Source organism: Cryptomeria japonica, chromosome 11, assembly GCF_030272615.1.
Source record: "Cryptomeria japonica chromosome 11, Sugi_1.0, whole genome shotgun sequence".
Lineage (NCBI taxonomy): Eukaryota > Viridiplantae > Streptophyta > Pinopsida > Cupressales > Cupressaceae > Cryptomeria > Cryptomeria japonica.
In genome coordinates this window covers 584,219,934-584,292,022 of record NC_081415.1, presented here as the reverse complement: position 1 = coordinate 584,292,022, position 72,089 = coordinate 584,219,934, and positions in this window count along the sequence as shown.

The window sequence follows — 72,089 nt, the reverse complement described above, 5'->3', positions numbered from 1 at the left end:
AAAGAACCAGAAGATTATGATGAATTTGTCTATGTTCAACTGATAAGTTTTACCGAGAAAACTGTTGAAGAAAATGAAGAGAATATCCAGTTACCGAGTGATGAAGAAGATCATATAGAGCCTACCAAGCCTGTATTAGCTAAGAATGTCAGAAGACATCATGCACCAAGTCAGATTATAGGAGATAAGGATGATCCAGTGATGACAAGGAACAAACTGAGACAGAACACATGTCTGATATCTGAATTTTAACCAAGAATAGTGAAAGAGGCATTTAACAGTGAAGATTGGATAAATGCTATGAGAAAAGAGATTGATCAAATCAAGAAGAATGACACATGGACACTAGTCCCAAGATTGAAGGACAAAAATGTAATCGGTACAAAGTGGATTTTTAGAAACAAGGTAAATGAAAAAGGTGAGGTCATTCAAAATAAAGCAAGACTAGTTTGCAAAGCTTATGCCCAAGAAGAAGGAATTGATTATGGTGAGACTTTTGCACCTGTAGCAAGACTTGAAGGAGTAAGAACATTGTTGGCATATTCTACTTACAAAAATTTCAAGGTATATCAAATGGATGTCAAATCTGCATTTCTGAATGGAGTATTAGAAGAAGAAGTCTTTATTGAACAACCTGAAGGATTTGTTGAAGACAATAATAAAGATCAGGTATGTAAATTGAATAAAGCATTATATGGTCTGAAACAAGCACCTAGAGCATGGTATGAAATATTACACTCTTATTTGATTAAGATTGGTTTTATAAGGACAAGTGAGAATAGCAATATGTACATGAAGAATAATGAAAATGGAATATTGATCTCAACCATATTTGTTGATGATATTATATTTTGTGGAAATGACTCTCTATGTAAGAACTTTGGAAATGAAATGAGCAAAGAATTTGAGATGTCATTAATCAGTGAGATAAAGTATTTTATAGGTTTATAGATACTGTAAATGAAAAATGAGATTTTCATTACTCAATCCAAGTACATAAAGGAAATCTTGAAGAAATTTGGAATGGAGGATTCAAAACTAGTACGTACTCCTATGACTACCAACTATAAACTATCAAAGAATGATGAATCTACATCTATTGATGAGACACTTTACCGATCCATGATTGGAAAGCTATAATATGTTGTTCATAGTAGACCAGACATAGCACATGCAGTAGGTATAGTTGCAAGATTCTCTGCAGATCCTAAGGAAACACACATGACAGCAATCAAAAGAATTTTTAGATACTTGAAAGGCATAGAGGATTATGGCTTAGTATATCAGAAAGGAAATGATTTTGATTTAAAAGTTTATACTGATGCCAATTGGGCAGGCAACATTGATGATAGAAAAAGAACAAGTGGAGGAGCTTTCTTCTTAGGAGAAAGACTAGTGAGTTGGCTTAGCAAGAAACAAGGATGTGTTTCACAGTCAACAACAGAAGCTTAATACATTGCTGCAGCATTGAATTGTACCAACATAGCATGGATCAAACAACTGTTTGAAGGTATAAATGAAAAAGTTACTGAGCCAGTAACTATATTCTGTGACAATACTAGTGCCATTAACATTTCAAAGAATCCTATTATGCACTCTAAGACAAAGCACATCTCTATCAAATATAATTATCTTAGAGAAGAAACTCAAGAGAAGAAAGTGGTGTTGGAGTATGTTAGCACAAAGGAACAAATAGCATATATCTTCACCAAGCCACTACCAAGGGACACTTTTGAATATCTCAGAAGTAAGTTAGGGGTCCTACCCTTATCTTCTACTCACTGACCAAGTTCGGTGAAAGCATCAATTCAATGACTCTACAGAATATCTTTTTAGGAGTTGATGCTGATTTACACACTTTAGGATGTTTTCTAAAGGTGTGCAGGAAACAATACAAGAAATCATACAAGGAACAAGAATTGAAGACATAAATGCTCTGACCGAGACTAAGTTGACACATAACAGCAGGAAATCACTTCATAGAGGAAGAAATTATGTTTTAGTTCTTTACTTTTTGGCATTTTCTGTCAAAGGGGGAGAAGACTAATATAAGAGGGAGAAGATTGATTGAAAACACTGAAACTGATGATTAAAAAAAAGGAGGGAGAAGATTGAAGAAAATAGGAGAAGTCTGTTGACAGCAAGAGAGCATTTCGGCATTTCAAAATCACAGCAATCCAAATCTTTTTAAGGTCAAATCAATTGGTTTTGCCATCAATGCCAAAGGGGGAGATTGTTAGCATTTGGAATTATAATAGACAATGGGAGATTGTTGGCATTTCAATAAGGATATTGAGAAGGTTGTTGATGATTATGGATATAACTGATTAAGGATGTTTACTGTCTTGATATTATTATTTTGTCATTGATGTCAAGAAATTGATTTTCTAATTCAGTATGATGTTGCCATATCTTGAGAAGTATTATTTAAAGAGTATAACGATGTCGGTAAAAGATACAGAAAGAATATGATGAATAAGGGGATGAATAAGGTATTCAATGGGCAATTATTACTGAGTCAAACAATGATGAGATCATGATGTTTAGATTGTTTTAACATCATACATATGTTGTAAATTGTAAGGTTAATACTATACTATGTTACCGAGAAAAGAACCTAGTCGGTAAACCCTAAGGTTATCGCTATTGGTTAATGATGGCAGAATGTGTACCGAGTGAAGTTTAGTATTCACCGAGTTATTACCGAGTTGTAACTGAGCTGTAACAGAATACATTAAATGGTTACATGCATTATTTAATGAAAGAAGCTGATGAGCTGGAATTGATTAGATGATTGGTATGTTGTGCATGAAGTTTGTAATGAATCTATGGCAAAGGAAAATTGACATGAAGATCTATAGCTCAGATTGAACTGCAATACCCTAGCACAAGTTCCAAGAAATGTATGCAAGTTCCAAGGTGGGGTAAAACATTTTCAGATCTAAGGATACATTGAACCTGGTCAAAGTTTGAAGATCTAATGGCTATGACTGATCATGGGAAATGTGATCAAGGAGATTAAGCAGTTAGCTAATAGTTTATAAATAGGGAACTATTGATAAACAATGCATGTGGGCAAATGTATGCACAGGGATGCTACATAGTGATTACCAAGCACAGAAGCTTGAAGACCTATTTGAATAACAGAGTATAGAAGTCCAGCAGATGGACAAGATTAGGTCTATGTCTAGATTGTATTGAGCAAATAAGAATCTACTTTAGCATTTTAGATGTGAAGTTGTAGATAGATTTTTATTATTGTTATTTTGTGAAGTGACAGAAAATCTCTTAATAGAGTGGACTTAACAGTCTTATTTGTAAAACCCTCTAGCAAGGTGACATTCTAATTGAGTGTTTGAAATCCTTTAACAAGGTCACTTCTAACAAGGTGAAGATCCTAATAGATCTGAGGGAAATCCCTTAACCGGGTCACATCTAGCAATGTGGTTTGTAATCTTTAACAGGATTTGCTTTTAACCGAGCATACTCTAGAAGAGTATATTTCTTAGTGGGTCCAAAATCCCACAGTGGTTTTTCCCTATTTTGGTTTCCATGTTAAATCTAGTGTTATGAGGTTTATGATGTTTATATGCTTTTGAGTTTGCATGTTTAGCAGTTTTGGTTATATTACTGAAGTATATGTTACTGAGATTGAATTTGATATTTTTATGGAAGATTAAGTTTGTATGATTCACCCCCCCCTCTCATCTTGTTGGATATTGGATCTGTACTTACATTAAGTATCAGAACTATCAGTCCCATGCTGGATGATGGCACCAGTCAATGTTGTGACCACCTAAAGAGTTTGTAGCTCTGTTGACTCTTTTAGCTCTACTAGGATAGCCTGATGCACCTTGGGTTTGGGTGCTAGGGGGTGATGACTCTTTGGGGCTAATTGCCTATGGGCTCCAAGTCTATCTTGAGCAGAGTCGTCACCTCTACAATGGAACTCTCTCATGTCAAAATAGTTTGGCTGCACATTGAGGGACAACTAACATTATACTTTTCTCAAAAAATACAATGGCACCTCATAATTATTACAAGGTGGATCATCAAAGACCATCCACCACGTCTACGAAAAAAGATTCTTCATCTGCACATTGGTACACCAATGTATGAGAAACCTCTTTGCATTAAGAGGTAACAACTGACCAGTTTTAGGATCAACAAAAAAGGCACATATTTGTTGTTAACTAATTTTTTTTTTTCACTCCCTCGTGTGATAACCCACCAGCATAGTATTGATAACACATGTCCCTAAAGTTTCCTCATTTAATAATTTGTGTTGAAATGGTTGTGGCACCACTAGCTAATGTTTCTAGGATAGTGGAAAGGGATTTATGATGCTCAAGCTCAGTTATTTTCAATTTATTAATTAGTCTATTTATTTTAGACATGTTTTTCCCTAACTGATTAATCAATTTCTCCCGTGTTTCAGGTGTACGGTCAAAAGGAGGAACTAGAGGTGTATCTTGTGGATTTTGTTCGGGGTTTTTAGGAGGTGCATTTTGTTGTTGTTGTTGTGGATTATCAGAATCTAGTTTTTGAAACAAAAAATTTAAAAACCTAATCAAAATAAATGAAATTAAATTCAAAACGTAAAACAAATTGAATAAATGAGAAAGAAAGATAAAAATTAAGAAGAACTAACCTTGATCCATAGCGTTTGGTGGAGAAATGAGGCAGCCTACTCACGATTTCATGGAGGAAATGGAGGAAAAAATGTTGTGGTCATGGGAAAATAATACCCAGATCTTTTTTAAAAAACTTTTTTTGACAAGTACCGCGTATGTAGTTCTTTAGGGCTTATGAGTGCGTACACGCTCACTTTCCTAAAATCAGCACATATGCGCTCACTTTCCTAAAGACAGTGCATATGCAATATCTATTTAGGCTCGAGAATAATGAAACTAAGTGCGTACGGGGTGATTTCAAATTTTAGAACCACGTACATGCTTCTTGTTTTTTCATGTTTTTTTTGGGTGGTGTCCACTTTTCTAACCACCATCTATGTGTACATACCCTTGTCTTTATCTGTAGTCTTATTGTAGTTGGTTGAAATCTGAGATTATGCTTAATTGGTTTGATCCGATGAAAACTAATTCAACCGCCCTCTCAGTTTTCCTTCATTGGTGCTACCAACATCCTCTTCTTGTACCCTAGGTTTTAGGAGCATATTAGGGGGAGTGGCTACAAGGGAATCTCATTGAGAGTTGGTTTAATTAAGTGATAACATTAAATTAAATTAATTAAGGGTTAGGTAAAATACTAAAATATACATTAATGTAGTGTCATGAAATTGCGACCCTTGCAATTATCGACCACATTAGGGTCCTCACACATGTAATTCAAATCTCTAAGCCTGATCGGAGACTGGAGACTTGCCCAACACATATAAACTGCATCTTGCTTGCCCTTTGCATTGCCTGAACTACATCTTGTCCTACAAAAAAGGGCAGGATAGGGGCATGACACTCCTATCCCTTGCCCTATTTTGGTGCAGGACCCTTTAAATTATGCATTGGAGGTTGCACATTGAGGGGGAAAACTTTCCCAATGTTGGCCTGTGATGGAAAATAAGTCAATTATCCCTAATTGATGACTATATATGTCACATTTTTCCTCTCATTTGCATAAGTTGGATGAGTGGGAAGTTTACATGAGATCAAGTGTTCAAGAGAATTCAAGATTTCAAGCATTCCTTTCTAGCATTGAGCATTCTCAAGTCTCTTTTCAAGGCTAGGTGTTGCATTCAAGTCAAGAACTCAATCGTTGAAGAGGAGATTCATTTCAACATTCAGTTCCACACAAGAAAATCTACCTACATTCTATCTACAACCTTCCTTGAGGTGATTTACATTTCAGTCTTTCATTTATACTAACTTGCAAGTACTTTCTAATATCATTTGGTTAATTCCAAAATTGGGGTTTGACTTGAAGGCAAACCCCCAATCCCAACCCCTTTTGCTATCTTTTTTGTGTGTAGGTTGTAGGTGTGCAGTTGTACTTTCAGATTTGGACTCCATTTGCAGAGGTAAAAAAACCCTTTTCATTTTGTGAATTTGTTTGGAGGACCGTGTACACTCTTGCCACAGTCCAGGAAACTTTTCCTCAAATTCGTAGGGTGGCTTCATCTTGACATATTATTGCTAGATTCAGGTGCACAACTTCATCCTATGCTTTTATCTCAAGTTATAATCAAATCTTTGTCTATTTTTCACTTGGTTATAATTACACAATTCAATCAATTCAAATCTCAATCTCTAAAGAGGGGATTAACTTACCATCACTTAGAATACAATCTCTTTTTCTAGAGGTTGAAACTAGTGCATTTCCCCCCTCTTCTAATGTAATGCGTGAAAAGTATTTGAAGGGGAATCTAAAGTGAAACTTTCATCTCTCCTTGGAGGGAAGGAAATCTTTCCTCTACATTTCATCCATTCACCTTTTTCCAGCATTAGATTTTGGTGAACCCGATGTCTTACATGCTTTATTCTGAAAATCATTGCATATTTTACATTTACTAGTTTAATCTTTCTACAAACTTAGTGGTTAATTCATTCAAAACCCTTGTTTTAAAAATGAAATTGAACTTGTGTTTTGTGAAAATTGCTTGTTATTGTCCTAGATCTAAAAATTGCTTTCTTTGTAAAATTCAATTTCTTCATTGCCTTGTTCAATTTGCAAATCAAATTCACAAAATTAAGAGATTAATTGTCAAAACACTAATTTTTAATTGGCAAAACTTGAATTTCCATTTAATTTTCAGATTTGTAACTGTTTTTAGACTTATCTTCTATTCTAGAATTCAAATTTTCAATTTTCCTCCTTTTTCAAAATTTAAAATTTCAAAAATTAAGGTGGTTAGGTCCTCCAACCCTTATTTTCAAATTTAATTGGATTTTGTACAAATTTCAATCAATTTCATTCAAATTCATATTTCTAATACATTCTCCAAGGTGTCCCTATCCATTACGTGTGACCCTTTTCAAATTTGCAATTTAATTCCTCTTTTTCTTCAAAACCCTAATAGGATCATATCTTCACATTTAAACCTTATTTTCACCTATCTAGAAATTGTAAAATTTGCCAATTTTTTGGGATTAGCTTTAAAATCATCATAATATTCATCCCTGCAAATTTTGGAAAAAGTTGGTCGGACCATGTGCATTCTCGCCCCGGTCCTTTGGACTTTTTTGCCAAAATTTCGGGAGAATGTTATGATTGTATTTAATAGCCTAAATCTAGAAGATTGGTTTCTTTTGTTAGTCTTTGATCCCTATAACATCAAAGATACCTTCAAATTTCAGCATTTCAAATTTCAAGAAATATTTTAAAATTAAGAGGTTAATTCTAATATGCCCTGATTTTAAAATTCCAATTTCCTTTGATTTATTATTTTGGAAATTGTGTCATTATCTTCCTCCAACAAAGTTCAAATTGTTTAATCATTATTTTCTTAAATTTTGCATTACTCAATTTTATAAGCTTTGTTCAAAATTCAATTTTCCATCTAGTGCATGAGTTTCACCACTATTAGTCCTACCTATAATAGCCCTATTAGATGAAGCATTATAATTAAGGCTTCCCAAGGTTTAATTACTGAAGAGATTGAGCATAATTTGGGTGACTTCTTCAATGAGGATAATGCTAATTCTTCCCATCCTAATCATATCCCTATCTATCCAATTGATGAAACCCATGATGAACAGGAAGAAGTTGTCACTAGAGTTTCTATAGATAAACTTTCCAAATTTGACAATCAATTTTATAACTTTCAACAATGGGTGTCCCAAAAATACACTAATAGTGAAGCTCTTCCATTAATTGAAGGCCTTAAACACATGATTCAAAGTGATAGGAATGGAATTGATATATTGTGTGGCATTGCTCAATATATTGATTCTAATGTCATGCCTATCACGATTTGTGCTAAGAACTTAGGTTATTCACAACCTTCAAATGAAATCAATTATTCTATTCCTTTGACCACTTCAATGGCTAGTATTCCTACTTTCACTTCAAACATCATGTTTACATCAACTCAAAATGTCATTCCTACAACCATTGGTCATGGGCGAAATCCCTCTTCTTCATACAATCCTCCATATTTATCTATGTCTTTCATAAGTATTCCTATTATTCCTCAACCAATAAATGTGACACAAGGGGGTAATTCATTCAACAATTTTGTTCCTCTTTTGAGTGTCCCATTTCCTCAATCATGACCTATGCCTACTTATTATAATGTCCCACCACCTTATTCTTAATCCATGCCTTTCTTCAATAACATCACACCACCTTCTCAAACAACCTTGTCTAACATCAATTCTTCTACTAAAGCAACAATCAACAATCTTGCTAAAACAGTGTCTTCCTTACAACAACAAATTACTTCTATGAACCAATCCAAGTTTAGTGTTTCTACCGTTGATGTTGCGGGCCCACTTTCTCTTGATATTTTTAAAGTCGTGCCACTTAAGCATGTGGAGGTCCTACAATTGGAACTCTATATAGGAAAAGGTGATCCTCTTACGCATGTCAAAACATTTCAAACCTTGTGTACTGATTTTTCTTATGATCAAAGATTGCTTGCAAAACTATTTACAAGAACACTAAGAGATAAGGCTTTACAATGGTATTTCTCTTTGCCTTCTTATTCCATCACTTATTTTCAACAATTAGCAAATGCTTTCATTCAACAATTTCAAAATAACATTGGTCCTAAAATCACTTTGACTGATTTAATGCATTGTAAACAAGGTGTTAAAGAAAAAATGACTGATTTCATTGGTACATATAAGTGTTTATATGCTCAGATTTATTTTGATGTACCTGATAATGATATTCAACTAATTTTCATTTATAGTTTGCAAAAAGATATTAGGGAAAAGCTTCTTTTGTTTGATTTTACTTCCTTTCCCCAGTTGTGCACAAAACCCCACAATTATCAACTGGTTGTGAGTCAAATGGAGCAATATACTCCTATGGCTCTGAGTGATAAGGGGGAGAGTGTTCAACAACTATTTACTAAGTTCAAACCAACAAAAGGCTTCATCAAATTCAATGTTACAATCAACAACAACAATGTGAATTATAAAATAGGTGTGCCTTCTATTTCTAAATTTTTCAAAAGAGAAAGACAATTTACTCCTTTGAATGAATCTTTACATAGTATTATCTCTCAATTGTTGCAAATAAATGTTATCAAACTTCCTCCTATAAAACAATTTTATCCTTATAAACTTGCATCCCCTTAGTTTGATAACAATTCCTTTTACCGATTTCATCATCAGCTTGGTCATGATACTGAGAAATATTTCGCATTGAAAAATAAGATTCAAGATTTGATTGATAACAATACTATATCGGTGGTAGGTGTGAATGATAAGGGAAATAAATCAGTAGCTCCTCCTAATCAAAATCTGATTTTTTTTATTGATCCTTTTCCTTCTCATACCTCTAACGTGATTGAGACTGAGTATACTTCTTTTTCCTCTTAGGAATTCACTTCTATGGCTCCGAACTTGGTAAATATGGTAGAAAACAAGATACTCCTAAGGATTCTTGTATTACATTTGACCCTAGTGAGACCATTAGAGTACCTGATGGTCATTTATACATATTTGCAAAGGTTAAGGATATCCCTTTCCGTGGTTCTCTTGTTGATCCCTCTTGCATGGTTAACATCATCACTGAGGAATATCTTTCCACTTTACAATTGTATTAACCAATATATGATGCCTCTAATGTAGTTGTAAAGTTATTTGATGGCTTCTCTTATCCTACCATTATCTCTATCACCCTTCCTATTTAGGTTCATACTAAATCTATGCATGTTGACTTTGTTATCATACCCTCTTCCGAGTAATTCCATGTGAAGTTGGGCTATTCTTGGCTATCTTCCATGAAGGCTATTTCTTCTCCAATCCATAAGTGTTTAAAATTTCCTCACAATGGAAAAATCATAACCGCGAACCAAATCATATTTTGTCCATCTAAAAGAAGCCCTAACATTCCAATTGATCTCTTTTGGCCTAGGCAATTTCAATCTCTCCCATCAAGGAGCGATGCTCTTTTTCAATATTATCAAAAATGGAAGAAAGATATGATCTTATCCTTAAGTTCACCTAAATCCCCAACACTTGACATTCATATCATACTTGAAGATGAAGTTCTTCCCCTCAAGGATAGAACTGATCTCCCTCCTAAGGAAGATCTTCAATCTATTCCTATGGATGTGACTATGCCTTTTCCTAAGAATAATACCAATATTCCTGTAGACATCTAAAAATGGTCAACGCTTGCGGAGTCATACTTTAACATTTGCACATTGCCTTATTTTAGGGTTCTTGTGTCGCATTGACATTTCTTCTATGTTGCGCACTTGGTCTTTATCATTTGCGAGCATCGAGTCCTTCTTCTGCATTCCTCATTTTTCTAGCTTTTGAATTAGGTCTTGTCGATAGCAATTTTCAGTCATGATTCGTCATCGATCCTTCTCCTCCTGTCAATCTTGTAATTTTGTGATCAATTTGTCATTGATCCTTGTCCTCTTGTCAATCTTGTCATTTTGTGATCGATTTGTCATCGATCCTTGTCCTCTCCTCAATCTTGTCATTTTGTGATCGATTTGTCATTGATTCGTCATCGATCTTTTTCCTTTTCAATCATGTCAATTTGGATCAATTAGTCACTGTTCCTTGGCGCTTATCAATTTGGTCTCTTTATCAATCTTGGTCAATTCGTCAACCAATCTCAATCGTTGGTCTCTTTATCAATCTTGGTCAATTCGTCAACCAATCTCAATGATTTATCAACATTGGTCCTTTGTCAATCAAAATCATGATCAAATCGTCCCTACATCAATTATCTTTTGTCAAGACCTAATTGTCATCCTTGCATTTCTAATTCATCTTCTAGGGTTTTATAATTTGTTCATTTAATCTTGTTTATCATTTTCCCTCTAGGTTAAATAATTTATTTATTTATCCTAAGTCTTCTTGTCACAATTAAATATTTATTTAATTGGCTAATTAATTCCCCCTCTTTTTGTGAATTAATTAATGAATGAAAAAATTATTAATTAATTTAGCTAATTTTCAACAATTTCTAATTTCCTAATTTCCAATTCACCTAATTTTCTATTTCTCCTATTTTCTTCAATTTCTCTAATATTTCCCCTAATTTCATGGGAATGACATTTCAATCTTGTCATAATTTGTCATAATTTGTCAATCAATCAATTTTGCATAGCAATCTTGTCAATTTTGTCATAATTTGTCAATCAATCAGTTTTGCATGTCAATCTTGTCATAGTTTGTCATATTTGTCATTCTTGATTTGAAATTTCCTTTCAAATCTCTTCATGCTAATCTTGTCATCTCTCCAATTTGTGTATAAATTCAATGAATTTATTCAATCAAAGACCCTAATTAATTACATTTTCAAATCGATCTAATCACATTTTCAGATAATCAATCACGCTTCTAGTATCCTTATGCTGCCATTTCATCTTGCTTTTATACTCTGCCTTTTCATTTGTAGGTGAGATCCACAAACAAAGAAATTTGAAGGAGAAAGAAGGAAAATGGAGAACCATAAAGGAGATATTCACATTTGTCATGGTTTGCATTTGATTTGAATGTCTTGTTTTCATATCTCTGTTGAATGTTTTTAGGATTCTTATCATTGTAATCTGGTTTTTGTGATTGAGCTAGTTTAATATTTGTTTGCTTTGATGATTTCCAAACTCTTATCTACTTTAATTGGTGAACCCGAGATGAACTAACCCCCTTAACCATGTTTTGAGTGCTCTTGAGCTGATTTGTAGGTGAAAAATCAAGAAACAGGGCAACCCAGAGCTTTCTGGACACTCATGCGCCTGTGTTGATGAGATTTGCGCCTGTGTAAAAAATAAAAATAAAAAAATTCATTTTGTTTCTTGCATTCTGGTTTTTCTTTGGTGCTAATTCTCTATGTAGCATTTTGGCATTATGTGTGACGAAGACTAAGAATGAAACTACTAACAAATCTTATGCAGGATGTGGTCAAAGACTTTTATTAAAACATCTTGCATGTGATTTTTAAAGTAGTTGCACATTTAGATTCCTAAAGGTTAATGAACACCATGCATGCTTTGATTGCTTTTAGTTTGATTGCATGTTTTAACCCTTAGATACTGGGCCTGCCTCTCGATTTGCCTAGCACTTCGCATAGGCATTGGTGAGAGGGAACAACCCAAAGTGGTGACGGGCTAAAGCCAAGCTCTTTCGAACCACTCTAAATAACTATGGATGCAACGAAAGTTGTAGACAACGGGTGTTGGAATGGTATTGCGATGATTTATTCGCTAGATCAATACCCACCCGAACGAATGCCCTTACTAGAATCTCTTGTTTTTAGATACCAAAATCCTTCTATCTGTTGGTTCAAGCATTGTGATACGCGCATGCCGAAGACACCTCTCATGTACTCCTCAGTTAGAGATAGCAAGTTCTTGGGAAGTGATGCCCCTTAAACTCGAAGCTTGGTATGCCTAAGAAGTGAGTGCATTGTAAGGGGGAGCCAGTGCTACCAAGCATCTAGCTATCTGGCTGAGTGTTGTATTTTATGGTTAGAGGATTCAATAGATATTGCCCTTGCTAGCCATAGGATTTGTTGTGAATGTGCTTGATTGTCTTGAGTCAAAGTCAAACAGACATTTTGTGTTCCATGATTGTCAAAAGTTAAATCAAATACAAACTTTCAAAAGTGCTCATAATAAACATGGGTTTTCAAAATCAACAACCTTCAATTCAAAACAAAATCCAAACAAAAGTCCAAATTTGTCCAAGTATTCATCCAACATTTGAACATGGCTTGTCAAAACATTGAATATCCTTGTTTCAAAATTCATGTCACTTTAGGCTAGGTTTTGCATAGTCCAACTTAGGTGCTAGGTCATATTGTCATTTCCCTTCATTTTAGTCCTTTTCATTGCAAGCATCCTCATTTTGCACTTAGGTCCAAGATCATTTTCCCTAAGTTTGCATTTCATTGTCATATCCAAGATAGATTTCCATTTAGGTTGCATAGGTTGCATTTTGCATATTCCAAGTCGTTGGTCTTTGCATATCCTTGTCATTGTATTGTCATCTTGTCTTGGCTTCATCTTGTCATATCATATCCTTAGATCATTTTCATGTCATATCCCAAGTCATTGTCATAATCATTTCCTTCTTGCATTTAGTCTCAAAAATTTGGTTTGTCAAACTTGAAAAATCAAAACTTTGGATGATACCCTAAGTTGTTGTTAGGGAGTCTTGACCTTGTCTAAAATTTGTCCTTTCATTAATATCACTTTTGTCAAACCTAGCTTAGTATCCAAGCATATAGGTGAGACATTGTCAATTTGTCCTATTGTGATTTGGTCCTTTGTCCTTTAAGGTCTTGGCTTCATTTCAACTTCCCAAGGTTGATTCTTTAGATTTGCATTCCAAAAAGTTTGTCCAAATCTTCAAAAACAACAAAAACATAGGTTGCATTCTTGCCATAGATTGCATTTTCATCTATTTAGGTTGCATTTAGTTGCATATCATACATCATCCTTTTAAAATAAAAAATCCCAAAAACATTGCATAGTGACATGTCTATTGAAACAAGGTTCCAAGCACCAATGATGCAACAAAGTTTGACATATCAACCGAAAATGCAATCACAATTCTATCCAACACAACAACAAAGCAACATTGATCAAACTTTTTATGATGAAACAAGTCTCCAAATACAAAAACTAGAGGAGAAACTAGCTCAAGAAAAGGAGATTTTGGAACAAAGAGTGAAAAACATTGAGAAGAATAGATCACAACTGTCCAAAATGATTCAAAAATTTCCAGGCCGAAATCCAAAGATTGAGCCAATTGATGTAAGATCTCTTATTGAATGATCAGACATACTAGCTCTCCTCTCACAAATAGAGATGATGAAACAATTTTAAGAAAAGAGACAACAACATTATGTGCCTCCACAACAAGAACAAGGTGTTTACTATCAATCACATTTTCAACCATCACAACCAATTGTTCCACAATTCGAACATTTCCAACAGACACAACCAATTGTCCAACATATACAACCAACACAACCAATGGTCCAATTTCAACAATATGTCCAACCAACTATACAATGTCCACAAATAGTTCAACCAATGGTGGAATATCAACAAGTTCAATTAACATATCAATATCAACAACCACAACCAAACATTCAAAAACAAAACTTGCAACATGCACCAAGCCAAATTTTGAACATGTCAAACCAATTTGAGCAACATCTAGTTTGAAATCAGAACATGACATCAAACCAAAACCAACTCCTTTCGAAACAAGTTTAAATTCCAGATACAACTATGTCAAAACCTCGAAAGAAAGGTGGCTTTATTGCAAGGATCTTAAGGAAATTACCAAGTGAGTTCTTTGAGGAAGATCAAGATAATACACTTATGTCTAGCAATGCCTCACCCCCCCACAAACAAATTGACTCTCTAGTGGCATCTATCCCTACACCTTTAGAAGTTTCACAAGAACCTTCCATATTGCCCTCATCAAACAATACACCCAAGGATGAAATTATCCAAGGGCTATCCATAATTGATTGCCAAGATAATCCAATTCATGATGCACATCCTTGTCATGTTTTAGAAATACAAGACCCAATGCCACCATGCACTTTATTGCCATTACCTATTTTAGAGGATCCCATTCAAAGTCCTTCTTCCTCATGTTCAAGCATTGATTCCTTGCCAGAATCCATCACAAATGTTCAAAGTGCATTTCCTTCATGCCAAAACATTGATTCCTTGTCAGAATCCCCCATGCATATCCAAAGTCCAACCCCATGTCAAGAGGATAATTTAGAGCATGAAGAAATGTGTCTTAAAAAAGATCAAGATCAAGATCCCGAAACCTTATCATCCCATCCAATTGTTGACGAGGATCTCATCTTCCTAGAAACTCATGATGATTCCCCTATTCTTGTCCATCCTATCCAAAGTCCTATTGACACTCCATTCCCCAAGCAAGATCAAGATATCCCAGTCCATCCAATCCCAAACGATTGCATTCCATTTCATGAAAAAAATGTCCTTTCAAATCCCATTGACATTCCACTTCCTAAGAAAGATCAAGATATCCCTTCCATCCTTTCCGATGATCAAATTAAAAGTCAAGAGCAAAGCACCTTTAAAGAGGATTCCAATGATCTTCCTCCTTGTCAAGATCAAATTATTCCCTTAAATCCTCCACAAGATCCTTTTGTTCCTCCATCTCCTTGTCTTAATACTCCGTATACACCCCAAGATCGCATTTCTTTTGATGATCCTATTATTTCTCCCATTCCATCTCTTCAAGAGCCTACTATTGAACCATGTCCACTACATGATCCTAGTTCCCCTCATGATCCTGATCCCCTTCATGATTCTAACATGTCAATGCAAGATTTTCATGAACCCTCGACATGCATAATGGGTTCTTCCACTTTGGTCCAATCTGATCCACTTCAAGATCTCATTATTTCTCTCATATCATATCCACCTCATAATGGACTCGTGTCTTCTTCCCAAAGAATAGAGTATCCTACAAGTCAAGATATTCATAAAGGTAAAGGAGAAGACCTTCATGAGAAAGAACCCCTCCATATCAAAGAAGATCTTAAGGGTCATTTCTACACAACTCACTCTCAAGACGTTGGTATCCCTCCATCAAAATCAAAACATACACCTTCCCCATCATACTTTCCATCCATCTTAGGTCCTTATATCCCTTTGTCCTCTATGCAAGGTCAGCAAAGGAACACATCCTTGAGTAAATTTCATCAATCAAAAAGAAGTCCATTTCATTCATATCCATCCATGCATTCCTTTCCCCCTCCAAGCAATTTGGATGCCAGGTATAAATGTCATAAGTCTAGCAATCCACATGTATTCAAGGATCAACTGTCTAATATAATCGGCATGTCAAAACAAAGAACAATATGATCTATAAAGAAAAAGAAATATCCAAAAGGCCACAAAGGCCCACAGAGCAAAAAAAAGCAAAGTCAAAATATATATGGGTTCCTAAATCCCTTATGCAAGCCATGCACACCAAAGAACAACAAAAGCATGAAAAATCCAAAACAATGTGGGTTCCTAAGCAGCTTCTTGAAGCACAAAAAGAAAAACCCAACTTGGCATCCAAAGTTGCTATTCCGCCATCCAACCCTCTCAAATTTGTTCCTCCATCACCTTCTTCATCCATTTTGGGCCCTTATGTCCCAAAATCCCAAGCTATTCCTCCATCCAAATCTCACAATCTGAGATCCATTTTTCCTCCATCAATCCACCACCCGTCAAGGTGTGTTCCAATGTTGATCTTGCCTTCATTTCCATCCAGTGAAGCCCAATTCTTCCAATACCCTATCCATTATCCAATGCATATTTTCCATCCTTCAATCCCTTTGGTCCAATCCTTTGCATAAATCCTTGCCTTAGTTTCATCTCATTTTCCATGTCCTTATCCTACCAACGTCTTTGAGCATACTTTTAAAGGTCATGGTCCATTTTTTTTTTAAGGCTACTATCTGAAAAAAAAAGAAAAGAGACACTTGAGTCCTTCTTCCATCCCCTATCATGTGTCCATCTTCTATTGAAAAAGTCAAAAAAAAAAAAAAGTGAAAAAAAAAAAGAAAAAAGAAAAAAGTAAAGCAAAAACAATTCATCCACTGGTGAAAACCTGGCAAACAGGCGTCATGCGTAATCTATGAACTTCTTGCATACCATACTTGGGGGTAGGTTTTATCCTATCATATCCTTTTGTCCTTCATTGTTCCATTATCCTATCATACCATGTCATTACCCTTCATATCCTATTGTCCCTCATGTCCAATTTCCTTTTCCACCTTTGATCTTGAAGAGGCTGAGGATCGTCATGAGCATCATGCATCTTGTTTGCAGCTTTTAGTCTATCATATCTTTTGGTCTTTATCCATTTTCTTATTATAACCTCTCATTCATATTCCCTAGCTTATCGCAACTTTCTACTACTATCCCTTAGCCTACCCCGACCTTCAGTCCATGTCCCTTATCCATTCTTGGTCTTGCTTATCCTATCCATATCTTATCACTATCCATACACTCTTTTTCATTCCTTGATCTTGATCTGACATAAGGACACAAAATTTAAACATAGTTTCAAAAACCTCTTGACATATCCCTCATGCCATGTTCCTGCTTTACATTGTCATATCCAGTCTATTGTCCCATCACGCAATAGCCCTTGAAAATTGCATCTGCGTTGTCTCCATAATAAAAGACCTTTATCTTCCTTCTATCCACCAACATTTCAGCAAGATTGTTTATCCATTTGTCATATTCCTTGCCTTGCTCGACACTAGGGGGCAAAATCATAAAAATTGAAAAATGTCTTGAAATAATCAAAAAAATTGAAAAAAATCCTGAAAACATTCAAAAACATCAAAAAAATCATGTGTTCATTTTTAGCTAAACTGTCAAAAATCCAAAAAAATCAAATAATGTCCTGAACAAATCCAAAAAAATCAAATAATGTCCTGAAAAAAAAATCCCTAAAAATCATATAATGTCCTGAAAAAATCCCTAAAAAGTCAAATAAAGTCCAGAAAAACAAACAAAAAAAAATTATAAAAAACTCAAAATTCCTACAAAGCGAAAACATCAAAATCCAAAAACAATTTCTTTGGCATTTTGCATTCTGTCAATAAATGGTCCTAGACAGATCGCTGAGCATACATCCAACGACAATCAATCAAACCTTGTGCTTTAATGAAATAACGCATTAACAGATAAACTGTTCGACCAAGAAAGCATTCAACCTGATCACAGTTGTCACATCAATCAAAATAGCATCAACATTACCATTGGTCCTTGTCAATATTATCATGGGTCTTATATAGGGTGTCGTATACTCGAAACCAGACTGTGTCCTATCTTGGATGGGGTACCGCATTCCCTGGAACCAAACAGCCTGATCATTCTTGTTTTCCACTTTTGACAATGACGATCAAACTATTTGTTTGACTTGGTTGAATTTGTGCATCTTATCTTTTTACTGATTTATCTTTGGCTTTGATCATGTTCCTATGTTGCTTGATGATGTCATTGAGTGATTTAGAGTGACCAGGATGGTTCATGGTCCCTTTCCTTTTTTTTGTTGTGTTTGCTATTTGTGGAATGTTTTTCACAAACTAGGGCAACTATATCATTGGGTGTCTGTGATAAGTACATTTGATTTGTGAACACTGCACATACCTCGACCCTTGATGTATGCACCCTAGGATGCTTCACTCATTCCTTGTGTGCGATGTGTCTGTCTTTTGCTAATGGGGTCGCGTTTGAGCTCTAGCCTTCAATGCCATGATGCTCTGCATCCGCTTTGCTACATTAAATAAAGGTTCTCACCTACTTATGTGCATTTGTGAAAGCAAGTTTTCCTTTATCTCTAACTATCCTCTGTCTAATTTCTTCTTACTAACATTTCTTCTATTAGTCTTAGCGATCCATTCGAACCTATAGTCTTCTGTCATTCTTATTGATCACTTGGCCTCTTTTCTGGATTTTTTCCGGCCAATTCCTCAAGGGGGCATGCATATGTCATTGTTATTGTCTGGGGCATTTTCATTATTATTCTTTGAAACAACACTTAGAATCACATTGTCTCAAAGAGGGGCAAAATGTAGACGTCTAAAAATGGTCAATGCTTGCGGAGTCATACTTTAACATTTGCGCATTGCCTTATTTTAGGGTTCTTGTGGTGCATTAACATTTCTTCTATGTTGTGCACTTGGTCTTTATCATTTGCGAGCATCGAGTGCTTCTTCTGCATTCCTCATTTTTCTCACTTTCGAATTAGGTCTTGTCGATAGCAATTTTTAGTCATAATTCGTCATCGATCCTTGTCCTCTTGTCAATCTTGTGATTTTGTGATCGATTTGTCATTGATCCTTGTCCTCTTGTCAATCTTGTCATTTTGTGATCGATTTGTCATTGATCCTTGTCCTCTCCTCAATCTCATCATTTTGTGATCAATTTGTCATTGATTCATCATTGATCTTTGTCCTTTTCAATCATGTCAATTTGGATCAATTAGTCATTGTTCCTTGGTGCTTATCAATTTGGTCTCTTTATCAATCTTGGTCAATTTGTCAACCAATCTCAATCGTTGGTCTCTTTATCAATCTTGGTCAATTAATTAACCAATCTCAATCATTTATCAACATTGGTCCTTTGTCAATCAAAATCATGATCAATTCGACCCTACATCAATTATCTTTTGTCAAGACCTAATTGTCGTCCTTGCATTTCTAATTCTTCTTCTAGGGTTTTATGATTTGTTCATTTAATCTTGTTTATCATTTTCCCTCTAGGTTAAATAATTTATTTATTTATCCTAAGTCTTCTTGTCACAAATAAATATTTATTTAATTGGCTAATTAATTCCCCATCTTTTTGTGAATTAATTAATGAATGAAAAAATTATTAATTAATTTACCTAATTTTCAACAATTTCTAATTTCCTAATTTCCAATTCACCTAATTTTCTAATTCTCCTATTTTCTTCAATTTTTCTAATATTTCCCCTAATTTCATGGGAATGACATTTCAATCTTGTCATAATTTGTCAATCAATCAATTTTGCATAGCAATCTTGTCAATTTTGTCATAATTTGTCAATCAATCAATTTTGCATGTCAATCTTGTCATAGTTTGTCATATTTGTCATTCTTGATTTGAGATTTCCTTTCAAATCTCTTCATGCTAATCTTGTCATCTCTCCAATTTGTCTATAAATTGGATGAATTTCTTCAATCAAAGACCCCAATTAATTACATTTTTGAATTGATTTAATCACATTTTCAGAGAATCAATCATGCTTCTAGTATCCTTACACTGCCATTTCATCTTGCTTTCATGCTATGCCTTTGCATTTGCAAGTGAGATCCACAAGCAAAGTAATTTGAAGGATAAATAAGGAAAATGGAGAATCACGAAGGAGATATTCATTTTTTTCATGGTTTGCATTTGATTTGAATGTCTTGTTTTCATATCTCTGTTGAATGTTTTTAGGATTCTTATCATTGCAATCTGGTTTTTGTGATTGAGCTAGTTTAATATATGTTTGCTTTGATGATTTCCAAATTCCTATATACAATTCCTACTAAGGTTAGACATATACCTTCTCCTCATGATGGACCTGGTCTTCTTCCCACACCTAACATTCCTCCTTTATATGGCGCAATTCCACCTCCTTCCTCTTATCGAGAGAGGAGGCTTGCTTCTCCTCATGTCCAATCTAAAAGACCTCAATCTCAACCTTCAGCTATCAAAGAGGAAAATATTTCTACTTTTTCAAATGTTCCTCCTCCTTCTCAACCTTCCTCTAAGTCTCGATGGAATCATTGTACAAGAGAATGTTGATGAAGATGCCATGTTTGAGCTCGTGAAGTTATACCTCAAACTATTCCATCTCCTAGAACTCCAACAATTGATGTGATTCCCTTTTCTCCTAAGCAAGATGTTCAACCTACATCTCCAAATCATAAGTTTCACAAAACATGTGATGGTTTTACTCCTATTTGTATTCTTTGTCCTCTTTCTCTAAATTTTGATGAGGAAATTAGTGAAAATGTTATTCATGATTTCCATACAACTCCTAAAACTTCTGATAGTGATTATGAGTATGTTGATGTGGACAAGCTTTGATCAACTGAATTTTTACAAACCCCAATCCTAGCTCCTAGAATCTAACAAAGTGACTTACCACACGAGAATAGTTCTTGTTTGGATCTTGTGATAGCTCCATCAAGTGTGCTCGATATTTCTCCTCTGACATGTTTCTCACCTTCCCAAAATAGTGATTGGGAGGTGGATTCTGTGCTATATTAGCAATATTAGCATTGTGGATCTTCTCTCTCTCTCCTTTATTTCTCTTTTGTGACCACTCTTCTATGTGTATCCCTATTCTTCTATTGTTCCCTCAATGTCTACTTGAGGATGATGCAAAGCATTAAGATATCTTTTGGTCTCTTTCATGTTGACTCAAAAGACATCCTCTCTTTCCTTTCTTCTAAGGTAGTGTCATTTCTTTGGGGAATGATGATCATTACATGCATACATACATATATGATATACATGAGTTATCATACAACATACTGACCGCAAGGAAAGTGAAACTACCTCATGCTTAGTGTTTTGTGCTCATTATCCTTGGGTTTATTGCTCACTTGGGGGATAAATCCTTGTGATAATGTTCTCCCTCTCTTCTCTCTCTCTTGGGTGTATCCTACCTTAAATAAATCACCCTCGATAAGGCACGAATGATCACTTTAATGTGGGGGCATACACTTCGCTCATATTTTCCTTTTCGATACTTAGAATTATTTAGTGAACTTGGTTTTGCTTTATAATCTTGGTATCTTTCTTATGACTCATAGTGAGGAGAACCTTGCTACTTGCAGTCATGGTTTTCTACTTCTCGATCTTCCCTTTTAGTTTATCAATCAAAGTGATAAAATCCTAAGTCCACTGGGGGCTTGGTGCATCTTGCCTCCTTAACATGGTAGAAGTCTTTCAATCATGTTTCCTTGTACTTTACCAACTGTATTGGTGTACACTTATATTGCTGCTAAAGTGGGGGCTAAATGTAGTGTCATCAAATTGTGACCCTTGAAATTGTCAACCACATTAGGGTCCTCGCGCACATGATTTGAATCCCTAACCTTGATTGGAGACTAGAGAATTGCTCGACACTTAGAAACTGCATATTTATTTCCCTCTACATTTCTTGAACTACATCATGTCCTAGAAAAAAGGGCAAGATAGGGGCATGGCACCCCTTTCCCCTGCCCTATTTTAGGGTAGGACCCTTTAAATTATGCATTGGAGGTTTCACATAGAGCAGGAAAATTCCCCTAGTGTCAGCCTGCAACAAAAAATTAGTCAATCAACCTTAATTGATGAGTATATATGTTGCATTTATCCTCTCATTTGCATAGGTTGGATGAGTGGGAAGTTTACATGAGATCAAGCATTCAAGAGAATTCAAGAATTCCATTCCAGCATTGAGAATTCTCAAGTCTCCTTTCAAGGCTAGGTGTTGCATTTAAGTCAAGGATTCAACCATTGAAGAGGAGATTTATTCCAACATTCAATTCCACACAAGAAAATCTACCTACATTCTATCTACAACCTCCCTTGAGGAGATTTATATTTCAGTCTTTCATTTACACTTACTTGCAAGTACTTTCTTTCATCATTTGATTAATTCCAAAACTGGGGTTTGACCTGAAGGCAAAGCCCTAATACCAACCCCTTTTCCTCTCTTTTTTGTGTGTAGGTTGCAGGTGCATAGTTGTACTTTCGGATTTGGACTCCATTTACATAGGTGGAAAAACCCTTTTTGTTTCATATATTTTTTAGAGAACCCTGTACACTCCTGCCATGGTCTGGGCAACTTTTCTTCAAATTCGCAGGGCGGCTTCATCTTGACATATTATTGCCAGGTCCAAGTGTACAACTTCATCCTATGATTCTATCTCAAGTTATAATCAGATCTTTGTCACTTTTTCACTTGGTCATAAGTACACAATTCAATCAATTCAAATCTCAATCTCAAAAGAGGGGATTAACTTACCATCACTCAGAATTCAATCTCTTTTTCTGGAGGTTGAATCTAGTGTATTTCTCCCCTCTTCTAATGTAATGCATGAAAAGTGTTTGAAGGGGAATCTGAAGTAAAACTTTCATCTCTCCTTGGAGGGAAGAAAATATTTCCTCTATATTTCATTCATTCACCATTTTCCAACATTACAATTAATAAGATAATTGTTGATGCCTAGTTATACGTTGTGTCCTCATATAGAAAAAAATATGAGAGCTCATGACCTAAAGTACTTGTTTAGGCTTAGGATGACATTGGGAAGACATGTATGGTAGATCAAAATTCCTTGCCTCCATGGAAGGATTGTTTGGTTCCACATGTATAGTCAAATGGGCATTAAGGTCTAGAGTTTGGAGAGGTTTAGAATACAAGGGAAACCCTTGTTGATGGCATGTGATGACACACTTCCCTAAATGTATCATAAGACCTTAATCTTTGTGTTGTGTAAAAGCCTCTAGCGAGTTTGTGTTTTGTGGTTAAGCCTATGTCTTGTGGTGTCTTAGTTCTTGTGTATATCTATTCTCTGTGAATGTTTATATTTACCTGGATGAATAGGTGTCAGACTAGGTAAAGTTTATGTGTGTTTGGGGCCCTATGTCATTCTCTGGAGAAGTAGGGGTGGACCTTTTTGGTTCCACATGGTTGAGTGGTTGATGCCTTCTTCCATTGGGATATCTAGTGATTTGTTTGTGAGCTTGATGGATGTATATTCTTCTCTCCAGTTCTAGTGCTATGGATTAATGATGTGAATGTAATCATTTTTATGTATAAGATTAATTTATGCAATTATATTTGTATATCATTCATGTGATCATTGTATCATGACATTCTTATTGTAAATATTGGTGTAAACTTTAATGTAAGTTATGTATGATGTAAGATGTAATGTAAGGATATTATCATATGTTTAATATATGCGATGTTGGTACCAACTATATTATATAAATGGTTAGATTCACTATGTTTGCAAGTTTAGTTAGGATAGTAACATTTGGTATTAGTGTTAAAATGAATGTAATCTCTAGAAGGATTCAATATGCTATATCTCATGGTTATATTTCTATGGTTTAAATGAGTATTTTCTTATGTTTTCGATAAATATAAGTCCTTATTTTAAGTAGGGAATGATTCATGTATCTTTTATTTGATGCTTTATTGGTAACAACATTAAGAACCTTAGAGGATATAAGTTAGATGTTAGAATTTATTTGCACTTGTGCATTAGTGTTATGTAATCATGTTAATTTAAATGCATGAATTTACTTTAAGAATAATGTGGTGTTGTATCTCTTTTTAAAAAAAAAATTATCCTAAGGTTTAAGGAAGTTAAGGAGTAGAACAACTTCCTATGCTAACCTTGAGAGGAGGGTAATACCAAATTTTTATAGATCGTTACAATAGTTACATAAAATTAATGGAAATAAACATAATATCATGCATACCATAACATAGAAACAAAGTGATTTACGTGGGGAAAAACCTTTCAGAAGAAAATTCCCACACTCCAAAAGCAACTCAATATAGTATTTAGTGATCAATAACAAATTAAAATATAATTATAGAACAAGCTCTTCATAGGAGTACCACTATTCAAAGACTCAAAGGTAACTCAATAGCAATAAGACTCTTACAGACAACCTCTATCTCACATAAATCATATATAGAAGATACAATACAATAAACTGTCAAATTGTATTACAAAACCATGGGTTAAAACCACCCAATAAAGTAGAGCCAACCTTATCTCCATTCTAGATGCCCCATGATGTGTCAAAACACACATCACCACATGTTCCTCCCTTTTACAACTCATTTATGTGATCAATGCAATTTTATATTTCCTATTACAGGAGTCAAAACTTCTAGAGGCCATAACTTGTGAACCGAGTGTCTAATTGACAAACCGTTCGATGCATCAAAAATATTCCAAAGTGCTCTATCACCTCGTAATCCACTACTCCAGTTACACTCAATTTTCAAGGAATTTAGAAGGCTCTAAATTCTATAAAATTAAATTTAAACCTTTCATCACACCCTTCAAAAATAGAAACTTTAATATCTTCAAAACTAGTTGTGATCTTGCGATGAAAATGTATTGGCATGCTTATCTAGCCAATCCAAAGCTTTGAGTAGAATTTTGCACCATTTTGTACTCAAACAAAAAGTTAGCATAAATAGTAACCTCATGTAAATGTTGTTAGATAGTTCAAATAACCAGAAGACAACTGAGAGGGGGGACAGGGTGAATCATTTGTCACAGATTACCGGAACCATTAGGAATTGAAACTACAATACCGGAACCCGAAACATTAATACCAAAATGCTTAAAACAAATACTAGAATAACAACTAAACCAATTAAGCATAAACAATAATCATAGAATAAATACCATCCACATGACACCAAGATTTGTATGTGGAAAACTCGGTAAAGGGAAAAACCATGGTGGGAAGCCTACCCACAGTCAGATAATACTTCTACTGTAAATATGTGAATTGCAATTGAGGGGCCTACACTTTTCAGAAGGCCAACAACCTAGATCACACTACTCATCACAAAAGGAGTCTCATTGACTACATAGAAATCTAGACTACAATCTGGAGAAGTGTTGAACTGCAAAAGATAGCATCTCCTATGCTTGAATACAGTTTTGGTTAAACTCAATACCAGAGGACTAAATCCTCTTACATAAACCCAATTTGATCTCCAATGATTGACCAAATCCTCTTCCTGAATGATATTACATTATTCACACAATACATCCCTTCCCATATATTATATCATGATGATCTACAATGAGATCTTACATCTATATATATAAACCCTTGACCATAAACAATCAAGTCAGCCACCAGACAATAAACCAATTACATAATTATAAAACATGTCGGCCTACGATTAAACAAATAATATCCAACACATAGGACATCTTGGAAACGTATCGAGAGGTCCAATCCACACGCTTCATTAAATTGGTCCATAACCTAGACTAATCAGGACCCAGTATAGGTCCACACTCTACAACAATGATCTCCATTCCCCAAGTCTCAAACATGATCAACAACAACATCTAGAAACCATATCGGAAGCTGCACCAACACCACTTATGCAATAAATCAAAGATCTTCATCAAAATCTCTGCTGGTGAAACACTCGTAGAAACTTGAAACCAAGCTTCTGTTGGCATTTTTGTTGTTTATGCTATGATTGTCATTGATGGACACACACTTGTATTGAGATCCCCTTTATATGTATGAGCTTATGCTCAACCAGTATTTGTTCCAACCAGTATGTTGTATACTAGTCTCTAGACTAGTGGCGATTTTGCAAAATGTGTTTCCCGATCTGAAGCGGCATGTCGACCCCAAGCGGTTCACAGATCACAAGCGATACGAGGGAGAAAATTGGCACAACACATTCTTACCAGTCTTCATTTGTGACAAACTGGCAACCAATATTTTGTATGAATCGGTAATACTTTATGATGAGTCACCAATTGGCATTTTGTGATGAGTTACCAATCCACCTATTGTTTGATGGTACCGACACATTGACAGTGATTCTTGTGTCATGTTACTAAGTATGTCTAGATTCATTGAACCTAGGAAATTGTAATGTAATCCTATTGGACTGACATGAAATCAAATTCCTTTAAAAGGACATCATGTTTAGGGTTTTAAGTTGTTGCTGAAAGGGTTAATGTTGAGCTAGGGTTTGAGGTGGAAGTTGAGTTGTTGTGAGAATGATCTTATTTGAGAAGATCGAGTTGTAACTGTGAGAGAGAGAAGACTAAAGTAATGCTAGAATGCATTAGCTGTGAGCAATACTGGATCTAACCAAGTAGTTTGTGCTATTAGATAGATCAAACACTTGTTGATTACTCACATCTTTGACAAGTTTGTAGCCCTTAACTGGGTAGGCCTCAAAGCCTTTGTAAAATCCTCTAACAAGGTGGTTCACACATGTGAATCTAAATTTCTCTAAAAAGGTAGTCTTTAATTGGACTTATCTCCTAACAGAGATTGAGATTCCTAACAGGATCTATTCTGGTGAAGAACATTGTAAGACCTTAATTGGTTTGGTTTCTATTCTGCAGATAGTGACTTGTGAGTTCCATCTCACTGTGGTTTTTTCCAGTTGGGTTTCCACATCAAATATCATGTGTTATGGTTGTATTGCTTTTGTGGGTGAATGCTTTATTCACATTTTAGTTTGCATGTGTGGTAACCAGTTTGACTATCAGACTGCTTTACCGGTTTATCTTTAGACTATGTAAGTGTTTTTGTGTAGTAGTTTTTGGCATACTAATTCACCCCCCCCTCTTAGTATTCATCAATTTGTATCAGAGCCAGCCTTTCTATAAGTTTAACCACTTGGAAAGAGATATGGGGGAATACACCTTGAGGGAACTTACTCAATGGCTTACTAAGTCTGAGGAAGCCTATGATGATCTTATGGTCAAATACAAGGCATCTCAAGAAAAAAGAAGAGAACATGCAGAGAGGCTGATGGAACTATCTGAAAGTAGTTCTGAAGATGAAGCTAACATGGAAGCCATGATTGCTGAAGTGAATAAGCTGAATGATTCAAACTCCAATCTAAGAAAGGAGTTGGAAGGTTTGACTATTCGGTTTAGTCAAGAGCGTGAGAACCGGAGAAAAGTGGAAGATCTAGTAAAAGATAGAGATCATGAGACATTTAAAGTTGAAAAATGAGATTAGTGCACTAACTACTCACCTTCATGAGAGAAGAATGGAAAAAGACATGCAAGGAGAACTAAACATTGCCATCTCTGAAAATGCAAGTCTTATGGAGACAAACACTGCTATTTCCAAAGAACTCTTTGAGTCAAAGGAAATACTTGCTAAGTTTGGCAAAAGTACAGTCAAGCTAGAGCAAAAGCTTGAGTCATCTAGACTGGCAAAGAATACCAATGGTCTTGGTTTTTCTGGACATGAGGAAGGAGAATCCTCAGGAACAAATGTTGAAGCATCAAAGAAGCAACCGACACTCAAAGGAAAAGGTAAGCAAAAATTCAAACCTGTTTGCTTTAACTGTCTTAAAGAAGGACACATTGCCAATGTATGTAGGAGCAAAGCCTACAATAATTTTCCTTATTTTATCAACAATGTACCTAGATCCAATAAGTTCAATGGTCATTGTTATGCATGTAACAAGTTTGGGCATAGAGCATTTGAATGCAGGCCTGTAATGGATAACACTGGAAGATATCCTCAGAGGACCCAAGGAACTGGTCCTGAACCTTTTATGAACCGGATCCATAACTGGTTTAATGTCTTCAATCATTAGTTAAGAAGTGGTGGTCATCAAGCGGCAACCGGATGGAGAGAAAGTTGTATGATCTATCATGGTCATGGTCACATTGCTGCAACATGCAGAAGGAAGAATGGAGACATGTACAATGGACCTTAGAGAGCACCTAGACTTGTTTGCTATCACTGCAACAAACTGGGTCACATTGCAAGATTCTGAGAGCACCTAGACTTGTTTGCTATCACTGCAACAAACTGGGTCACATTGCAAGATTCTGCAGAAGCAGAAAAAGTATATCTGATGATATACTGGTCACTCAGGAAGGAGAAATAGATGTTGAAAAATTTCAAGGAGACATGAAGAAAACATGGAAGAAGAACCCAATATTGTCGGAAGAGGAACCGGTTTCTACACCTAGTGTGGAAATATCGGAACTGGCAAACTAAGCCTCAAAGGCTTAGGGGGAGCAAATGGCGAAATGCTTTCGAACCCCCAGTTGACACTGGTAAAAGACCTTAACCGATATGTTATACCTGTCACTTGGCAGAAGACCAGAAATGGTAAAAAGGCAAATTAGGGTTTACGCCCTAATAGAGGAGCATTAATGATGGTAGGTGAGACACATGTATAAATGCAATTTTCAAATCATTTCTCACCATCTATTTTCGAGCGAAGAAAAGTTTTCAAGTGCAGAGCGAAGAAAAGGCAATTTGAGATTAGATTTCAAGAAATTGGATAACCTTGAAAGAGATTCAAATCTAGTTTGCAAGCGGTAGTGGAGAACTCAAAGCGGTGACTTGGCATCCGATAGAGAGCGAAGTGAAGCGAATTAGGAAGCCCTAAATTCACGTTTGAAAGGTATTTTTCATGTTCTTGAAATACTCTTCAATGGCTTCTACATCTCATACCAGTTCAAGTACATCCATTGAGTCAGAAAGTTTCATTCAGAGGAAGTCCAAGTATAATGCTTTATCACAAGTTCCAGCTAGAGTCATAGTCAAAGAAGGAATTTCAGATTATATTGATTGCAAAATAGAAGGCCTAGGGTCTTTAGCCATTCATACTTAGTTAGGTCTATTTTGTGGAAAGGACAAAAGGATCAAATTGGAATTTAGTGTCATAGAGAAGAAGAAATTCCACAATGCTATATATTTCCTGGAAGACTTCACAGAGGATCACATTAGGATCATCTTGAGCAAAGTCCATGGTGACAAGATGTACCTAGAGAGGATGCATGATATCATGCCTTAGGAAATTCATGAGGTCACCAGTTTCTGCAACACAGGGGAAGTGCCAGCCTTGAGAAAAGTGAGCAAAATGGAAATGACCAAGCTCACCAGTTCAACAAGTGATTCACGGGGCATGACAATCAATCCTATCAAGGATGATCTGGTGAAATATGCATGCATGGTGATTGGATATAGAACATTCTCAGCCAGTAAGATTAATTTTGTATCTGTTGCAGTGGTAAATGCCACTTACCAAATGATAAAAGAGGATGCATCTTTTGACTTATGTGCCGGCATGCAAAGGCAACTCCTGCTAAATCTCAAGGAAATCAAGCAAGACAACTCACTGAGGTTTAAGTTTGGACAACTACTGGTAGGGTTGTTCTTTTATTTCCAAGGCTACTTTTTGGGTGTAGGAGATGTCCAGTGGTCACCTAACCAACCAGTAACCAAGAAGATAAAGGAAAGCATGCAAGCCATTGGAACCGGCTACCCTGAGGTACTAAACAAATACTTTGATGAGTTCAGAAGAAAGATGAGTTAGAGGGTAAGAATCTCAGGTGACATAGTGAAGAAATATGAAGATGACATCTATTTCACTATTCAGGTGGACAAATGTCTAATGGAGGTTGTTGAGCCTAGAATGGAGGAAGTGGAGCCTATGGGCTATGAGGTCATGTTTGACATGCTAGAAGGGTATGATTCAACCCTTATTGCCTCACCTCTTGATCCAAAGGCTAAGAGGACCGGAACCTACTTGGAGAGGATTGCACTGGTTGAAGAACCATCAGTGAAGAAGGGAAAAGAACCGGTAGCTAAGAAAGCTAAGGCAGTGCCTACAGCATTGGCACCAGCTACCACTGCGACTCCAAGAGTGACCAAGCGGTCACTGGCAAAGAAGAAACCAAAGGTAACACTAGCAAAAGTCTTCGAAAGAAAGAGGAAGACTAAGGCAAATGAACTGGACTCCGAAGAAACCGAGTCTGATGAACAGCCAAAGAAGGCTAGACAGACCAAGAAGTTGAAGAAGAATGAACCGGCAGCATCCGCACCGGTAAATATAGATATCTCCTCTTACAAACCTTTGCCACATTGTCAAAGAATAGTAAAGAATATTATTTCATGATTTAATATATTATTATGATGAATTCAATAGTGAGGAAAAAGATGAAGTACTTCCCCAAACTCTCAAATTTAGAATTGTTTGATGCCCTGGATCAAAATAAAGGTCTCTTCTTCACAAGGAGAAGAAGACTCTGGTTGTTGGAGGGGAGAGTTGATGATGTAGAAAAAGATACACATCAGCATATGGCCCATGCTATCAGCTCTCACAAAGCACGAATGGCCAATCTCCAAGCAGAAAAGGAACCGGTTATTTCCAAACCGGATGAGGTTTTTGATGAGGAAGGAAACCTGGTGGAAGAACCAATCAACTCCATAGATGTCGATGCCCTAGATGTAGAAGACGTCACTTAGGACATACCTTCTGAGGGAACTGAACAGGGGCAATAGGCTGATCAGGGTGGTGAACAAGCTGTGGACACACAACAAGTGGCAAAAGAATAGGAAAAGAAAAGAAAGAAGGATGAAGATGAGAAACAGAGAAAAGAGGAAGAGGAGAAACAAAAAGATGAAGAAAAGAAGAAGCAAGAAGATGACATGAAAAAGAAAGAAGAAGAAGATAAGGAAGTGGAAGAGAAGAAGAAGAAGGAAGCAGAGGAGAAGAAGAAGAAGGAAGAGGAAGAACAGAAGAAGAAGGAAGCAGAGGAGAAGAAGAAGAAGGAAGAGGAAGAATAGAAGAAGAAGGAAGAGGAAGAGAAGAAGAAGAAGGAAGAGGAGGAACAAAAGAAGAAGGTAGAAGCAAAGCAGAAGCAGAAAGAAGAAGAAGACAAGAAGAAAATGGAAGAGGAAGAGAAGAAATAGAGAGAAGAGAAAGAAAAGGAAGAGAAGGAGAAGAAAAAGAAGGAAGAAGTAGACAAGACCATTGAAGCAATGAAGACCACGTAGATGGAAACTCCTAAGGCAACCGATAGCCAAGCCAAACCATCTGCTATCTCGAGCCCCATTGATCTCCAATCTGTAAGTGAGTCTAAGCTTATGCAGAGCATCAAGGTTTCCCAAGAGCACCTTGAAGGCATTCAAAGGAAAAGAGAACAAGATATTATTCAGGCGGTTGTAGACACACTTACCAGTTTAATCCCTAGTACTAATCTTCCTAACACTGATTCATCACTAGCACAACTCAAACTTCTATGTACTGTAGTGGATGATTAGGTGCAGAGTCTAGAAGAAGTAGCAGAGGCCAATGTAAATAAAGAGCACCAAAAGGCTCTTAATGTTTCTCTAGTGAAGAAATTGAATGAGCTTAGGACTGAACTGCTAAAGGATCAAAAGGACATAAGGAGTGCCTTGGATGAGGGAAACTTGCTACTCAGCAAAATCTGTCAACCTCATCTATTCTGTGATGATGTGCTAGCCAAGAAGCAACAAATTCAAATAGACTTATAGTCCTACTTGAGAACATTCAAGACTCCTTACGACTCCTTTGCAGCATATGGGCAAACCATTCACCGGTTCTAGATCCAGTCAACCAAGATGGAGCAAGAGATTAGCACAAGGTCTAGGGATTTACAGGAGCTTCAACTGGTATTACTTCCATGACTACAAATTCTCCAAAAGTGTTATCTGAACCTGGACGCCCAGACAGTCACACAAGAACTAAGCACAATAGATGCCATGGAGGAACAAGTATCACAGATGCAGACAGAGAAGGAAGTGGTAACCTCCCTACTTGAGTCTTGGTCCCTTTCCATGAAACAATTTTTGTAGGACTATAAAGTGGTTTTTGACAAGTATTATTCATTATTGTCATAAACTCTTTTATATATATATGGAAACAAGTTTTTCAGTGGTACTTTGTCATTGTTGGCAAAGGGGGAGAAGTATATCTAATTTTTGGTTTTAAAATTTTGAAATTTTGATATATCTGGGGAGAAGTATATCAGAGGGAGAAGTATCTATTTTGAAATCTTGATATATGTTGTGCTATATGTTATATGCTCTGATGATTATGCTCTGAATGCAAAATTGCTATACACTCTGTCGATTAAGGTATAGTGTATATGCTTAGGGGGAGCAATTTTGTTAATGACAAGTTTTTTTTTGTTGTAAAACACTTAGATGTCAAAATTTTTCCTAAGTGTTGCCATCAATGCCAAAGGGGGAGATTGTTGGCATTTTTGTTGTTTATGCTATGATTGTCATTGATGGACACACACTTGTATTGAGATCCCCTTTATATGTATGAGCTTATGCTCAACCAGTATTTGTTCCAACCGATATGTTGTATACTAGTCTCTAGAGTAGTGGCGATTTTGCAGAATGTGTTTCCCAGTCTGAAGTGGCATGTCGACCCCAAGCAGTTCACAGATCACAAGTGATATGAGGGAGAAAAGCAGCACAACACATTCTTACCAGTCTTCATTTGTGACAAACCGGCAACTAGTATTTTGTATGAACCGGTAATACTCTGTGATGAGCTACCAACTGGCATTTTGTGATGAGTTACCAATCCACCGATTGTTTGATGGTGTCGACACATTGACGGTGATTCTTGTGTCATGTTACTAAGTATGTCTAGATTCATTGAACCTAGGAAATTGTAATGTAATCCTATTGAACCGACATGAAATCAGATTCCTTTAAAAGGGCATCATGTCTAGGGTTGTAAGTTGTTGCTGAAAGGGTTAATGTTGAGCTAGGGTTTGAGGTGGAAGTTGAGTTGTTGTGAGAATGATCTTATTTGAGAGGATCAAGTTGTAACTATGAGAGAGAGAAGACTAAAGTAATGCTGGAATGCATTAGCTATGAGCAATACTGGATCTAAGCAAGCAATTTGTGCTATTAGATAGATCAAACACTTGTTGATTACTCACATCTTTGACAAGTCTGTAGCCCTTGACCGGGTAGGCCTCAAAGCCTTTGTAAAATCCTCTAACAAGGTGGTTCACACATGTGAATCTAAAATCCTCTAACAAGGTAGTCTTTAATTGGACTTATCTCCTAATAGAGATTGAGATTCCTAATAGGATCTGTTCTGGTGAAGAACATTGTAAGACCTTAACTGGTTTGGTTTCTATTATGCAAATAGTGACTTGTGAGTTCCATCGCACCGTGGTTTTTCCCAGTTGGGTTTCCACGTCAAATATCCTGTGTTATGGTTGTATTGCTTTTGTGGGTGAATTCTTTATTCGCATTTTGGTTTGCATGTGTGGTAACCGATTTGACTATCAGACTGCTTTACCGGTTTATCTTTAGACTATGTAAGTGTTTTTGTGCAGCAGTTTTTGGCATACTAATTCACCCCGCCCTCTTAGTATTCATTAGCTTCTAAGCAAGCGGGATAGCATCTGATCACCAGACCAAAACAAAATTAGTGGATATGAATTGAGTATCATGAATAAGCCAATTCCTTAACTAAACTATACAAAAGCCTACCAGATCAAAATTAACCACAAACCACTCAACCTACCGGGACCAGAAGGGTGTTGTTAAAGCATCCAAATAGCTAGTGTTGGTATCAATGACAAAATGTCAATGCAACACATAATCAATTCCTCCAAATGACCAACAATATTCCCCTTTGGCATTGATGGTAACACTAGATATGAAAAACTTCAAAGTACCAAGAAATGCCAGACAAGTCTCCCCCAATGAAAGATAGCCAACAATCTCCCATATACAAATGTAGCAATGAGGTTCTGAAAACAAAGGCCAAAGACCTTATGTTAATGATATCTTTGTAAAGCTCTAAATTATACATATATCTCTCCATCATCAATATCACTCCCTTTTACTTTTTCTTATTAGTATCTCTCCCCCTTTTGATTTTTCTTTTTCACTTCAATATCTCTCCCCCTTTGACATCAATGCCAGAAATTTGACAAAAATATCAAAGCAAAAACATAAACCACTGAATCACAGAAATGACTACTCCCCCTAAGAAGTAGCATCCCCACATCAGTTCCGGAATGAATGGTATCTCTGATAATGCATATAGGACTAATGCCAAACCACATCAATCAATTCCTACTGGAGGGGCAAAAACTCCCAATCTATCTCTCAGGTACTCAAATGATTCCTTGGGCAAATGTTTAGTGAAAATATTTGCAATCAGGTCTTTAGTGTTTACATAAACTAGTTTAGCTTCATTTGCTTCCACCTTTTCCCTCAAAAAGTTGTACTTGATAGATATGTGCTTTGTCTTAGAATGAAATACTAGATTCTTTCATATATCAATAGTAGCAAAGTTATCACAGTGAATAACTATCAGAGCATTACAATCAACCTTTATGCCCTTCAACATCTACTTCATCCATAAAACTTGTGTATGGTTGGTAGTAGCAACAACATACTCAACTTCAACAGTAGATAGACAAGTACATGATTTTTCTTGCTGATCAATGAAACCAACTTATTTCCAAGAAACATAGCTCCACTAGAAGTACTTTTCCAGTCATCAACATCTCCAACCCAATCAATATTTGTATATGCACATAAAGTAAAGTATCATCCTTAGTGTACCACAAACCATATTTTGATGTACCTTGTAAGTATCTAAAAATACTTTTCACCACACTCTCATGATTTTCTCTAGGATCACTCTGAAATCTTGAAATAATACAAACAAGATTCATTATGTCAGGCCTTGTCTGAGTCAAATAAAGCACACCTCCAATCATAGATTTGTATCTTGTAGGATTTACAGATGCAGAAACATCTTTTCTTGTCAATTTCTCACTTGTAACCATAGGATTACTTACCAGTTTAGAATCTCCCATACCAAATTTATTCAGCAATTTCATCTCACCAATTTCTCACTTGTAACCATAGGAGTAATTACCTTTTTTAGTCTAAGTAATCTGCAAACCTAAGAAAAATTTCATCTCACCAATCATAGACATCTTATATTCTTTTTCCATATTATTAGAAAATTCTATGCATAACTTATCTTCACCTCCAAAAATAAATTCATCATTAGTGATCTTATTATATAAATTACTGCTAGCACTACCCTTAGTAAAACCAAGCTTCAAAAGATATTTATCCAACCTTGCATACCAAGCTCTAGGTGCTTGTTTCAATCCATATAAAGCTTTCCTTAACTTGCAAATCATGTTTGTATTATATGATAGTGAAAAACCATCAGATTGCTCAATATAAAATTCCTCATCAAGATCCCCATTTAAAAATGCACACTTAACATCCATCTGATAAACCTTGTAGTTCTTATAAGCAACATAGTTGAGAAATAATCTTACAGCTTCAATCCTAGATACCGATGTAAAAGTCTCTCCATAATCAATTCCTTCCTTCTGAGAATATCCTTTACAACCCAATCTAGCATTATTCCTTATAACTTGTCCATCCTCATTCAATTTACTCCTAAAAACCCATTTAGTTCCAATAACATTCTTATTTTAAGGTCGGAGAACCAAAGTCCATGTGTTATTTTTCTCAATCTATTCCTTATTCTTCTTCCATAGCTTTAAACCAATATTCATCTCTACATGCCTCAATTACTAATACTGATTCAACTTGTGAAATTAAACATACCTCATTAGTTGCTAGTCTTCTTCTTGTCATTACTCCATTGTTCTTATCCCCAATGATCCGATCTTCTGAATTATTTAATCTTACATACCTAGGAGTTCTCTGAGTCTCAGTTCCTCTTCCCGGTTCTTCAGTTACTGTTGAATTTTCTAATACTACTGGAGTAATTGGTTCATCTCTCTATCCCAATAAAGGTGCTACCAGTTTAGATATAATCATTTTCACTGCTGGTTCCTTCTCATAAACTCTTATTTAACTTTTGTTCAGCTCATCTAATTTGACATTAGCACTTTCCACAATTCTCTGCAATCTCTTGTTATAACATCTATATACTTTGCTTTCATTAGAATAACCAATAAATATGCCTTCATCACATCTAGGATCAGATTTTCCAATGATATCATCTCTCATGATATAACATTTACTACCAAAAATTCTAAAATACTTAATTATAGGTGTATTGCCAAAACATAATTCACAAGGCATCTTACCGGTTTCTCCTTTGATATGTACTATGTTGAATGTATAAACCATTGTGCTCATTGCTTCTCTCTAGTAGATATGAGGTAGACTATCTTCCATCATCACTGTTCTAGCAGCATCAAAGATAGTTCTGTTCTTCCTTTCCACAACTCCATTTTGCTGAGGTGTCCAGGGAGAAGAAAATTATCTTCTTATACCATGCTTCTCACAAAAGTTATTAAACTTACCGGATGTGAATTCTCCACCATGATCTAACCTTAAACATTTAATCTTCAATCTTGTCTCAGTTTCCACTTTAGCCTTAAATATTTTAAACTTTTCAAATGTCTCAGATTTTTCCTTTAGAAAAGTAACCCACATTATTCTAGAATAATCATCAATTATTAGCATTAAATATCTATCACCTTGAAATTTTTTAACTCTAGCAGGGCCACACAAATCACTATGAATAAGATCAAGAACATCATTAGATTTATCTTGTATACTCCTAAAAGAGGTTTTGACTTGTTTCCCCATTTGACATTCTTTACATATCGGATTATAGGGCTTCATAATCTTAGGTATATCTCTAACTTCCTTAGTTGAAATGATCTTCACAATGCAATCAAAATTTACATGACACAACCTTGTATGCCATAGCCAACTCTCATCAATCTATGTAATCAAACAAGTCTTCTCACTGGAGTTCAAATGAAATATATTACATTTTGTCTGTGTACCAATTGCAATCTCCAAACTAGATTTGTTGATGATTTTGTATTTTCCTACATTCAAGAGATTATGCCTTAAACCTTTAACATGATAAACATTGTTAGTATTTCTCTTACCATCCAATGATATAGTTCCTTTTCCTTTGATAGTCAGGAATGCCCATTCCTTCCCATTGCTAGAACCACTAGTAGAGTCTTTTGTTGGTTCATTGTCAGAATCAGTAATGCCTTCCTCTTCTGCTATGTAGCATGATTTGTCTCTATTCTTCTTTTACTTATATTTGTTTTGATATCCAGGGTTAGGCTTAAAAGATTTTTTAACTCTTTCTTCAAATCTTGAATTCCTTTCAGGGCATCTAGATGCAAAATGACCAATCTTATTACAAGCAAAACATTTAAAAGGTTCTTTTCCTTCATACTTACTTCCTACCGGTCCTTAAGGTACTATTCTAGCAAATAGTGCTTCAAGTTGTTCAAACTCATCATCTTCTCTTTTCATATCTTCTAATTCCTTCGCATATAAAACTTTCCAATCTTGTTTACTAGTTGCAAATGTAGATGCATAAAAAGCAAGTTCAGTGTTCACAGCTCTAGAAGGTCCAAATTCTTCAAGCTCAAAAGTAGACAATTTCCCAACCAAGGTATTTCTGTTGATAGATGTGTTAGCCATTGTTCTTAGCTCATTAATAGAAATAGCCTTCATTTTGTAAGCCGGTGGTAGGGCTCTTAGAAATTTAGAAACAATTTTATCTTCACTCGCAGTTTCACCACAACATTGAATTCTCATAACAATCTCATTTACCCTTTTTCTATGAATGCAGTAATCCTTTCATTTTCTTCCATCTTTAGGTTTTCATATCTCATCCGGTAACCAGCAAGTTTAGCAATATTCACTGTAAGGTCACCTTCATTAATAGTCTCCAACCTATCCCATTATTTTTTGATCAGAAAGTGCACACGAGAGGGCTTCTCTTGCTCTACAATCATTCTCAAGCTCCTTATCTAGGTTTTCCAGAGGAGGATTACCAGATGTTGGATTATGAGGTATGACACCAATCTGTGATCTCCCAGATCTCCTTACCAAGACATCTTAGATGAGTCTCCATCCGAATCTTCCATACTGTGTAATTTGTTCCATCAAGCCTAGGAATATCTCTCCAAAAGATAGCTCTAGATGAAGTGGATGAACTAGAACTGTTAGATGCCATAGGATCTTCCTCAAGAGGTTAATATTTCTACAGAGAGGATCAAATATTTGATACCAATTGTTAAATAGTTCAAATAACCGGAAGACAACTGAGATGGGGGGAGTGAATCAGTTGTCATAGATTACCAGAACCGTTAGCAATTGGAACTTAAATACTACAACCCAAAACATTAATATTGGAATGCTTAAACCAAATACCAGAATAGCAGTTCAACGAATTAAGCATAAACAATAATCATATAATAAATACCATCCACATGACACCAAGATTTGTACGTGGAAAACCCGATAAAGGGAAAAACCATGGTGGGAAGTCTACCCATAGTCAGATAATATTTCTGTAGTAAGTATGTGAATTACAATTTAGGGGCCTGCACTTGTAGGAAGGCCAACAACCTAGATCTCCAATGATCGACCAAATCCTCTGCCTGAATGATATTACATTATTTGCACATTGCATCCCTTTCCCATATATTATTCCATGATGATCTACAATGAGATCTTACATCTATATATACAAACCCTTGACCATAAACAATCAAGTCGGCCACCAGACAATAAACCAATTACATAATTATAGAACATGTCGGCCTATGATTAAACAAATAATATCCAACACATAATACATCCCAAAAACATTTCGAGAGGTGCAATCCACATGCTTCATTAAACTAGTCCATAACCTAGACCAAGCGAGACCCAATATAGATCCAAACTCTACAACAATGATCTCCATTCACTAAGTCTTGAACATAATCACCAACAACATCCAAAAACCATATTGAAAGCTACACCAACACCACTTATGAAACTCATCAAATATCTTCATCAAAAGCTCTGCCAGTAAAACCCTTGCTGGAACCAAAAATCAAGCAGGATAGCATCTGATCACCAAACCAAAACCAACTTACTGGATATAAACATGAGTATCATGAATAAGCCAATTCATTAACCAAACTATACTAGAGCCTACCAGATCATGTTAAATCCAAATCAACTAGAAACCACTCAACCTACCAAGACTAGAAGGGTGTCGGTGAAGCATCCAAACAACCAGTGTTGGAATCAATACAACACATAATCAATTCCTCCAAATGGCATAGTAAACTCATGTAAATGCAAGGTTGAAACAACATTTTCCCAACATATGGTGTCTAGTTAGGTTGTTAGTTGGCTTTGATCTCTAGGGTTTCTTGGTGGACATTACAAATTGAATGTACAATATTACATAAATTAGACTACCCAAACCACTAATACACAATGTGGTCCACTCCAAGGGATAAAGGGGACACAAACACATCAAAGCACATCCTTGTAAATTGATTCCAACAAATCACACATGCTAACTTATTCTCCAAAGTTGACATCAAAAGAGCATGATTCAAATAAGATAAACCAATCAGATCGGCAAGAAGCCAACACAACTAATCATGTCGAATGCAAAACAAGATAACTTCACTTGCCAAACAAACTAGCACTAAACAAATGAACTAGAACACTATGCGGACCAAATGGACATTTCCTCCAAGTTGTAACACCTAAATCCACATATAAGTGTATCACGAAGCATTCTTTGGACTAGTTCTAATAGACAGTATTGATGTTAGAAGCAATATCTAACTCTACCATCTAAATAATAGAGGACCTAAAAATTTAATAGTACAATATACATATCATAAATATTATATCCAAAATTGTTAAGCTGCAATCTTCACAAATAGGAGAAATTCAAATAATTCTTCCATTTGGACATTAAATACTATTTCCTACATATTGGAACTTCCACTACATTTTCCTTACACAAAAACCACATGCTTACTAAATATCACCACTAGACCACACAACAACTTTTGAACACTCACTTCGAAATCACCTACAATACATAGTGACGTCAATGACAATACCATATAGGTTGACATTGATAACAACATAACTCAACATAACTGAAGTTTCCAACAAGATTTTTTTCTAATAAATTCATACTATATTTATAAATTTTATGAAATGAATGTTTTTTATTAGGTAAGAAGGGATTTTGAAAGGGACCTGAACCCTTGTACAAAGAAGGAGAGGTAAACAACCCAATAGAACAACCCTACAATAAAAGGACCAATCACTTGGGATTTGTCAAGGCTCCCAAAACCTCCATGGGTTTTAACAAGGAACCCAAAACCTTTGTGGGTGTACCAAGGCACACAAAACATTTACTTTTAGAAACTAACTATTTGAAAGGAAAAGAAAGGATGGAAACCAAACCATCTAACTAAAAAACTTGGGCTAGGTAGCCAAGTACAGAAAGAGGAGGTTTTTTTCTAAGGTTCCTCAAACCTTCACATAGGGTTTTGAAATGGCACCCTAAACCAACCAACTACAACTAGTCAGGAAATCCCAACAATGAAACAACTTCATACCTACCAAACTCATCTCCACATCAATAGGAGAGGAACCTACCACAAGAGGAGCAATAGAGAAGAAGATAGGATGAAGGGCGGACCAAATATGCCTCATCCTTGCATTCGAGTAGCAACAGTCAAAATAATACCACATAGAGAAACCTTCATCCTCCCTCCACAAGTAGATTCCCACCTCAATACGAGATATCCCAACCTCAATAAGGAATAGGAAAGATAACAAAAGGAGAAAAATACACCATTCCCAAAACAAAGCCAACATCAGAGACCCCACCTCAATAGGGGTAGACTTAACCTCCATAGAAGCCATACAAGAAGGAGCCCCTTCAAGAATAGAAGTTGTAGTGTCCCTCTTAGACTCACATTTTGATTTATGCTTTGATGGACCTATTTAGACATATGGATGATGTTTTGATGATTACTCATGACTCTATTTCTATTTAGATGATATTGATGATGCTAGACACTTTATATGGACATATGGTATTTGATGATTCATATGATTGATGACACATTCTAGATTACTTAATGGATGGATTTACATTGGATGTATTATATGCACTTGATTTTCCTATGTGGATTATATGATTTATGATGTTATTATGGTAATAACCCTTATCTGGTAAAATATAGTTTCATGATATGTGTTGACGTTGTTATTGTGTGAGTGTCTTCACGAAAGGGACAATGCCTTATCACTCATTGTGAGTATGATAAGGTGTTGAGATTCTCTTTTCAATTTCCTATTTATCATGATGGATATATGTTATAAGTGTATCATATTGTGGTTGTAGGATTGTAGGTACCAAACATCGACTCCACCTGGTCCCACGGGTCTAAGCGTGTCCTATCCCAATGGCAAGTTGTTGGAGATGGCATGGGTTTCTTTCACTCACTCTAGGCTTAGTTGTTCACCTTGTCAGATTGTGCCACAATGCAAGTTGGTGGTTAGAGTCTTCTATCAATGTTGACCCTTTTTGTTAGGTTGTTTGAGGTGTTGTGAGTGTGTGTTATTATTTAATTAATAATTAGAATAATGTAAAATACTAATGGTTAAAAATTTATTCTATAGTATGACTATCATTTATTTGTTTAGTTAATTAACTATTTAATAAGTATTTGTTGTTAAGGTTTGTATTTATTTGATTGAGACTAATTTAATTAATCTATTTCATTTTTTTGATTTACTTTATTTATTGTTTAATGATTTATTTATTATTTTGATTTACTTGATAGTTAAAATTTATTGTTGAGATTAATTTATTAATTTGATGATTAATTAATTTGTATCAATTCGACTGCAGAAATCAATTAATGAATAATTAATTTGTAGAATTTTAAGAAAAGAATCCTCCTCCCTAGATCGAGTTTTGGCCAAGTTGGAAAATTTGATTGCAGAAATCATAAATTCTTCTCTCTCTAATTCCAAGGACAATCATTCATTTACCAAGTGGGATAAGGTAATTTAAAAATCATGGAATGGTAATATTATACCAATTGGGATTCCTCTGAATTGGTCATCAACTCATGTTAAAGATCAGTCTTCCATAAAATGGTTACCCCCTGCACCTAATTTCTTTAAGATCAACTTCGATAACTCTTCCTATGGAAATCCAGGGAAGTCGGGAATTGGAGTTTACATTCGAGATCATCATGAGAAAATGTGTGCTTTCCAAGCATCTCCCATCTCCTCAGGTACCAACAATTTGGTAGAGGCAAATGCTTTACTAGCCAGCCTGGTGTTAGCAAGGAAATGTGGTCTCTCCAACATACATTTAGAAGGGGATTCATTAGTTATCATCAATGCAATTACATCAAAAACATCCAAGACATGGCACTTATCGTATGTTTTAAAGCATATCTGGGATTTACTTGAGTCATTTTCAGATTACATTGTTAGCCATACATTCAAGGAAGGCAATTTCGTAGTTGAAAAATTAGCAAACATGGGTTGTGATGGCATTTCAGTTGAGTCTGTTAACTCTCCCATCAAACTATCTTCATACCCCGAATTGCCTGAATTAGTACAAAAGGAAATTATAGCACTTTAATGCCAAATTATACCTCAATGAGTACTCGCATGTATGCACTTAAAATGAAGCTTGCAAATTGTATGAATTATAGGACACTCACATGTATGCACTTAAAATGAATCCTACGGATTGTATGAATGATAGGATAGTACAAGTACTTCGAGAGGTTGATGATGTCAACTCACATGGGGAAAGGAGATTTTTGGCTTCTCAAACACTCCCTCGGCTACGCTAATGTCAGATGTTAATGCAAGAAATTTTGAGTGTGGTTTTTAATAGTCTGACTAATTATTGCAACACAAATATTGCCTTAATGCAATCCTTCCAAAAACTATTTTTGCGTGGCAAGCTATTTTTTGTTTATAAAAGGAAACTTGATTGCATTACCTCATAATTATCAGCCGAAGTGTTTGAAAGTTTTAGCAATTCAGTGAGTGGCAAAATGGAGAATTTTTCTTGAAAAGGTTGTAGGCAATTGCATTGGGAGTACACACCATGAAATGACTGAGTGGTAGTGTGTATTGAAGAGCCCTCTGTGGCATTCCATGGCCACATTGATGATGGGGACCTTGACCAACTATTTCATCTGCAAAACCCGAGACTAAGGAGAGAAGTTAAAGACTTCATTGGTGAGGAGATATTGTCCCCTCGAGCCAAAAGAATTTTATTTCCCTATCAAATTCTCAATTCTTTTCTATCCAATGCTTTTGATCTTTTGCAATCGAATCCTCTACTCGAAATAGTGTTTTTTAAGTTGGTAAGGAAGGATGAGCTTGAATCTACCAAGTTCTATGAAGCTTTGGCCAACTATAATCTATGGCAGGGCTCGACTCTCCTAGGGGGTCTATTTCCATGATATTTCATCTTAACTAGTCATGCATACATGGTGCTCTATGACCGAATAAAGCATGCCCTCAAAAGGCAATATATTAACTGCTCGCCACTTTTTGTTTAAAAATAAATAATTTAATTTGTATCAATTATTTATTGTTTTATTATCTAATCATCGGTTTATTGATTATTTAATATTTATGTCTAATTGTGGATATGATTTTATATTTATTTATTATTTAGTTTTTATTTGTACAAGCCTTTTATTTATTTATTTATTAGTGGGATTTGATTTATTATTATTACCCCATTTGTATTTGTATTGTTACATTAGTATTGTTTGTATAAATAGAAATAATATAAAAGTTACCTACCCTTGAATTTGATTGATTTTTTTGAATGGTATGTAAATAATATTAATAAATAATATTTTCCTCAAAACTATGTATGGTAGGTATATTATATCATTTCTTTGAATTTTTTGATTGGTTGGATTTTTTCTATACTTTGGAGTTTTAATTTTTTATTTATTGAGAATTTGTGAAAGCTGTTAGGTTACCATCTGAAAGATTTTGATTTGCATTTTGGTTTCTGAATTCAATTGGGAGCTTGGATTGAATATTGGCTTGCTTAGATTATTGGATTTTCTCTTCTTCAAATCTACCATTATTGGATTGCAATTTACAAGTTGGATTCTTCATCCTTCGCATTTGGTTTTTGGAAAGAAATTGTCTACTTTTTGTTTGATCAAATATTGTCTTCTAGTTTTATTTGAAGGATTTCTTAGGGAGGTAGGAATGTTATTCTTAAGATCAAATTTGGGTACAAGAAAGATTCTGAAAAAGATGGGATTTAATTAATTTTTATGATTTGGGAAAAGTTGTTTGTCGGGAATGGCTTTCCTATGACTTTCCTTGCTTGATTCTTGTTTATAATTCTTTGTGATTTAGTATATTCCTTATGATTAGAGGTTATGTATATGTCCCTTTTGTATTTCTATCATGTCCTAGACTCTGTGATTGTGTTTGTTGTTTTGGAGAAATTTGTGATTTGTTGGGTGTTGTTTTGACCACCTGTGTAATGCAATTTATGAGTATTTTCTCTTCTGATAGTGTTAAGTCATGTTAGAGGTTTTCGAAGTCTTTGTATTTCTCTTTGGTACCTTTTTATTTCATTCTTGCATCTCTCTTAGTTGTTGTGAGAGCTAGGTATCTTTCTGTACACTTCCAAGTGTCGTTGTGGCTATCATTCCTTGATTATTTCTCTTGAAATGCTTATAATATTTATTTTGAATTATTTCTTAGTGTTATTTTCTTTCTCACACACCTTTTGGAAGTGTACTTTACCTATTTGCAAGTCTGTGCTCAAAACTGGGTGCTTTTAGCCCCTTATTTCCTTCATTTTTCCTCAAATTTGTATTATGAGTCAAATATGTTATTTCAGAAGGCATGTGCTCAATTTTACAAGTCATATGCACAATTTTGTGAATCGTATCCAGTATTATAGGTTTCTAATGTGCAATTCTGATTACAGTTTTTAGGGTTTAGGGTGTCTGAGATTTGAATTTTGTTAGTCTAATCTTAGGGTTCTTCTAGAGGCTTTGTATATTTGTTTTGAGTTCCTCAATGATATTTATGGATGAATCTTGATTTTATTATGATTCTTTAATCTCTAGTAAGTGGTTGTGTGCCCTACTATTGAGGTGGTCTCATAGGCGCTGAATTTCTCTAGAAGGAGGTTGAATTACCTTGTTGTTGAGGATTGGTATCATGGCTCTAGTGGGATGTTCTTTGCCTCATTGTTGATAATTTGAAATGGATTTGTATTTATATTTGGATCATGTTTATGATTGTCTCTTTGATTTATATGTTTTGGTGCAGTCTCTTGCCTTGTTTGTGGCTTATGTATCTAATTATGATCACTATGTTCTCAATTAAGTTATGAGTACTTTTATGTCTCTTATGGGCCTTCATTATGTGTTTATTATGTTAATTAATGTTTGTTACCCTAAGGTCTTGGAATATGGTAGAGGGAGTGGGCTTTCAAGTGATGTCAGGGTCAAGTGTGATAGGTTGTTTGATACCTAAACCACCAAGGCACATTGAAAGTTTCCTTAATATAAACAAGTGATAACATTAAAAAATTAAATTGATTGGGTTGGGTTTCACTTAATAAGATAATATTAATTGGTTGAGTCCATTGAGATGGAAAGCTAATCTCCCTTGTTCTCACATAGGTTGAGATGGCTCCACATGTCTATTAGGGATTGTTTTTACCCTTCTATGTGAGAGTAGCTTGTATATATATCAAGGATATGGATTAGTCTTCTATATAAGGATATAATAAATTACTATTATGGGTGTATATTTATCTTATTCGTGAGAATAGCATGCAGAGACATGTCTATCATGGTTGGCCATATTCCCTTCTATGTGAGGATAACAAGTGATAACACTCCACTCCTACATATGACCATGGTCCTTATGCCTTGATTTGTTGTTACGCCTCTAGGAGAGTTTATTGATTTTCTTTTAGCCATGTGATGTGATTTGGTTATTGATATGTTGTATACCTTTTTAATGTCATGTTGAGTCCCTTGGTTGTTAGGTGTCAACCTAGGTCTTGAGTGAGAGCTAGAACCTCATGTCATCTCCTAGCACAGGGGTGATTCCTATTTGATTCTACATGGGTGGGTGGTTTGATGCCTTCTTCCAATGGGATGTTCTTCATTGGATGATTTCATGTGTGGATATAGATTCTATTGTTCTTCATTAGGCAGATGATCTATGGAGCTTATTTCTAAGTATTTGGGATAACATTGTATTCATGATGGCATTGCAAATATGGAAGAAGATTATGAACTCTTGTATTTGTAATATCATGTAACATGATGTTGTAATGATAAAGATTTGGAATGTAATAAGATTATGTAATATCCTATGGTTGATATTATGGAAAGGTTCATTATGTGTAGGTTGTGATAGACTTGTTTTATGTAAACTTAAATGGAATTATGTAGTTGGAAAGGTTAATACTTGTTGTTATGTTTTTGTATATGCATGTGGATAGTAATCTTGGTGATATGTAATGTAATTCTTAAGGAAATAATCTAGTCCCAATAATAGAGAAAGATGTATAGCTTCATGATATGCTAGATGAATAATATAAAATGGTAATTTTGGAATTTGGTTTGGAGTTATAAAGTGAACTTATAAATTAAGGCTGAATGGAAAATATAATAGTATGGAGATGTTATTCATTAAGTAGTGGTGTTGTGTGAGGCCCTACTCCAACTCATCTTGACATTTTCTATTATTTTCATATTGAGACTATTAAGGATGCTTTATTTTATGCATTATGGATTTAGAACCTATATGATTCCATGATTTGGATCACATTGACGTATATTGATGCTTCATTTTATGCATTATGATTATGAAACTTTATATGTTGCTAGAATAGAATTATTTTGAAATAATGTATGTCATTATTAGATTTGCAGGACTTCATTTTGATGATATAAATAGGATGCTTATTATATGAATGGTTCAATTTTGAGGAGTATGATAATTGCTTATGGGGAATCAAATTTAAATGAATGGGATATTGAATTATTATTGTCAAATGTATGAGTGTTTGATGTGCAATGAAATCCATGTGTTTAATTATATATATAATTGTGATTATTTGGAATTACTAATGTGTTAATTGAGATGCACAGGAAAATTATCCATGTGACCATGGAAATAATATGAAGAAGCAAACCTAGACCTCTATACGTTTGTTAAGCTAGGGGTTGTCTATTTGGAGAGACAACACCCCATTTGTATTGTATTTTATTTGTGAAAGTAAATGATGCATGAGTGTTAAATTGATTTTATGTATATGTGTAATCCTACAAGAGACAAATTCCATGTGTGATTTTTATATTGTATTTTATTGTGTCACTTGACACATGTGTTGATTAGTGTCATTGATTTTGACTTGTCTCTTGGAGGGAGTTTTGTTTCTACCAAAGCCATTCAAACACATGAGTTTGGCCCCAAATTTGCCTTGGGTAGGGAGTCTTGGGAGTGGTCAACTCAGGTTTGACCCGTAGGTTAACTTCAGTTGGGTTTCTAAGGGGTCAAATGGACTCCTAGGGTCAGTTTTAGGGCTTTTCCAAAGAGCCAAAGGGTATACCTATGGGTTAGGGGTATTTTTAAACATGTGATTACTCCCATGTGACTATTTAGTCACCTCAAAAAGTGGTTTTCCCAAGATGAGCGAAAATTCAACTTAGAAGGTTCCTCCTAAGATAGACAACCTTCCCTTTTGATGTCAAACTCTCTTCCCCATCCTCTCTCCTTTTCCCTTTCCAGTTTTAGCAACATGTAAGAGGTTGGGAAGAGAAAACAATGGGAACTCTCCCTTACCCAAGGGGTTGGGAAGTGTGAGAGAGGCCTTCTTAGGCAAGGATTAGGGACTTAGTGAGTAATCACCCACTCTCCATTGTTGGAGATTATGCAATTTTTGAAAATAGTTGTAGGATAGAATTCTTGGTGAAGTGTTGGTGAAGAGTTTGTGTGGATTTGGGCTACTCATCGCCAACTAAGTCTACTATACCTATTGGCAGATTAAGGTTGGTTTTATTTCCTTTTAGTTATGTTGTTTATGTTGTTTTGAAAGAAATAAATGCTTGTATGAGGAGATGTGTATATGTAAATTGTTTTGTAGGAGAAAAATGTAAATTTTCCTTTCCTTGTTCTTTGTTTATGTGTTCTTGTTTTGGGAGTGTCCAAGGCCTCCTACTCTTGGGGGAGTAGGATGGTCTTGGGGTGGAAGAAGTATGACAGCCTTGGGTGAGAGGCTCTCCTTATAGAGAGTGATGTCAAGGGTGTGCTTTGTGACCCTTACTGCATAGCCTTGTGTATGCATTTGGGGGTCATAAGGGGAGAAAATATGGCTTTTATGCCTTTGGGGGGCATAAGGGTGTTGAGATGAATTTGTTGTATTTTGTTTTTCCATGAGGTGGCTTGAGTTGTATTATGCTTGCAATCTCCCCAATGGTATTTGGTCCACTTCCACCCGTGGAAAGTTCATCACAAGTTGTGGTGAGAGTGTAGCTTGGGATGGGAAAATGCATGTTGAGTGTTTGCCCTTTGTTTGTTGTGTTATTTGTTTGTTTGTGACCCGTCTAGTTCTTGGTTCTCCAAGTTCGGGGGTGGCTTCTAGTAAGACTAGGCTTGGAGGTGAGCTCTCCATGGTCAAGTTGTATTTTATTGCAGGTTGCATGGGATGGGAAAGGAAAAGATGAAGAGATTTATTGTTGTTTTATGTTGTAGAAAAGTTTTTTTAGAAAAGTTTAAAGGAAAAATGTATTTAATATTGTAGCTTGAAAGAAAAAAAAAGAAAAAAAAGAAAAGAGGAGTCAATGTTGTATTTATTATTCCAAAAGTAAAGAAAGGCTGTATTTTATTCATAGTCCTATGGAAAGGAGAATCTTAGTAGGGTTTTCAAAACCCATTTGTAATAATATTTACTTTGTATTTTAATTTGCTTAAAGAAATTTATTTCTTCTATTTGGTTAGTTTTGCAAAAAGGGAAGATGAAATATATGAGCTTGTATTAAAATCTTCATTTACAAAAAAAATAAAAAATAAAAGTTGTTGCTTTCATGTTTCTTTTGAAATTTAAAGTTCCTTTTATTCTTCATGCAAATAATATTATGGAAATAGGGAATAGCATGCATATAGGCCTCTTGAGCTAAATACAAATACTAAATGTGTTAAATAGGTTTAATCTATCTATCTTTAAGTTGATTTACATGTTTTCTAGGCTAATGTAGTTGCTGTTTTAAATTACTGTTTTCTGTCATTTTATTAGTTGCAGAAAAATAAATAGAATGCCTTAATCAAAAAATATATATATAAAGCATGCATATTAACATATAAAAAAAAATAGAAACCTTCATCTATAGCTTACTATCATTATTTTATTAATTTCTGCATGATTATATAGACTTAATAATACTGAGAGAAAAAGAAAAGAGAAGACTCATAAACTTGTTTAAGTAAGTTATTAAATAGTGATGCCCGAGGGAAACCCCCCCGCCGCCGTTCACCATTCCGTCATCGTCTCTCTTGGCCACCGCCCTTCGGGGACTCCATGGTTGCCGCCTCACTTCCTGCACACACACACACACACATCACTACAACGAAAAAAAATAAAATGAAACACACACACACAAAGCCCTAAACCAATTTTTGGGTTAGGGCAAAACTCATAACAAGTTTTTTAAAATAAAGATGTGTGTGGGGTTTTGTTTAAATAAAAAGAAAAAAAAAGGGGTATGGGGTAATAAAAGGGGGGGGAACCCTATTTGAACTTTAAATAGGGTATCCCCATAAGACCTTGCAAATAAAGTGATATAATATTTTTAACCATACTTTTCCCCATATATATATATATATATATACCCATTTATGGTGTATTGACTACATTTACATATTAGGTTTATAAGATTGAGATTTTTATTGAATTAAGATTCCAATAGTGAAAATTTATTGTTATTAAGTAGAGTTTTTTTTTTTGGTTTTATTTAAGAGCTAGATTTAGATTCATTTTTGAGTTGAGTTTAGGGGAGAAATATTAATAATTACCCTTGCATTAGGAAGCCTTAGAAGTTAAATTATTTTGGCCTTCATTAAAATAATCTTATAGTACAAATGCTATTATGGGTTTAATTGAGCCTCTAGTCAAGTGTTAGACATATTATTCTTATTGTTAAAATAAGCTAGGGATTAATTAGTTAGTCCCTAGGCAATTAAAAGACTAATTGAGATTTGGAAGTATCCCTGCAGTTTTATTTAGAGATTTATGGGTTTAAGCGAATTTATTAGTTTAATAAAGAGATAATAAAAATACTTTTGGAGAATTATTATCTCGCTTATAACTTAGATTATTTATCACCTAATTAATTTAGTTGTTTGATTCACTCAAAACATAGTTAAGACTAAACTAGTATTGCATTATTTTAATAAGTTAGTTGTACTAGGTTAAGTACTTTAAAAAAAAAAAAAATTTGTTGTGCCCAAAAGTTTGGGCATGACATTTTGGTATCAGAGCAAGGTTTCCAACACTAGGAACCTTCCTCCATTACATTTCACTATAATTATTTAATTAATTAAATTATATTTATTTTTATTACATTTATTTTTAATTAGTTAAAATATTTCTCCAAAAATATTTATTTATTTCATTTTATTTTATTTTCTTAAAAAGGATGCCTCCAACTACGCGACAAGTTTGTAAACATGGTAGAGGTCCTAGGTGTGAATACATGGCACGTGAAGAGGTCGATAGGGAGGAATCGGTTCCAGAAGTGAACCCAAAAGCACCTCCCGAACGACTAGCTGACTCGAACCGAGACATCTTGGTAGCTCTATAGAACCTGATTGGCATAGTTTAGGATAGGCTTCTGGTAGTAGATCATAATGTTGAGAACCAGGACTCAAGGAACCATAGAATAGTGGAATGGGAATGGAGTAGGAGTCCACCTCCTAATCCCGTAGAGAGTCAGGCCGGGCATGAGCTTGAGTCCATTCACCTACCAGCACCACCTCCAGTTGTAGCACTAGTGTATAATGAGAGGGTACGTCGGGATCCAGGGGATCTAATCAGAGAGGTTATGCGACTTTAGCCACCATCTTTTGGGGGATCTACAGATGGGGTAGAAGCAAAGGCATGGCTTTTGAGCCTAGATAGGTGCTTTGCATTGTGCTCTTATGAGAGCAATCTAAAAGCACGTGCAGTGGTTCACCTATTGTGAGGAACAACCTCCACATGGTGGAGATAGGAAGAATATAAGTGTGGCTTAGTGATAGATACTCTCACTTAGGAGATTTTGACAGAGAGATTTAGGGAGAGGTACTTATCATAGCATTACAAACAGCGTAGGGTGGATGAGTTCCATGACCTCCAGCAAAAAGGTCTTTCAGTGACCCAGTACGAGAACAAGTTCTTTGAACTCTCACTGTACGTAGACTACCTAAAAGATGAGAAGCTTCTCGTCAACCAATTTATCAGAGGGTTGAATTCTAGCATAGCAGGACTAGTGAGGATGGCCGCTCCAGGGAGCCTTTGGGTTGCCGTGGAGAAGGCTTTGATAGCAGAGGAGATTCAAGTTAGACCTCAGAACTCGAGGGATCAGTTCTAGAACCATAACCCTACACCATAGACTTATGGGTTCCAGAAACCCCATTGGAAGGGTAACAAAAAACACACATAGGGGTTCTCCAAACCCCCTCGTCCACAGCAGTCATAGAAAAACCAAAGGAAAAGGCCTCTGCAGAGTTAGTAGGGCATGAAGCCCAAGCAGTTGCAGTCACAGGGTCAAAGGCGAGATCAGAGATCAAAAGCTCCTTACACACCTCTGGTGAGGACTCAGCAGTCCTCTAGGGGTGGGTATTAGTGTTCTAGGAGGGCAGGGGGACAATCTTTCTCCAAACCACAGGGAGTGCAGTTTCAGGCATGAGGCCCTTGCTTCACATGTGGAGCCATGGGAAACATGGCGAGAGAGTGTCCTTAGGATCAAATGGCAGGCAGTCAGAGGATGGCAGCATCATAGCCAATAGTTGGGGATATGGGCAAGTCCCATAGGGTCTTCGTAGAGGTTGACAACTACCAGGCAGAGCATCAGGCCATGGTTATTGAGGTTGCAGGTATGATCAGAGGTAGCAGTGTATCTATATTATTTGATTCAGGAGCTACTGACTCTTTTATATCTCCATTGGTTGTGGAGCATTGCGAGCTAGTGGCAATTAGACAAGAGGTCAGTTGGGAAGTGGAATTAGCTTTAGGGGCTAGAGTGTTAGCGGAATCAGAGGTTAGGGGATGTCAGCTTCAGATTGGTAATACCACCACCTTAGTAGAACTTAGAGTTACACCACTCAGACCATATGGCATCGTACTTGGCATGGATTGGCTTTATGCCCACAAAGCCAAGATGGATTGTCACTTGAAAAGGATTGAGTGTGAGGATGATCAGGGATCTCCCATAGTAATCATTGGAATTCAGAGACCCGTGTCTCTTCGTATGATCTTTGCCATGCAGCTTAAGCAGAGCATGCAAAAGGGATGCCAATTATTGCCATCACCATTAGTGATAGAGAAGAAGAAGAAGAAAAGGAACCATCTATTGATGACCATCCTATCCTTAAGGGATTTTTAGATGTATTTCCTTTAGAGTTACCCAATATGCCACCCTATAGAGAGATTGATTTTCATATAGACCTTGTTCCGGGAGCCGAACCAGTTTCAAGAGCACCATATAGGATGACCACAAATGAGCTTAATGAGCTCAAGATGCAACTTGAGGAACTCCTAGAGAAGGGCCACATTCATCCTAGTGTATCCCCTTAGGGTGCACCAGTCATCTTCATGAAGAAGAAGGATAGATCTCTCTAATTATGCATGGATTACCATCAGTTGAACAAAGTAACCATCAAGAACCGATATCCGTTGCCCAGGATCGATGATTTATTCGACCAACTTCAAGGTGCCAAAGTATTTTCCAAGATTGATCTAAAGTCAAGGTACCATCAGTTGAGGATAGTGGATAGCGATATCCACAAGACTGCATTTCGCACTAGATATGGCCACTATGAGTTCACCATGGTTCCATTCGGTCTTATGAATGCCCCAGCTGTTTTCATGAGTCTCATGAATTGATTATTCTGCACATTCCTTGACCGTTTTGTGATTGTGTTTCTCAATGACATATTGATATATTCACGGAATGAGGAGGAGCATGAGGAGCAGCTGAGACAGGTTTTGCAGTGTTTGAGGGATAATCAGTTGTATGGCAGTTTGTCGAAGTGTGCTTTCTTTAGAATAGAGGTCAAGTACCTTGGTCATGTTATATCCGGTGATGGGATCTCAGTAGACCCATCAAAGATCAGAGCCATTATGGATTGGCCAGCGCCAACCAGTGTGACAAAGGTCAGGAGCTTCATGGGCTTAGCAGGTTATTATTGACATTTTATTGAGGGATTCTCTAGAGTCGCTCATCCTATTACTTCTCTTCAATGTAAAGGGAAGAAATTTGAGTGGACGGAGAAGTGCGAGAAGGCCTTTCAGGAACTTAAAAAGGCATTCACTACCACACCTATCCTTGTAGTGCCAGATCCTTCAGCTGATTTGATGGTTTGCACAGATGCTTCCCTAGAGGGTTTAGGAGCAGTCCTTATGCAGGATGGCAGAGCTATAGCTTTTGAGTCTAGGAAACTCAAGACTCATGAGCTTAATTACCCTACTCATGACCTTGAACTTGTAGCAGTAGTGCATGCACTTGTGAGGTGGAGACATTTCCTTTTGGGTTATCATTTTGAGTTGCACTCAGACCATCAGAGCCTTTAGTACATATTCACTCAGCCGAATCTTAATGCACGTCAGAGGAGATGGATGGAATTCTTGTGTGAGTATGATTTTGACATTCACTACATCAAAGGGAAAGAAAACGTAGTTGCAGATGCTTTGAGTAGGAGACGTCATGAGGTATACACCATATCTATGGGCATGGATTTGAGAGATCAGATAATGCAGTAGTTGCTAGAGGATGGAAGGTATTTAGAGGTTTGCCAGGCTATACGATCTCAAGAAACATTAGAAGGGAAATATGTGGATTATTCCATAGAGTTTGATGGATTATTACGCCATAGAGGGCGCATCTATGTACCTTCTTTCGGGGGATTGCGGGAGTTCATTATCACAGAGGCTCATAGAGCTCCTTATGTAGCACATCCCAGGGATAAAAAGATGCATGCAGACTTGAGGGAATTGTACCATTGGCTAGGAATGCGACAGCTTATTGCTAAGTTGGTAGCCTGATGCCTCGAGTGTCAGAGAGTCAAGGTGGAGCACTGCCATCTAGGTGGGTTGCTCCAATCTCATGCTATACCAGAGTGGAAGTGGGATACTATATCCATGGATTTCACCATTGGTCTCCCCATGTCATCTCATCACCATGATGCCATCTTAGTGATGGTTGACAAGTTGACCAAAGTGGCCCACTTTTCACCAGTTTGTACCAACTTCACAGCACCAGTAGTAGCACAGGTGATCTTGCGAGACATTGTCAGACTTCATGGCATTCCCTGCAAGATTATTTCCAATAGGGATTCCCTCTTCACTTCTTCCTTTTGGAAGGCATTACATGCAGCTATGGGTACCAAGCTCAATTTTAGTACAGCCTATCATCCGGAAACAGATGGCCAGACAAAGAGGGTTAATCAGGTGTTAGAGGATATGCTTCGCATGTATGTCATGGATCAGCAGACTAGATGGGAAGAGTACTTTCCCTTGGTGGAGTTTTCCTATAACAATGGGCATCACACATATTTGGGGATACCACACTATCAGGCATTATATGGCAGACCTTATAGGACACTGTTGAGTTGGGACCGCATAGAAGACAGAGTTGCTTTTGGTCCTGAGATAGTTCATGATATGGAGCAACAGGTGGATTTGATTAGGCAACATCTTAGAGAGGCACAAGATAGACAGAAGAAATATGCAGATGTGAAGAGGATAGATCGTAGCTACTTGGTTGGAGATAGAGTCTTCTTGAGAGTGTGACCGCATAAGAGTCCAATCCATTATGGAAAGGGTTCTAAGCTCGCACCTCGATTTTTAGGACCATTTGAGATCCTTGAGAGGATAGGACCAGTTGCCTACCATTTAGCATTGCCACCTAGCCTGTCATGCATCCACGATGTGTTTCATGTTTCAGTTTTGAGGAAGTATATCTATGATGAGTCTCATATTCTAGATTGGGATGCCTTGCAGGTGGAGTCGGATGGGCAGCTAGCTTTGGAGCCCATTCAAATTTTGGCATGCCGGACACTGGGCCTTCAAGGTTGAGAGCTAGACCAGGTTAGGGTCTAGTGGGATTGCTATGATGAGGTCATAGCCTCATGGGAGGACGCAGCACAAATGAGATCATAGTACCCCCACCTTTTTGATGAACTCTAGGAGGAAGTTCATGCCTAGATGGGGAGGGTGTGAGGCCCTACCCTGACTCATCCTAACATTTTTTGTTATTTTCATATTGAGACTATTAGGGATGCTTTATTTTATGCATTATGGATTTAGAACCTTTATGATTCCATGATTTGGATCACATTGACGTATATTGATGCTTCATTTTATGCATTATGATTATGAAACTTTATATGTTGCTAGAACAGAATTATTTTGAAATGATGTATGTCATTATTAGATTTGTAGGATTTCATTTTGATGATAGAAATAGGATGCTTATTATATGAATGGTTCAATTTTGAGGAGTATGATAATTGCTTATGGGGAATCAAATTTAAATGAATGGGATATTGAATTATTATTGTCAAATGTATGAGTGTTTGATGTGCAATGAAATCCATGTGTTTAATTATATATATAATTGTGATTATTTGGAATTACTAACGTGTTAATTGAGATGCACATGAAAATTATCCATGTGACCATGGAAATAATATGGAGAAGCAAAGCTAGACCTATGTATGTTTGTTAAGCCAGGGGTTGTCTATTTGGAGAGACAACACCCCATTTGTATTGTATTTTATTTGTGAAAGTAAATGATGCATGAGTGTTAAATTGATTTTATGTATATGTGTAATCCTACAAGAGACAAATTCCATGTGTGATTTTTATATTGTATTTTATTGTGTCACTTGACACATGTGCTGGTTAGTGTCATTGATTTTGAATTGTCTCTGGGAGGGAGTTTTGTTTCTACCAAAGCCATTCAAACACATGAGTGTGGCCCCAAATTTGCCTTGGGTAGGGAGTCTTGGGAGTGGTCAACTTAGGTTTGACCCGTAGGTTAACTTTAGTTGGGTTTCTAAGGGGTCAAATGGACTCCTAGGGTCAGTTTTAGAGCTTTTCCAAAGGTTCAAAGGGTATACCTATGGGTTAGGGGTATTTTTAAACATGTGACTACTCCCATGTTACTATTTAGTCACCTCAAAAAGTGGTTTTCCGAAGGTGAGCGAAAATTCAACTTAGAAAGTTCCTCCTAGGATAGACAACCTTCCCTTTTGATGTCAAACTCTCTTCCCCATCCTCTCTCACCTTTTCCCTTTCTAGTTTTAGCAACATGTAAGAGGTTGGGAAGAGCAACCAATGGGAACTCTCACCTTACCCAAGGAGTTGGGAAGTGTGAGAGAGTCCTTCTTAGGCAAGGATTAGGGACTTATTGAGTAATCACCCACTCTCCATTGTTGGAGATTATGCAATTTTTGAAAATAGTTGTTGGATATAATTCTTGGTGAAGTGTTGGTGAAGAGTTTGTGTGGATTTGGACTGCTCATCCCCAACTAAGTCTATCATACCTATTGGCAGATTAAGGTTGTTTTATTTCCTTTTAGTTATGTTGTTTATGTTGTTTTGAAAGAAATAAATGCTTGTATGAGGAGATGTGTATATGTAAATTATTTTGTAGGAGAAAAATGTAAATTTTCCTTTCCTTGTTCTTTGTTTATGTGTTCTTGTGTTGGGAGTGTCCAAGGCCTCCTACTCTTGGGGCAGTAGGATGGTCTTGGGGTGGAAGAAGTATGACAACCTTGGGTGAAAGGCTCTCCTTATGGAGAGTGATCTCAAGGGTGTCCTTTGTGACCCTTGCTGCATAGCCTTGTGTATGCATTTGGGGGTCATAAGGGGAGAAAATATGGCTTTTATGCCTTTGGGGGGCATAAGGGTGCTGAGATGAATTTGTTGTATTTTGTTTTGCCATGAGGTGGCTTGAGTTGTATTATGCTTGCAATCTCCCCAATGGTATTTAGTCCACTTCCACCTGTGGAAAGTTCATCACAAGTTGTGGTGAGATTGTAGCTTGGGATGGGAAAATGCATGTTGAGTGTTTGCCCTTTGTTTGTTGTGTTATTTGTTATTTTGTGACCCATCTAGTGCTTGGTTCTCCAAGCTCAGGGGTGGCTTCTAGTAAGCCTAGGCTGGGAGGTGAGTTGTCCATGGTCAAGTTGTATTTTATTGCAGGTTGCATGGGATGGGAAAGAAAAAGATGAAGAGATTTATTGTTGTTTTATGTTGCAGAAAAGTTTAAAGGAAAAATGTATTTAATATTGTAGCTTGAAAGAAAAAAAAAGAAAAAAAAGAAAAGAGGAGTCAATGTTGTATTTATTATTCCAAAAGTAAAGAAAGGCTGTATTTTATTCATAGTCCTATGGAAAGGAGAATCCTAGTAGGGTTTTCAAAACCCATTTGTATTAATATTTACTTTGTATTTTAATTTGCTTAAAGAAATGTATTTCTTCTATTTGGTTAGTTTTGTAAAAAGGGAAGATGAAATATATGAGCTTGTATTAAAATCTTCATTTGCAAAAAAAAAAAAAAAAAGTTGTTGCTTTCATGTTTCTTTTGAAATTTAAAGTTCCTTTTATTCTTCATGCAAATAAAATTATGGAAATAGGGAATAGAATGCATATAGGCCTCTTGAGCTAAATACAAATACTAAATGTGTTAAATAGGTTTAATCTATCTATATTTAAGTTGATTTACATGTTTTCTAGGCTAATGTAGTTGTTGTTATAAATTATTGTTTTCTGTCATTTTATTAGTTGCAGAAAAATAAAGCTAATTAGTGTTCCATTTCCAAAGTTAGAATCTAAGACTTAAAAAAAAAGAAAATAGCTAGATTAGAGCTTGTTGTTAATGTTTATTTTTAATTAAGATAGAAATAAATAGAATGCCTTAATCAAAAAAGTATATATAAAGCATGCATATTAACATTCCCCCACCGCCGTTCACCATTCCGTTGTCGTCTCTCTTGGCCACCGCCCTTCGGGGACTCCATGGCCGCTGCCTCACTTCCTGCACACACACACACAACACTACAACAAAAAAATAAAAATTAAACACACACACACAAAGCCCTAACCCAATTTTCGGGTTAGGGAAAAACTCATAACAAGTTTTTTAAAATAAAGATGTGTGTAGGGTTTTGTTTAAATAAAAAGAAAAAAAAAGGGGTATGGGGTAATAAAAGGGGGGGGAAACCCTATTTGAAATTTAAATAGGGTATCCCCATAAGACCTTGCAAATAAAGTGTTATAATATTTTTAACCATACTTTTCCCCATATATATATATATATATATATATATATACCCATTTATGGTGTATTGACTACATTTACATATTAGGTTTATAAGATTGAGATTTTTATTGAATTAAGATTCCAATAGTGAAAATTTATTGTTATTAAGTAGAGTTTTTTTTTTTGGTTTTATTTAAGAGCTAGATTTAGATTCATTTTTGAGTTGAGTTTAGGAGGGAAATATTAATAATTACCCTTGCATTAGGAAGCCTTAGAAGTTAAATTATTTTGGCCTTCATTAAAATAATCTTATAGCACAAATGCTATTATGGGTTTAATTGAGCCTCTAGTCAAGTGTTAGACAAATTATTCTTATTATTAAAATAAGCTAGGGATTAATTAGTTAGTCCCTAGGCAATTAAAAGACTAATTGAGATTTGGAAGTATCCCTGCAGTTTTATTTAGAGATTTATGGGTTTAAGCGAATTTATTAATTCAATAAAGAGATAATAAAAATACTTTTGGAGAATTATTATCTCGCTTATAACTTAGATTATTTATCGCCTAATTAATTTAGTTGTTTGATTCACTCAAAACATAGTTAAGACTAAACTAGTATTGCATTATTTTAATAAGTTAGTTGTACTAGGTTAAGTATTTAAAAAAAAAAATTATTCCGTTTGTGCCCAAAAGTTTGGGCATGACATGTTGAGATACCCTAGGGAATGGATGTTATGTTATCTTTATTTTCAGCTTGCATTATATGATACTATGGTCATGTTTATGTTTCCCTATGCATCTTTGTAGATAGAAAATGTTGCATTTGATATGTATATGGTATATGTTCAAAGTTGCATATGTTTAATAGTAGATGTTTAAAAAACAAATTCTCTCTATTTGTGGTTAGATTATGTTTATTTCTCTAGGGTATTTTGGTAGGAATTACATCTAGTATCTGAGACCATGTTCATACACTGGGTACTTTGGTTTCATTTGAGCCCATTGTACATGTTATAACTTTAGCATGGGGTATCTCAGTGATATGCCCCTACTTGTTATTTTCTTGCATTTGTTTTCCTATTCTTTATCTTATAGTTTCTCGTGTATCTTGTTTAGATAAGATGCTTACTAGAGGTAGAGGTAGTGGACATGGAGGTCATATGGGTACTCGACATAATCCTAATCCTGATGTTTCTAAAGAGTCATGCTATGAGGAGTAGTAGCAAGAGCAACTACAGAATCAACATGGTGGTGATGCAGTTCCGCAGTTGGTGAATGTGATTCAGGAGCTTCTTGGTTGATTAGGAATGAGATAGGAGGAGAATCTGAATGAGGAGCCTCACCATTATGGTCATCAAGAGAGAGAGAGATCACGATCACCTCGTAGGAGAGAAAAGGCAGTTGTGGATCAGGATGCGAGTGCATCTAGCCACATGAGAGATATTTTGTAGGCTCATCCTCCCACTTTTGATGGCTCTAGTAGTGATATGGAGGCAAATACTTGGTTGTTGGATTTTAGTAGGTGTTTTACTATGCACCCATATAGTAGCAACATGAAGGCGAGGTGTGAAATTATGCATCTTCAAAATTTTGTATCTAGATGGTGGCATATGGAGGAGCAGAAACTACATCTAGATATTGTGACAGTTTCATAGGAGTTGTTCCTTGAGCAGTTTCATGCCTATTTCTTACCAAATCATTGGAGGCAAAGGAAGTTCGACGAGTTTCATGATTTGAGGCCATAGAGTATGATAGTTGAGAAGTACGAGTGTTAGTTTTTTGAAATTAAGAAGTATGCTAGAATCACCGATGATGAGCCAATGTTGATTCAACATTCTATTATAGGTCTCAATGATCACATCAATGGAGAGGTTCAGAAGCACGAACCTAAGACTTTGGAGGTAGCTGTAGAGAAGGAACATATAGCAAAGGAGAAATTGACTTTAGCATTTGGATGTGCGCCAGGTCTATAGATGATTAGTGCTCTAGTTTTAGGATCAGTGTTGGCCATTTGGTGGAATTGATTATTTGTTGCATTTATGTTTTGTCATTGATGTCAACACTAGTTATTTGGATGCTTTACCAGCGCCCTTTTGGTCCTTGTAGGTTGCATTGTTTTTGGTTAACTTGTATCTAGCATGATTCAGTTGACTCTAGTATAATTTGGTGATGGAATTGACTTGTTCATAATTCTTATACTTATATTTGGTCACATGGTTTTAGTCTGGTGAATGGATTCTATCCTGCTTGCTATGAAGATTGATTTCTTCTTCCAGCGAGGGTTTCACCGACAAAGCTTTTGGTGGAGTCTTTGATACATTACATAATTGGTGGTGGTGCAGCTTTTGATAGAGTTTTAGGATGTTGTTGGTGATCATGTTCGAGACTTTGTGTTTGGAGATCATTGCTGAAGTGTGTGGACCTATACTTGGTCCCCATTGATCTTGGTTATGAACCAACATTAATGTAACATGTGGATAGGACCTATTGTTATATTTCCAGGATATCTTGTGTGTGGATATTACTTGTTTTTGTCTAAGGCCGACATGGTTTGTAATTATTAATTGGTTTATTGTTTGGTATCCAACCTGATTGTTTATGGTCAAGGGCTTGTATATATAGATGTAATATCTCATTGCAGATCATCATGGTTAATGTAAAAGGTCATGGTCAAGGATTGTAATGTATGATTGATGTGATATCATTTAGGGACAAGATTTGGTGGATCATTGGAGATCAAATTGGGTTTGTGAGAGGATTTAGTCCTCTGGTATTGAGCTTAACTAGAAATGTACTTAGGCATAGAAGATGCTATCTTTTGCAATTCAACACTTCTCCGGATTGTAGTCTGGATTTGTATGTAGTAAGTGAGACTACTTTTGTGATGAGCAGTTTTCTCTAGGTTGTTGGCCTTCCTACAAGTGCATGCCCCTTCATTATAAATTCACATACTTACTGCAGAAGTATTATCTAACTGTGGGTAGGATTCCCACTGTGGTTTTTCCCTTTACCGGGTTTTCCACATACAAATCTTGGTGTTGTGTGGATGGATTTTATTGTGTGATTATTGTTTATGCTTAATTGGATTATTTTCTATTCTGGTATTATTGTTTTGGGTTCTAGTATTTATATTTTAAAATGCTAATGCTTCAAGTAATCTATGATAACTGATTCACCCCCCTTCTCAGTTGTCTTCTGATTATTTGAATTGTCTAACAATTGGTATTAAAGATTTGGTCCTCTCTATAGAAAGCTTAAGCGCTTGAGGAAGATCCTATGGCAACTAATAGTTCAAGTTCATCTAGTTATTCTGGAGATATCTTTCAAAGAGATATATCGAGGCTTGAAGGAACAAATTATACAATATGGAAGATTTAGATGGAAACTCATCTGAGATCACACAGAGTGGTGTCACACCCTATAATCCACGATCTGGAAATCCTCCTCTAGTTAACTTGGATGAGGAGCTTGAGAATGATTGTAGAGAAAGAGATGCCCTCTTGTGTGCACTTTTTAATCAAAAAATTATGGGATTAATTGACAAATCATCTAAAAAGGCTATATGGGATAAGTTGCAAACTCCTAATGAAGGTGACCCAATAGTAAAGATTGCTAAATTTGATGGTTTTTGGGTGAGATATGAAAACCTAAAGATGGAAGAGGATGAAAGGATTACTGCATTCATGGAAAGGGTAAATGAGATTGCTATGGGAATTCAATGTTGTGGTGAAACTCTGAGTGAAGATTAAATTGTTTTTAAAGTCTTGAGAGCCCTACCACCGGCTTACAAAATGAAGGCTACTGCTATCAATGAGTTGAGAACAATGGCTAATGCATCTGTCAACAGAGATACTTTGGCTGGGAAACTATCTTCTTTTGAGCTTGATGAATTTATACCTTTTGGTGTTGTGAAGACTAAACCTGGTTTTCATGCATCTAAATCTACAATCGGTAAGTAATATTAGAGAGCTTTATATGAAAAAGAATTAGAAGATATGAAGAGAGAAGATGATTAATTTGAGCAATTTGAAACACTATTTTCTAGAAGAGTACCGAAAGGACCGGTAGGAAGTAAGTATGAAGGAAAAACACCTTTTAAATGTTTTGCATGTAATTAGACTAGTCATTTCGCATCTAGATGTCTTGAAAGAAATTCAAGATTTTAAGAAAGAGTTGAAAGATCATTTAAACCTAACCCTGGATATCAGAACAAGTATAGATTTAAGAAAAATAGAGAAAAATCATGCTACATAGCAGATGAGGAAGGCATTACCGATTTAGATGATGAACTAACAGAAGATTCTACTAGTGGATCTAACAATGGGAAAGAATGGGTTTTCTTGGCTATCAAGGAAGATGATCCAGCTCTGGATAAGAATGTACCTAAGGAAAAGGCAATTGCTACTAAAATTGAGGATACGGATGAATGGGTAATTCACAGTGGTTGTTCACATTATATGACTAGAGATAAAGGTAAGTTTCTACCTTTGCAAGAAATTGATGGTGGACTAGTTATATTTGGAGGTGACAAGGCATGTATGATCAAAGGAAAAGGAATTATATCATTGGATGGTAAGAACAATTCTAACAATGTTTATTATGTTGAAGGTTTGAAGCATAATCTTTTGAGTGTAGGACAATTGGTAGACAAGGGATTTCAATTATAGTTCAAGGATAGAAAATGCAAAATCATTAACAGATTTGGCTTAGAGATTGTAACTGGTACATAGACAAAAGGTAACATATTTCATTTAAACTTCAGTGAGAAGACATGTTTGATTACATAGATTGATGAGAGTTGGTTAATGTATAAAAGGTTGTGTCATGTGAATTCTGATTGCATTGTGAAGATCGGTTCAACTAAGGCTATTAGAGATATACCTAAGAGTATGAAGCCCTATAATTTGGTATGTAAAGAATGTCAAATGGGTAAATAGGTTAGAACCTCTTTTAGGAGTATACAAGATAAATCAAATGATGCTCTTGATCTTATTCATACTAATTTGTGTGGTCCTACTAGATTTAAAAATTTTCATGGTGATAGATATTTCATGTTGATCATTGATGATTATTCTAGAATGACGTGGGTAACTTTTTTGAGAGAAAAATATGAAGCACTTGAAAAGTTTAAAATATTTAAGGCTAAAGTGGAAACTAAGATAGGATTGAAGATTAAATGTTTGAGATCAGATCATGGTGGATAATTCACATCTGGTGAGTTTAATAACTTTTGTGACAAGCATGGTATAAGAAGACAATTTTTTGTTCCCCGAACACCTCAGTAGAATGGATTGATGAATAATGATGAATAGTAAGTACTCAATAGATACTAAGAGGAGGGTGAATTAGTATAGACAAAAACTTCCTAAAACCACTATGACTGCAAAGACTGCACTAACTGGTAAACAAGTCACTGATCTAAATCAGGGCACTACCGGTAAAACACAATGGGACTGTGAAACACATAAATTGGTAACACTTAGATCTTCACAAAACCTAATAGCTCACTTCCACTTCACCCATATGCTTAAACAGGTAATACATCATCATAAATATAAAGACCACTAGATCACCATGCATTACTACTTAACAGAGAATACTAATCATCACATGAAAAAATATCACACATGACACACTGATTTTTCAAGTGGAAACCCAACTGCGAAAAACCATGGTAGGGATGAATACCCACAATTTGTTCTTATGAACTGTTCTAAAGTCTACTTTGTTAGGAGCCTAATCCGGTTAAGGACTTTACAATAGGTTCTGCTAGAAACCGATCCTGCTAGGGATCACCCAATTAAGGGATGGCTAAATACCCAATTAAAGGTTAGAACCCTGCTAAAGGTTACCTCATAAGAGGATTTGAAGAACTCAATGAATTTGAGTCACCCTGTTAAAGGATTTACAAAAAGCCTATTAAAGCTACCCGGTTAAGGGATTTTCCAACTGCTGAAATGATTACAAGTCAATAGGTGATACATTGATCTGATAATAACACTCAATACCAAGGTACATCCACTTTAGATCCTTTTCTTCTACAATCACACTCTACAGGTATCAACACACTTCTCCGGTCTGGCAAGAATCAAGTATCTCTTCACTTTGATACACACATAACAATTGCCAACTGTATATGGTGAAAATGATACAACAATAATTGAAAGACTAAATGGATTCAACCACAAAACCCTAGCCTAACAACAACAAAGATCCACCATAACATATGAATATTACCCAAGATAATGCAAATCAAATGAAATCACAAAGATTATACCATCACATGTCTAATAGGGTTTGGATCTCCATTGATCTTGCTTGATATATTTGCTCTCAGATTTTATATGTGCACAAGAGCTCAACAAAGAATGAAAATGTGGTTGTAAGTAGGATCACATAAGAAAGTTCAAAAGCATAGTGTAGTCGAGTGCCTAATTGATCAGTCAGGATGCATAGTTGAGGGTTTGATAATGAAGAAAGCATCTTCTTATATAGAAGACACTATAAGAAATGGAGGGATAAGATTAAGAGGTGTAAATGATAAATGGTCAGCTATGATTAGAGGGTAGGTAGAGAAAATAAGAAAATAATGAAAGGGTAGGTAGTGTATGAATTAAGAGATGAATGACATGTGTCATGGGTAGAAAAGGTTAATGAATTAATTAAATAAATAAAGATTTATTTAATTAATAGAAGAAGTGGGATCAATTAAATAAATAAGATATTTATTTAATTTAGGAAAAGGATAATTTAAATAAATAAATTTGAATGAGAAATAAGGCTAGAAGAAGATAAATGAATTAGTTAAATAAATAAAGATATTTATTTAATTAAACTAGACAATTTTAGGTGTGTACATTTTGCCCCTCTTTGAGACAATGCAACTTGTCGCATTGTTTCAAAGAAGATAAGATAAACTGATACAAATTTGCCCCAAGATGGGAATGGTATGCCCCCTCGAGAGATTGGATGAAAATGTCTGAAAAGATCATAAACAATCTCTCGATAAGAAAGAAAGGCTAGAACAGACTGACCGGATAGGATAAGGTGACCGAGTCATGGGATAAAGAAGATTGACTTGGGAAATGAGGGCTAGGGCTAGGGCTCGGGCAGTCTATAAGATAGACCATGAGGGGAAAACATCCTCATTGTCATCCACACATCCAAGAGATTAGAGTGCGGAGAGAGAATAGAGCAGCAACGATGGCATTGGTGCATAGATTTGATCACGTTTGTCAATATCAGAGGCTAGTAGATGCAAGAGAGCTGGTAAGTACTGCAAAACCTCCTTGTACTTTGTCACAATAAATGTTGTCATTAATGCATCTTAGGTAGTGCAATAAATGCACATTAGGTATGTCTAGAAAATGTCAAGAACATGTAGGCACGTATACATTGGTGCCAAACGCGTCTAGGTTGGCTAGGCATGTCTGTGTTGGTGCCAGGTGCGTCTATGCTGGGAAAAGCATCTATGCCAGATGCGAGCACGTCTGCGTTGTGCAGGTGCATTTGTGAAATGTGGGCATGTCTGTGCAGAACAAAGGCACGTCTGTGTATCTAAGGCGTGTCTGTGCAGAGCAGGCGCATTTGTGTAGTCTGTAAGCGCATTTATGTCATGAAGGTGCGTTTATGTCTTCAAGGTCAAATTGACAGTTTTGTGATGAACATACACTGTTGATTGGATAAGCTGCTAAGAGGATACACTCAAGCAGGTCCTCTAGGGAACACTAGGATATCAGATAGGGCTAGGATTGACAATTTTGTGATAGAACATACGTTGCTAATTAGGAAACTACTCAAGAGGATACACTCAAGTATAGCCCTAGGATAGGATAGATCGAGGCACTTTGTGATGAATAGTGAGTACCAAGACAAAGTACTTTGTGATGAACAGGGAGTACTAAAAAAAAGAGCAGCACTTTGTGATGAATAGTGAGTGCAAATGTAAGTAGCACTTTGTGATGAATAGGGAGTGCAAAAACATGTAGTACTTTGTGATGAACAGGGAGTACCACTAGGATAAATAGCAACACTTTGTGACAAAAAGTGAGTGTCACTAGGATAAATAGCGCCATATGATAATTATAAGCACTAGGATAAAGAGCAACATTTTGTGATGAATAGGGAATGCCACTATGACTGACATGATTGATTTGCTTGACTGCAGTAGTACCTACCTATGCTGGAGTCACGGGAGAGATTCCCATCGACTCAGAGGTTACGACAAGAGCTGGTATTTGAGGACAGTGCCGCAATTGAGGTTATGGGTTTGCGATTTATTCTGTATGTGCCTGATTTTCAAGTGAACATGGGGTTGCTGACTGCGTTGACTGAGAGATGGCACTCAAAGACTTGTAGTTCTCATTTGCCGATAGGTGAGATGACAATCACCTTAGAGGATGTATATAGAATTTTGAGGATACTAATCGATGGGGAGTTAGTTCCTTATGATTGAGATGGAGTCAGGGATGTACTTAGATGAGTGTTTCAGGATCCAGGACTAGAGATGAGGGTTGGACATGTGGCTTGGGATACTATGACATGGATAGGATTAGCACTGCTAGCAGTGCTAGGAGGAGTGATTAGTGGGTTCCTCTATATCAATTTTGTACCATTTTGTATGATGATGTAGACACTTGCAGGTGATTGTAGCCATATGATTTTGACATCATTGTATCATGACACTTATGATTTTGAGATATATATATGAGATTCATCCTTGTAGAAGCTATATGCATGTGTACCTATGTGATGTTTCTATGTGATGCATGTATCTATGTGATGCAAATATGTACATGAGAAAATGCAATATTTTTGTTCTTTTATGTTTTTAAATGTTATGCATTTGTGAATGTGAATGCATGAAATGCAGATGGATATGATAATGCAAATGATTATTTACATGATGAAAATGTAAAATGTACTAATATGTGTTGTGTGCAAGATGTGGTGCAATTTTGATATCAATATGTATGTACTAAATGCTTATATGTGGTAATGTAGGTGCAAATGTTTTTGGTGTGTCATTATACTTAGTCATGTGATAGCAAGCTACACGGACTCAAGAAGGACGATGGAGGTCAATCAAGAAAGGGGGATGAAAGATAGAAGATATGAAAGTGAAAGAGCTTCTTGTACCCATTTTCATGGAATGCCCCAAACAAGGAATGCCCTAGTTCATACTAGACTTACAATGTCCTCATATCCTTGGACAATTCATAGCATTACTAAGAGACAATCCATAGACAACAAAAGAAAAATAGGTGACGATAGCCTATCCTCGCCTTTCTAGTCAAAGACATCCTGGAGATAGAATCTCTACTCAAAGACATCCCAGAAAAGCTAAAAGACATGTCACCAAAAGATAAAAATCAAAAGAAAACCAAGACTCAACACCAACATTCATTGTAGTCCTCAAGTTTAGTGTCTCTTGTCACTTGTACAAGTCTTATTTGATTGTGGTCACAATGTTTACTTTCACAAAAATGATAGATAGCATTGAACCATAATGTTGTCTGAGTCTGTTGAAAGATTTGATTTGTTGAAGCCCATTGTTGTTGTTGTGTCTCATTTGAACAAACTAAATCCATGCAGATGATACTTTATTGCGGAGAAGACAAAACCTTATTGCAGATTGGTGATGCAAATGCTTCTTTATTGCAAATTGTGCACAGATAGACTGAAGAAAAGTGGAAGAAACTATACTCCTCAAAACATGTGATGCTCTCAGTTCCACACCCATTACTAGATGTAGGATTTGCCTTAGCCACAGATAGGAGCTGATTTATTATGGATGGAAAGGGATGAAAAGGAATGTTTATTATGAATGGAAAACTGATCTTGGGTAGATCAATAACAAGCCATGATGGGAATGCAATAAGTTTATTATGAATGGATAAGTTGTGAGTGTGTGCAAAGTGAAAGGATGAAATGGAATCCTAAAGGAGGGAGGAGCAATGTCTCTACACATGGTGTTGGTGACCCAGTTTTCACCATGGTACTTGCCCAGGGCGCCACCAAAGTGGTTTTCACCATTGAACAAAATGTTTTTCTTTATGTTTTTCAATTTTTTTGTCTCACAAGGCACCTGTTTGCCAGGTTTTCACCAAGTAACGATTTTTTATGTTTTTATGATTTTTTTGTATTTTTGAATTTTTTATTTTTTTATTTTTTTGTATTTTTGAATTAGGATATTCTAAAGAGCTATGTGTAAAACTTGCGAAGATGCATGTTGTTGATAGGATCCTCCAAAGGTTCACCCTCTATGGTTGAGAGCTGATATGCACCAAATCCATATGCTGTTGTGATGATGTAAGGACCAAGCCAATTTGGTTCGTATTTGCCCTTCTTCTCTCTGTCTTGCTGATTTTTAGGATGTTCTCTGAGAATTAAGTCACCCACCTTGAATGTGTGAGTCTTGACTTTATGATTGTAGTTGTGATGTTCCTTGACTGAATGATGTGTAGCTTGAGTGACTATCTTCCTTGATAAAGGAACAGAGATAGAATTACTAGTGTGTGGACTACACAAGCCTGTATGCGTGTTACCTAAAGAAATTTGGGCATCCTTGACAACAAAGTCCTTTGAGGAAGCTCCATTAAAGGTCCATGATGTATCACCAGAAGGGAAAGGATGTGTGGAACAAGTGGATGAGCTATGAAGGCTTATAATTGCAAAAAGAAGTGAAAGTAGGATAGCATGATGGAGACTTAGGATCAACAAGTGTTCTTTTTGACTTAAAATTTTAGAACTTTTGCCCCCAGTTATTTTGATATTAAGGGAGATCAACTGTTGCTCTTTTTGCTTCATAGGATTTTTATCCTTGACTTTGATTTTTTCGGAGTCCAATAGCTTTTGATGTTGATTTGGACTAAAGGCATTTTCTTTATTTTTGAATTTTAGATTTTTCTTTTCAAAGCTTGATTTTTGATCCTCAATGAGTAAAGGCTTTTGTAATTCTTGTTGATCTAAGTCTGGGAGAGGAGTGAATATGGAATGAGTGGATGAAATGGTAAGGCTATGTGACTTCTCAAGAGGGCTAGCGATATGCTCAATAGATTCTTCGTTGGAACCACTCTTAAGACTATTGATATCAAGAGGTGCTTGCACCACTAGAGGAGATTTGCATTCAGACTTAGTATCCACAACACTAGGTGGTTCACACCCAATTCCCTAGAATTGCAGATTGTTTGTAGATTGTTCTCCTCGAATGAATAGCTTAGGAGATAGTGGGAGTTGATCAACATGAAATACATACTCACCACATCCCATGTCTTTAATCTTGAATATTTCTTTTAGCTCTATTTGTTTGGATGTAGATGCTTTCAATGATTTTGGATCCACATATGCTAATGAAAGAATAGCTTCTCGATTGATTGGGATTATTATTTCTAATCTAGGTTACAGATTGTTGCAATATATGAATGGATTAGGATCACCTTTAACAGTTACTTCAACTCCATTGTGTGGAAACTTGATAGATCGATGATATGTAGAAGGAATAGCTCTCATTTCATGAATCGATGGACATCCTAGAAATATATTGTGTGGAAACTTGATAGATCGATGATATGTAGAAGGAATAGCTCTCATTTCATGAATCGATGGACATCCTAGAAATATATTGTATGTGAGATCCAGGTCTAGGACTTGACAAACCACATCCTTTGTAACTGGCCCAACTCTGAGAGGCAAGGTGACTGTGCCTTTGGATGAATGCTCTTCATCATCATATGCCTTGATGGTAATTTTGTTTGTAGAATTCATAGCTTTATCTGAATATCCCAATTGTTTAATAGTGATCAATGTAAAAAAGTTTAGACCTGCTCCTCCATCTATCAGGACTCGTTTTATTCAATGTTTGTGTATGAAGGTTTGAATGTGTAATGGTGCATTATGTGGCTGACTTACGGAGGCGTCATCAACTTCTATGAATGTAAGGGAGTGTGGAATGGATAGGTATCCCACTATGGCTTGAAATAGTGTCTCTCAAAATTTTGTCAAGGATAGCTTTATGTGCTTGGGATATGCATAAGAGCTCAAGGATGGAGATGAGTGTGGGTGTCTTCCCTAACTGTTCTACAAGGTCATACTCAGGCTTGGTTATTGAGTAAGCAGTGTTTTTAGCTGGAGCACCTTGCAATGTGAATTTACCTTGATGAGTTGTAACATTACATTTAGGGGTAGGTTCAGAAGAAGATCCGATGCCTTTTAGGACAATCTTGGGTCTTTGGGTAGAATTCTCAAGCGTTTTGTCCTTGATGATAATGGTAGAGACATAATTGTCCATCAAAATGTGATTGATAGTTGAATCATAGTTATAGGATGCTCTAGTATAGTTGGTTTGGTCATCTGTGGCTTTAGCTTTTCCCTTGTCATGTTTTGGGAATGGTTCCTTAAATATTTCATGTTCTTGATTGGATGAGTGTCCTTCAATCTCAATGTCACCTCTATCAATGAGATCTTGTATGATGTTCTTTAGTCGATGACAATTGCCTATTTTATGACCTTTGCTCTTATGAAATTCACAATATTCATCATCATTCCACCAATTTGGTTTGACCTTTGGCTCATATGGAGGAAAATCTAGAATTGTGATTATCTTGTTTGCCACTAGCTTTTTGAAAATGGACTCAAGTGGTTCTCCCAATGGAGTGTACTTCCTTTGTGATTTGGAAGTTGTTTGAGTATTCACTTGATTGTTTGTCGAGCTTGATCCAAAAAAAATGATTTGGAGTTGCACTATATTGGCATCAACAACACCATCATTGACTGTGTTCTTGTTTTTATTCCAAAATCTTGGCTTGTCTTTTCCTTTAAAGTCATCTTTGTTTTCTTTGAATATTTTGATGACTCCTTGTTCAATTAGGACCTTCTCTATTGCTAATCCTTTTTCAATAACGTCCTTGAAGGTGGACAAACAAGCTTTTCTCAAGTCATAACCAATGTCTTTGTTAACATTTCGGGTGAACATCTCTACCATTTGTTTTTGTGGAATTTCATAAGAGCATCTACTGGCTAGATTCCTCCATCTTTGTAAAAATGATGAAAAATATTCTCCATCCTTTTGCTTGGTGTTGCACAAAGTGATGAGTGATATGTCTGTCTCTATGTTGTATGAGAAATGTTGTATGAGAAATGTTGGAATAAAGCCTCTGCTAAGTCACCCCATGACTTAATACTAGGTGGAAGTTGGGAGAACCATTCCATAGCTTGATCACCTACGCTCTGCGGGAATAGTCTAATCAAATATGTCTCTTCTGTTGCTACCTCAATGCAAGCTGTGAAAAACTATCTTATATGTGCCTTAGGATCTCCTTTGCCTCTATACTTATTAAACTTGGGCATCACAAAGTGTGTAGGAAATGGAGGCATTGGAATGCTCTTGTCAAATGGATAAGGACATATGTCTCTCATTGTGTAAGTTGGCTTCGGTGTATTTATGTCCTCCATTTTCTTTTGTAAATCCTTGATTTTCTATTCTAGATTGCTCTT